The sequence below is a fragment of the Quercus robur genome, chromosome 5 (assembly GCF_932294415.1).
Source record: "Quercus robur chromosome 5, dhQueRobu3.1, whole genome shotgun sequence".
Taxonomy (NCBI): domain Eukaryota; kingdom Viridiplantae; phylum Streptophyta; class Magnoliopsida; order Fagales; family Fagaceae; genus Quercus; species Quercus robur.
In genome coordinates this window covers 88742500-88814588 of record NC_065538.1, presented here as the reverse complement: position 1 = coordinate 88814588, position 72089 = coordinate 88742500, and the positions used below count along the sequence as shown (strand labels likewise).

The 72089-nt window shown below is 36.4% G+C and overlaps 2 protein-coding genes and 1 pseudogene across 2 annotated transcripts; all 3 read right to left on the bottom strand.

Annotated features, from left to right (window-relative positions):
• Positions 1–17550: 17550 nt before the first annotated feature.
• LOC126728933 (small RNA degrading nuclease 1-like) lies at positions 17551–19150 on the bottom strand (annotated as a pseudogene).
• Positions 19151–28180: 9030 nt separating this feature from the next.
• On the bottom strand, positions 28181–34267 carry LOC126728932 (uncharacterized). Its single transcript, XM_050434679.1, has 6 exons — positions 34200–34267; positions 29644–29713; positions 29495–29560; positions 29373–29420; positions 29206–29289; positions 28181–28449 (listed from the first exon to the last, which is right to left on the bottom strand). Exons 1-6 carry the CDS (start codon positions 34265–34267, stop codon positions 28360–28362), a joined length of 426 nt encoding a protein of 141 aa, XP_050290636.1. The 3' UTR covers positions 28181–28359.
• An 11794-nt stretch (positions 34268–46061) lies between these two features.
• Positions 46062–49740, bottom strand: LOC126727671 (coniferyl alcohol acyltransferase-like). The gene is made up of 2 exons (XM_050433593.1): positions 49226–49740; positions 46062–47330 (listed from the first exon to the last, which is right to left on the bottom strand). The coding sequence occupies exons 1-2, from the start codon at positions 49667–49669 to the stop codon at positions 46356–46358; spliced, it is 1419 nt and encodes a 472-aa protein (XP_050289550.1). The 5' UTR covers positions 49670–49740; the 3' UTR covers positions 46062–46355.
• Between the last annotated feature and the right edge of the window lie 22349 nt (positions 49741–72089).

Sequence of the window (72089 nt, the reverse complement as noted above, 5' to 3'; positions counted from 1 at the left end):
GGCCCCCAAGGACTTCTCAACATCGGCACGAGAGAGGGCCTCAGCGTTGGCCTCATTACGGGCATCGCGAACCCACTCCTCCGCCACAAAAACTTGCTGAGCCACCTGCCTAAAGATAACGGAAAAATCACATGAGTAAAAAAGTAAAGAAAGAACGAAAATACAACTTAATGTCTAACTTAAAGGTTATGATAGATTGCTTACCATGGCGAGGTCCCTCTTTAGGGACAGAAAGAGGTCATTTTGCTTGAAGCGTCTATAAGCCTCCATGTCCCTAGGGAGCAAAAGAGGCTACTCCAAGACTTCAGCAATATATCCTGCACGCCCCCTTTGGAAGTCTTTAACTGAGGCGTTCCAAGGGATGGCAGTCCTATCCACCTCCAGCCGAGGGGACTAGGTGCATTGCGGCATGCGTATATCAACCCTGTTCTGCTCCTCCCGGCTGTCCACAGAGTTGGACCTCTTGTCCCGGGCGTCTTTGGCCTCCTTCTGTTGTTTTGTCCCCTTCTGAGGGCCTACCTCCCTTTCTTCAAGGTCCTGGATCGGCCTTTTCTTCTTCAAATCAGGAATGGCTTTTAATCCGAGGTCAGCAGGGAGCAAAGGAGGAGAAGGGGGAAGAGTAGTAGGAATTTGAGACTTGGTGGCTTCTTTCGAAGTTGACACCTTGCTCCTAGAAGCCATGAGGTCTCTTAAGCTCTTGTTCCCCTAGTTCAAGGCCATTTCGTCCTCTTCTTCCTCTAATGAGCTGTCCGGTCGAGCAACTACTAAAACCGGAGCTTGGACACTTGAATGCATGTCAAGCTCGCCCTCGGCATCCAAGATGGGGATTACTCGTACTCCTTGAGTCTCCTCCTCTTCAAAATGAAACTTGTCAATTTCTTCTTCAAGCGAGGAGTTTGAGGAGGCGATCTCTTCCCTCGCTTCTGCTGCTTTGGGTAGAACTCGATGGACTGGTTGTACAATCAAATAAGGGTTCTTTTGGAGTGGCAATATGACCGGTGGAAGGTTGTTTAGGGCTAGGAAACTTGGCAATGACACATCAATATGGGCCAGCAGTGGGTCACCCGCTCTTATGGCGTTGCTGATATCTTGGTATACCTCCGAGATTGGCTCAAAGTCCAAAATCAGATGGATGGCTCGCAACTATCTATCCTTACTTATGAAAATCTCATACCTCAGCAAATAATTGAGAGTTGCGACGTTGGTCAGACTGAGTCGGGGCACTACGTGATTTTTGTTTGCAAAAGTAGCCGAGGAGCAAAACATGGTTAGAAAGTTAAGACCCATCATCAAATAAAAGCAAAATAAAAGAAAAATAATGACATAGTTAGGGTTAAAGAATCTAAATTTCTTGTTAAGGAACCTAACTCTAAGGTATCCCACTTGGCTCTCCCTCTCGGACTGGGCAATGAAGGTCATCATGCCACGCCCCTGAAGCAATCAGGTAGTCGTCTTTTATTCCTTTATTAGATTTAGGGAGGCACGAGATAAGCCTAACAAAATCAGATCGGGACTTGAGGTAAAATCCCGCATTTTTAAGGGAGTGGCACTCGTACATGTGGACCACATCATGCCAAGTGAGCCCCAAGCCCAGATACTTGTTGAGAGCATTAACACTACCTAAGACCGTAAATAGGTTGGGTGAGCACTAGTGGGGGCATATCCTATGGTTGAGGAGATAGTCCCGTGTTATCCTACCCATAGGAAGAGTCATCCCCCCTTCTATGAAAGCTATCATAGGGATGATGACTTCCCCCTCTTCTCTGTGTGTCACTATTTGTTCTGGGGAACAGTATCGCATGGCAACTCTCTGTGGTATGTGGTATCTAATCTTAAAGACCTCTATTTTGGTAGGGGAGTCTACTGAGTGCTTAAATCTACCCATCTAGACAGGCTAAAAGGGAAACAACTGAAACTAGTAAATGAAGAAATAAGAACTGGAAGGCCGAGGAGAAAAAGAAAAGTTTAAAGAAATAAGAAACTTATGAGAACTAAGATATGTATTAGTCCCTGAAACCTTTAGAAATATTTTCAAGGATCTCTTGAAGAAAAGAGGGTGGTGAAGTTTGGAAGCTTAGAGAGTTTGGTGAGTTGGAATGTTTGAGATCTCAGGAGAACTTGAAGATTCGTAAAATAAGGGGAAAATAATTTCCCTCAAGGCTTTATATAGAGGGTGAAAACAAGTGGGAGTTATCCCGCTCAAAACCTAAGGAGAAATAACAACCATTGGATTAGCACCTCACCATTGGATGTAGGGAATATAAAGTTGCTTGGAGCAATTAATGATGCCTTACGGTCTCCAAAGCGTCAGTAGCAATGATGGGGTGCGCAAAACGGTACTCCCACGTGTGTATATCAAAGTGCAAAATAATATTAGAGCACAAAAAATCAAATCTCCATTTTTCTCCTCGGATGGGAGGGAAAAAATCGGAGTTTTGAGGGGCTATTGTAGTGTTAAAGGCCCAAATTATATATTGGGCCTTGGCTGAGAGCATGAGTAGTCTGAGGAGGAACAAATGGTAATGAATGATTTAGGCTCAGGATTTAATGAGCAAGATAAATATGGAAAGTCGGTCCGAGGAGGAATAACTCCTCGAATACGATAAGTACAACTCAAATATGTATTCCAACAATTTGGGTGACCTTCCAAGAACCTTCATTGATAGGGATGTGCATCATGAACATACAAAAAGGAGGGGAACCCAAAAATATCTAAGGGAAAGCTGCTACAACGGCATTGAATGCAGTGCAACTACTTTTCTAGCCGCATTTATGTGGAGAAAACCCCTGAATAGTGCTGTCTTGGCCACCACAACTCACAGAAAGCCAAATAGAATGTCAGATGGGACAGGTACTCAAGTAAGGACTTAGATGACCAATAAGTGTAGGATCAAGATGATCCAAAAGGAACTATATAATGTAAGGGACCTTCCATGAGGAAGGGATCTGAAAAAGAAGAGAAAAAAGACTGTAGCAATCAAAATTGTATTTGTATCCAACTGTTATTGATTTGTATGACAAAATACCTCCTCGGACAGTGAATTCATTCCGCTCTATTTTCCTTGTTCTTGCTTGATCATCTTTTAAATGCATACTAGCTGTTGTCAAATTCATTAGGGTCTAGTTCTTCGACCAACTCTCTACAAATTTATTGTACTGGGTTCACTGGGCCAAGATCTCATATATCTTTGGCTTGGGCTGCAAAATGTGTCTCTACAATAAACAAATAAGAACTTCTAGATATGTATGGAGGGAAGAGAGAAGCAGATGGGTAATTTACCTTCAAAGACCCTCTCCTTACCTATTTTTCTCCTTACTTTTATTTCTCTCATTTTCATTTCCCACTTTTCACCCGACCAAGCTGAAAACTCGAAAATGTGTTAAAAAACACAAGAGCTGTTTAGACCCCCAAATTAAAGTTACGGCTCAATAGATTTTACACTAACTTAATTCTAAGTGCGGAATAGTGTAAATGAAAGCGGATAAACACACAAGCTACTCTAATCCATAATCAAGACAGCACAGCAGTAAAATGGAATGTAAAAGAGTAAGGAAGAGAGATGCAAACACAAGATAACACGCAGATGTGTTATCGAAGAGGAAACCGAAGAACTCGGCAAAAAACTTCTTCGCCACCCTCCAAGCGGTAATCGATTTACTAGACAATTAGTTGGGATACATGGGTTAGCAAGAGACCCTCCAAGCCTAATCCACCCAATGTACCTAAGCCCTCCAAGCTCCTACTCCAACAAGGCTTCTCGGAACCGTGTCTTGTTTAGCTCTCCGGATCCCGCAACAAGCTCCATGTTGCATCTACCATCCTTGGCTTCTTCCAATGCTTCCCAGCAGCACCAAAAACTCACTTGACACTCTGAAAGGGTGTGGTAAGTGTTTGGGCTATCAACCTTTCAATGGTATGGAAATGGAGAGGTAGGAGTTGAGGGAAATCCACAAACAATTGTGTAGAGAATTATGGGAATAACAATCTCTAACTCTCAAGGTGTTTGGCTAGGGTTTTCTCTCAGAAGAATTCCTCAACATTTGTATTCCAGCATTCCAACATGTGCAAGTCACATGAGTCACTTCGCGGGATGCTTCGTCGCGAGATACTCGCGAAAACTTTTCAGTCTTCAATTGCTTGAGTCTTCACACTCTCTCTCTATCACACAACCATTACAGTCAATTCTCACAATAAATACAGGGTACAAAAGATTGAATAGAATTACAATCAAATTTGGCACGAAATTAAAGCCAACAAAACACAGAGTATTAAATCACAACTTTACAATCTCCCCCTTTGGCTATTCCATGACAAAACTCCTAAAACAGACGCTAGACTTAAACGTGAGTTTGGGAACAATGGCAAAACTCATTCACACCTAATCTAGAAGCTGTGAAGCACTTGCACGTATATACCTGTAACTTGAAACGCTTGCATACAAACAAAACTTTCATTAAGCTTATGACAAGTTGAATACATGGTACGTATATAAGCAAGTGAAATGCGATCAAGTTAGTAAACACAATAGAACATGTAAGCATATCTTGATCAAACAGGATCAGTCATTAAAAAAAGACTACAATGAACATTTAGCAAGTAAATGCTCATCCAGACATGCAATGCAATTAAGAGCAATCCCACGGATTAATTTCATGTCCAACACTCAACCAATGCAAAATACACGAAGTATTTGCATCTAAGATACAAAATCCTACTAAGGGTACAAGAGTGAGGTACTCAGGACATATTGGCAATATCTTAAAAGTACAAAAAGATGCTACAAAGCAATAAGGTAAACATAACATACTGAATATAAACTGAAATTAAAAACAGAGTACTAAAGCTTTAAATGAAAGCAGTAAAAACTATACGCTAAAACAACTATCCAAGAGTTATAAATGCTGAAACAGTTTTAAACCAAAACATAAATAAAACTAAACCGCCTGTATGAACCAAAGTTTCTAAGCCTAAACTATGTCAGTGCTCTGCTCCCCTTCAAAATTTTCTCCCCCTTTTTGATCGGAATGGCCAAAGAGGTTAGAATTGATCAGACTCTGAATCTGATCCCCGTACCATGGACAAGTCGTCGATCTGTGAAGACAATGCAGTGATCTATCCCTGGACGTATGCAAACTGGGTCGCGGTGTGCTGCACATGGGAGTCTAGCATGGTGAACATCTGGTCTACTCTATCCAGGAGGCGATCAAGTCTGTCTGGTCCTCGTGTTGGTGCAGAAGAGGATGGTTGTGCTGAAGTCTCTAGAGCAGAAGTGAATCTATCAATCTCCTCCTCTGTATCTCCACCCTCGTCCTCAACACGATCCTGTGGTATCGTATGCACACCTGTTTTGGAGCCCTTGATGTGAGCTGTGCTCCTAGTGACTGTGTGTGCACCAATGGGATAGTCCCTCTGAACCACAGTGAGGCCATTCGGGAGTTTAAGCCTTGTTGTCGCAATTAGACCCATAATCAGTGAGGGAAAGGGCATTATAGTCCTTGAATTCTGCTTCATGATGCTCTTTTTCAACAAGTAGAGAATGTGTCCACAAATGTCAATTTCCTTGTCGGTGAAGAGATCGTACAAAAACATTGTCCTTGGAGTTGACAATGTAGTGAGGTTGGTGACCGGGTACAGGTTGTGAATCATCACATAGGCCAAATTCCTCATCTCTGGTGAAAATGGTATTGTGTTCATGGATGACTTCTTTGGTGTACCCCTAAGTATTTTCACCATCTCCTTAGTGGACCCCAATCTGTCTTCATATTGGACTGAGATTGGCTGAAATGGAGGACGAATCTCCAAAAAGTCTTGTATGATCTCCCTTGTAATCATAAATTCTTTGTGCCTTACCTTGCACTCTATACAATCTCCGTCCACAGCAGCATTGGAGAAAAACTCCTTTATGATCTCTGAGTAGACAACTCCACTCGAGTTTAAGAGCTTTGTCCATGTCCTGTCCTTGAACACTTCAGGTATGAAAGTGTCCTCAAGGGATTCCATTTGTACGACCCTTTCCATGATGATCGTTTTATCCTTATAACAGTCATTATACTTCATATTAGCCTCAGCAGACCTGAAGTTATCAGAATCAGTACGTGAACATTTTGTGGATTTCTTGGTCGCAGAATGTTTGGTAGGAGACATCTGAACAAATATCACAGAGAACAAGAAACAAATGCAAAAACACGAACACAAAACACAAAACTTGATTAGATTCAAGTTAGTTCAAAACAAAGGTAAAACAACCTAAAACAGAGCAAATAAACTCAAACAACATGCTAAGGTGTTAAACCAAGTAATCATAAACACAATGCATGAATTAAGTAACTGTGTCTATGTGTGTGCCTAGGCAGTGCATGTGCTGGTGCATGTGTGTGCATCATGAGATGCATGAGGTCTGCCTAGAGGGCCCTAGTGTGTGCCTAGTGTGTGCAACATGGGCAAAGTGTGTTAAACACATAATCAGTGACCAAAACAAGTTAAACAAGGTCAAACAAGTGTAAACCCAGAAATTGGAATTCACTTGAATCCAATTTGGCACAAAAATGTCACTAGGACATTCTGTCAAGCATTTGCCATGCAATAATACACAACAGTTATGAATAATGCATGAACATAGTGAAAAATGCCTCAATACATGCTCAAACTGCCACATGGGGCTAACACAAGAACAATCACAGCAAATGGGACTCAGCCTAATCAAAGATTTCAAAAAAAATTTCACAAAAACTAAGAACCCCAACCCAATTTTCGAAAATCCCCAATATTTGAACCCTAACTTAAATTTCTACATAATCTCAGAAAACATGAAGAAAATGTTTAGGAAAACATACCTTGAAGTGATTTTACAGAGATTTTTGCTTGAAAATGAGGAGGTTTGAGTGAAAAATGGTTTTGGGTTGAAGGGGGTTTGAGAGAGTCTAAGTGAGGGAAATGAGGTTATTTTGAAAATATGTCACATCTGCTACATAAAAACTGAAAACACGCGTTTTTCGCGGGTTAGGCAGTAGCGTAGCACTCGCGATACAGTCGCGAAAAGGACCACTAAAATACTTGAAAATTTTTCACGAGAAGCTTTTAGTCGCGAGACAGTCGCAATAGCCTCTGTATGAACTTGAAAATTTTCAATTTTTGCCTAAAACATTTCCCGAGAAGAGTTTAGTCACGAAATACTCGCGAGGCAGTAGTGAGACTTTCTGTATGAAAATGTGACTTTGAAATTTCCCTTAAGTACATTTCGCGAAAAGTTATAAGTCGCAAGCTTCTCGCAAAAAGACCTCTGAACCAGTTTTTGATGAAAAAACACAAAAATGCATTTTGAACAAAAAACTAAAATCACGAAAGTATAAAATCACTTTCAAAAACATATAAAACACTCAAAAATCTTTTTGGGTTTGATCAGCAAGTACTTGAGCATACACATCACATTTGAACATGTACAATCACACAAATGAGATAAGTATTAATTGAATCGAAGTCTTGTGTGTTGTGGGTGAGTATCAAATGTGAAATAGTCCTTAGACCAGAGTGAAGCTTCAATGATCAATTCAATCAAGTCATACACAACTGGTACAAAATCAAGTGGACTATTTTAATTATAGAAATGAGCATATATGACCTCCCACAAGAGAATGATTACAAATCATAGAAGCTTTTCATTTGGCTTCTGCATAAATCATAACATTTGGTCCTTTTTGGATAATACATCTCTTTTTGACATCGGTGCTTGAAATTTTTGATATTTCAACTTTTATATTTAGCCTTTGGCTTTTTGAGCACCATACATTTTAAAAAAAAGTCACTTTCCCTTTTTCCTAGTCAAATACTAGTATGTGCGACAGGCTTTTGCAGCTCATTATCTTTTTTCATTTGGAGATTTACATTTGGTGAACTCTATAGCAAAAACATAAAAGTAAAGTGGGAAGAGATATAGGTATAAGTCTGTGCAAGTATCATGACCATTAAAACTATTGACCAATCATTCATGACAAGCTTGAAGATCTATTTACAATAAGCACACATAGTTTTTAAGATTTCTCCCATAAAGATATATGTGCATACATAACAAGCTAAGCTTGTAAATGCACTATGTTATTAGTACAATAGTACTAGGCCGAACTCACATGTAATATACACAACACAAGCGATCAAACTTTTTGAAGATTTTTCAATTTTTATGGATTTTTGAATTTTTGAACACACTAAAAAACAGAACAGGAAAAGTAAGATCAACAAAAAACAGGTATAAACCAAAAAAAAAAAACACTGATAACCAGTAGACACAAATAGAATTATGCATGTCAAGATGCATGAACAAATGTCCCTAAACATTGAAAGTATTAATGCATGGACATAGTAGGTGATCATGCATGAGTACCATTTTTCACCCACACGACACGTGCGTTTGGGGTGATAATCCTATAGGATTGGGTACGAGTGTTGTGGCCTTCAAACCTTCTGGAGAAGCTTGCCAAACAGGTGGTGAATGCATCGATCATTTTCATCACATCCATCACTCCGGAATCACCATCTCGACCTCTTGATTGCTCAATAGCCCAATTCATTTTGTCATTTCTTGGTCCTCTTGGCCTCTAATCACTAGCATTCTTCAATGCCTTCAGCTTATGACAATTTGGTCTGGTGTGTCCTTGAAGTCCACAGTGATGGCAGAAATGGTTCGTTTTAGGACCTCTTTGTGATCTTGGGAGTGATTTCCCTCTGGCTTCAGACCTGACCACAGATAGGTTACGGGGCTTGTTCAACACCCGTTGGTTAGCCACATTCTTCTTTTTCTCAACCTTTGCCTTCTCCATAGTAGATGCAACTACAACTGGCTCTTTGGCCTTCACAAACTTCACTTCTTTGGAGATATTCACAGCTGAACTACTTTCTCCGGTGTATCCCAATCCGGTTTTGTCGGAGAAAGGTTTTTGATGAGAAAGGACTTCATCGAGCTTTTTGGAGGTGACTCGCTCTACTTTAGCATTGGCTTGAACCACTTCAAGCACAAGAAATTTTATCTTTGAGTAGGCTTCGGTCAGTTCTCCATTCAATGTTTCTATTTCACATTTGACCTCCTTATAACGCACTAGAAGACTTCTATAGTCCTCCTCTGCCTTCTTCATCTTTTTAATAGCTACCTTGGCCACCCTTGCATATTCTCCAGACTTCTCAAGAAGGGAATTGTAGTTCTCTTGAAGGCCCGTTGAACTTTCATCTTCTTCAGCATCCAATTCTTCTACAATTCCCATGGATTCCTCATCACTATGCTCCCTAAGTTCTTGCACAAGCAAATTCAAGTCCTCTGAAGATTCAACATGAGCAATAGTCATAAATGCTGATAAGTTCCCTTCTTCATCACAGCTATCCTCCGAATTTGAATTGGAAGAGTCCGAATCACTGAGAGTTGTGGCATATGCCTTGCCCTTCATTCTCAAATAATTAGGACATTCTCTCTTGACATGTCCATGTCCATTGCACTCGAAGCAAGTGATTCCTTAAATAGATTAAGGCTCCTTCCCATCTTTCATCCTAAATTCCTTCCTATCACCCTTGGGAGACGAAAACTTCCCTTTGTTGAAAGGCTTCCCACTGTTGTTCATCTTCAGAAATTTTCGGAAGTTCTTTGCAAGGAATGCTACTTCCTTCTCCACATCATCTTCTTCGAAGGAGTTGTCCATTCTCTCGGTGATGGTTTTAAGAGCAAGAGATTTGCTCGATTTATGAGAAGGGAATCCCAGCTCATATGTTTGGAGAGATCCAATTAGCTCTTGAATTTTGATCTCATCCAAGTCTTTACTCTTTTCTATAGCTGTGACTTTTGCTCTGAAACTCACTGGTAAAGACCTCATAATCTTTCTCACCACCTTAGAATCTTCAATCTTCAATCTTCTCTCCGAGATTCAAAACTGGTGGGAAGCATTTGAAGCTTCGTGTCCTTGACTGTCTTGGTACCCTCATAGGTTGTTTCAAGGATCGTCCAAGCTTCCTTAACTATCTCCACGTGCGATATCTTGTGAAACTCATCAGGGGACACACCACAGAATATACCATTAATGACCTTACTATTCGCATTAGCTAATGCAAGAGCTGTCTTGTCCCATTCGGACTTGGCAGTTGTGGGTTTAACATACCCATTCTCAACGGAATCCCATACGGACTCATCTATAGCACACAAGAAAGCTCTCATTTGGACCTTCCAAAAAGCATAGTTGCCTCCATCAAAGAATGGTGGGGCATTAAGAGATTGTGACCGGTCCATCACAAAGGATTAAGGAACACACTCAGGTATTTAAACCACAGCGAGTGTACCCACTTTGATACCAATTGAAAGCTCGAAAATATGTTAAAAAACACAAGAGTTGTTTAGACCCCCAAATTAAAGCTACGACTCGATAGATTTTACACTAACTTAATTCTAAGTGCGGAATAGTGTAAATGCGAGCGGATAAACACACAAGCTGCTCTAATCCATAATCAAGACATCACAGCAGTAAAATGGAATGTAAAAGAGTAGGGAAGAGAGATGCAAACACAAGATAACATGCCGATGTGTTATTGAAGAGGAAACCGAAGAACTCGGCGAAAAACCTCTTCCCCGCCCTCCAAGTGGTAATCGATCCACTAGACAATTAGTTGGGATACATGGGTTAGCAAGAGACCCTCAAAGCCTAATCTACCCAATGTACCTAAACCCTCCAAGCTCCTAGTCCAACAAGGCTTCTCGGAACCATGTCTTGTCTAGCTCTCCGGATCCCGCAATAAGCTCCATGTTGCATCTGCCATCCTTGGCTTCTTCCAATACTTCCTAGCAGCACCAAAAACTCACTTGACACTCTGAAAGGGTGTGGTAAGTGTTTGAGCTATCAACCTTTCAATGGTATGGAAATGGAGAGGTGGGAGTTGAGAAAAATCCACAAGCAATTGTGTAGAGAATTGTGAGAATAACAATATCTAACTCTCAAGGTGTTTGGCTAGGGTTTTCTCTCAGAAGCACTCCTCAACATTTGTGGGTAATGTGGGTATAAATAATGTAGGCACAAAAAGTGTGTATCAGAATTGATAGTCTGGCAAAATAGAATGTTTTGCGAGTGTCTCGCGGAAAGGCCTTACTCGCGAGACACAACTATCTCCATCCTGTCCTGACTCTTCGCATTCCAGCATGTGCAAGTCACATAAGTCATTTCGCGGGATGCTTAGTCGCGAGATGCTTAGTCGCGAGATACTCGCGAAAACTCTTCAATCTTCAATTGCTTGAGTCTTCACACTCTCTCTCTATATTACACAACTCTTACCATCAAATCCCACAATAAATACAAGATACAAAAAATTGAATAGAATTACAATCAAATTTGGTACGAAATTAAAACCAACTAAACATATAGTGGTTAATCACAACTTTACACAAGCCAAAGTCACTTTTAGACTTATTGGTCTTAAATTAGAGTTTTTCAAATTAGAGTTTTTCTACAAATACGACAGAGTCTTTGAGTAAACCGTTTATAATAATGAATTATTGCGCAATGAACGTACTCCAGTGGGAATGGTGTGAGGAGTAAAGCTACAGATATACAATAATTATATATATTCGAATAGTCAAAAGACATTAATTTTATAGCGTTGAACTGGAAGTCACAGCCACAGGACTACCGTCATCTTGGAAGATTATTTGGAATCGGATGTCCCCTCATGCTGCTTTTACTTTTATAAATAAGCTTATATATATATATATATATATATTTTTTTTTTTTTTTGATGAATTATAAATAAGCTTTATATAGCCATAGGCAACAAAATTACAAAAATGGTGCAGACGAAATTGACAAATACTACTAGTCATATCCTTGACATAAATAATTAGAAAAGAAATTAAAAAAAAAAAAAGAGTTGGTATTCCCCATTCTTCGCTAGCTTTTCGAATTCATACAAATCACAAATGCAATAAAGAATGTTCGTTTCTTCCTGGCATTTTACATAAAAGAATGAAATAAACAGCAACATATATGTGTTGGTCAAATTAGAACAGCGCTTCCTCAATTTCCTTGCCTAGCCTGCACCACTTTTCGTGTCTGACTCTGACCCAATCGCTTTCTTTTCATCCAGTTTTTGAAACTTTAGTTGATTGACTCCATCAATAAAAAATGTTCTACTATTCATTAATATATATATATATATATATATATATATATATATATATATATATATATTGCAGCTATATAGCATTAAGTTTAATTTTTTTTTTTTTATAGAAAAATGACAGGACTGAACCCACATATAGTGGAGTGAGAATCCGGGTTTAATATTACACTAATCACAATATATAAAAGTTGGCAACTCTTGAATGCTGTGTGAAGACTTTAAACCCATTGGGAGACACACACTTAGGTGATGTGAGACAAACCCACTTGATTGCTTTTTTTGCTAAAGACACAGGACTGAACACACACACTCAAGAGTGGGAACCCGGGTGGATATATCATATATGTATGTCTCGACAAACGTACACTTCTTTTTTATCTTTATTAAGGGTCCGTTTGGATACTACTTATTTTTCTGAAAACTAAAAACTGAAAATAATAAAAAAAATAAAAAAGTTACTGTTCACACATTTGGCACGGTTCATAAACCTAAAATCACTGTTTATGGACAATGAACAGTACCAAACGCGCATCCAGGAAAAAAAATGCAGAAAACACAACGCAAGAAACGCAATACCCAAACGCCACATAAATATTTGCCTTTTTTTTTTTTTTAGAAGAAAATATTTGCGTAATTGGTATGACTTTTTTTTTTAAGAAATATTTGGTATGACCACCCATAGCAGTTAATATTATAATATAAGCTTATCCTAATCTAGAAAAAAAAAATAAATAAATAAAAAAGTGCTGTGCATGTATCTGCCACTACTTGACTTTTTATAAGTTGTAACTCCTCATTCATAAATTAATTAAAAACAATAAAATTAAATTAGTACTATTCATCTAACTTTTCTCCCAAAAAAGAAAAGAGTACTATTCATCTAACAACCGAATAATAAACTCCCAACTAGTACTGAAGTACAAAAGCCAATATGATTTTTTTTTTTTTTTTAAATGGCCTAGCTATTTTCTACCAAATCTAGCCATCTGCCGCCCCAGAAGAAGATTATATTGCGTTTAACCGATAACAAGTTTTATATATGGAAAAGTTCTTTTATAATTGCTATGCTCTTCTTCTTTTTAATTTATTGATAACATTAACTCTCAAATCATGACATCAGCTTCCAGCATCACCCTACCCTTCCAAAGGAGAAAATACAACATGCATTAGATGCATGTTTCTTCCCTCTCACATGGAGATGGAGGAAGGAAACATAAATTTGATGCATGGTATACCACCACCTTCCAAAGAAAAGTTTCGTTTGAGCTATAAATATTCCACATCAATATCTTATGGAAAAAAAAACTATTTATTTTTTAACGAATATTTATATTTCCCATAAAAAATGTATCAAATAATTTATTAATAATTATTCTAAAAGTACCAATTAACAAAATCCATGTTTTATTCAAAGGAATATGAGAAAAACCTTCAATCATTAATCAGAAAAGAGTTGTGGAACAATAAACAATTTGGGAAAAGGAATTCAACAATAAATAAATAAATTATTAAAGAAAAAAAACAGGAATAGAGGCCAATGTGAAATGCAGTACTACAGCAGTAGTGCCCCTTATAACAACATTTACATGATTCAAGACCTAGATAATGTTCAACCAATAAACAGTAAATATATATTGACTATTCACAACTACTTTGACTTTCAAGGATTTCCATTTGGATTAGAAACAAGAGCCACTTCAGGAACTTCTTCAATTCATTGCTCACTTCCTTATTTTGTAACCATTAATTGGAAATCCTTATTCCTTACTAATCGTTTCTTTGGCAGCTCTAATTGCAAGCTGCACCAAGTTGCGTCTCTAATGTGTTGGGTTTTGTAAAGTTTAGATGTATTTGATCTGGATTATAATCCGACTCAAAATAAAATTGCTACGATTTTTAATAAAAGTTTTTCTGAGGCTTAATTCATGGAGTGAAGACTTGGGCCAATAGACCTAAGTTGGAGCGCTCATGGAGAAACCTCCTTGGGGGTCTAACGACAACGCCTGGAAACCACATAAATATTATCTTATGTGATTGATTTACTTTGATGCATTTTTTTTTTTTTTCTATTTTTGCATCTCACCGATCTGGTAATTTCATGTTTATTCCCTTCATAACGAGGAGATTGTACTGTCTAATGTCCTGTGAACATAGACATACACATAAGGAACTCATTGATGAAAGGAAAAACAAAATTCTGGAAAAGAATCAACCTCAGCTATAAATTCAAGAAGTTTAGTCAGATTCACAATGAGGAAAATAGACCAGCATATGAAGGAAATGTTGAGATTCTAATATCTTATCGACTTGAAGTAGGGAAATAGGACCTCAATAGATGACAAATTATTAAAACATAAAGAAAGTCCTATGATGCAAGAGTCAAACCACATGATAACACATTATCATGCTTTATGTCTTTGGGGCTAAATGATGCTTATTTCCACTTACAAAAGTGGGGGTTGATGAAGAATTGTTCGCAACCGTGTCTTAATAATGCTATCTCACCTATCGATAGTAGACTGATTTAATGCCCATTTTTTCAAATTCAAATTGAACAAATGTGTCATCGGGTTATACACCATTTGTCTTTCATGTAACCTACGTACGTTTGGTTAATTAGGATAACACGATGACCATTTCAGCAGTTTAAACTTCAGCCCTGGAATAGTTCCTATATTTTTTATGTCTGCCATCATTCCATCCTAATTATCAGCTTTTGACAAATTCTCAACTGCATTGCAATCGATCACAATCATATATCAGTAATTCCACTAACTAACGTACGTTTTGATTAAGAAGGTTGATTAATCTTAATGACCAATTATTCAATGAAAGACCCTCCTTCTTGTGGGTACAAACCATGTTTTTGTTTCCAGGAACATCATTGTGAGAAATGTCTACCAAGGCCTTGAAATTACATGGTGTTACGTCCTGAATAATATTAGCAACAATATTAGCAATTTAAAATAGCTCAAAACCATAAAAACCTAGCCGCACACCATAATCCCAACACAAGTCAAATAAGGAGTCTTTCAAACCATTAACCAGTCTCCTATTTCAAATAGAATTAGGTCTTTTGTTTTCCTAAGATTTTACAGACTCCTAATTCTGCTTGAAGTAGAATTCTTGATGCAAGCCCATTGTATAGGCTATCACGTGGGCTGGACCCGCAACGTATGGTTCATGCATAGACAGCTCTCACCAAACTTTTGTGAGGTCCCACACTGATTTGTTAGGTACGTTGTGTGGCTTGGGGAGAGTTCCACATGAAACACATATTGAGCTGATCCAGGATTTTATAAACAACTTCAAGAAACCTAAATTGTGACTAGAGTAGTACTTTTGGGGTATGGCATTCCTTGAGTTGTTACTTGTTATTACTTTTCTGTTCAATTAATTGGATGTTCTCCTTCATCATCCCATGCATAAGGTTGACTCATAGAAATGAAAAGTATTCACACAAAACATAACATATATTGTGGAATGGAATAAGACCCTCCACTATTTAATATGGGCTCTATATGGATAGCTTGGGTTCAATGTTTTTTTATCTTCTTGGCTTCTCTTCATCGTCTTGGTTTCTAGGGGAGGTGTCAATACTCAATACTGCTATCTGATTGCTCCGGGAGTTGGAAGAAAATTATTCAGTTGATGGGTGTAATTGACTAGCAAGGCTTTTATTGAAGCCCATTGGGTAATGGAAAGAATATCTTTGTATGGCGTGAAGATGATGGGCCTTTAGGCAATAGAATAATGTATGATGCTGCTAATTGCTCCACTAACAGATTGTCTTACATAAATGTTGAAGGCCATTGGCTGTGGCCTCCAGCAAGGTCTGATAAACTAGAGTAAAAGTTGAGAGCAAGTTGTGTGAAATGAGTCTTGGTGGTGAGGACAGAGTGAGGGTGGTTCGGAATCATCGGAGCTTGAGCAATTAGAGCTACAAAGCCTCAAAGTTAATTTGTTGGTGGCCGCGCTTGGTATGGTTTTCTAAAAATATTCCCAAGTGGCCAAGCTTGGTTAATTAGCTATCAACAATAAAGCTTAGTTTTACAACCATGCATGAGAACGTACAAGGAAATTTGTCTTCTCGATGTTTGACAGAGCAATGCTAAATAAACCTTTTGCATTGAATTAGACCTCAAGTGGAATTAGTATTGGCAATTTAAAGTCCAGTTTAATTATGTGGCTCAAATTTTCAATTGGTAAAATCAAACACGTAATAAAAAGACATGGTTTTAGCCGGTCGATGCTGATCAATAAATATGGTAGTTGTAGTATGGCTATGACATCTCCGGCCTTGTCGAAACATACAATTCAAATACAATCTTCGGTTTTAGTAAGCTTGAATCCGAGGAAGTTCCCACAATGTTATGGATCAAGAATTGCAAATCAGAATGTATATATCTACACACATCATTATCACTAGTTTGGCTTAAATATATATATATATATATATATATATGTGTGTGTGTGTGTGACTGTGTGTGTGTGTGTGTGTGGTTAAAAGAACTTGGTAGAGCTGAGCTGACCACAACTTCCTTCCTCGCAACATGGCAATAGAGCAAACAGTAAACACAATATATCTTTTTCTACAGATTAAGCTTTTGTTTTGCAACCCACGGTTTGGCCCACTGGGCTGATTCTTGTATTGTGGAAGAGCCCATCATTCTCTTCTGTCTACAATTTTGTTGGGACTTATTAAGGGAAATGGATTGGGCCCTTCTCTCTCTCTCTCTCTCTCTCTCTCTCTCTCTCTCTTCTTTTCTTTTTTCCAAATAATATATATTTAATCAGGAAATAAATTCTTTTATTTATCCTTTAGTTATTCGAAGTTTGGAACCATAACAAACAGCAATAAGGGAATTTTAAGTCAATTAAAATGGTTGGTTTTAAAATAATATTTTTAATAAATATAAAGTTTCTTTTATTCTCAACAAATCTTCACATCAATGAGTTTTTGTTGTAAAATAAAAGAAATGGCAACACAAGTTAGAGAAATTACAAGACAACATAATATATGAAACTAGTTCTTCAAGAAAACTATATCATCCATAAGTTTTTATACGTGAATCTCATATTTATAAAGACTATCTCTTATAGGCATGAAACCATAACAAGTAAAGCAATTTTAAAAATGTCAGTCGCTCACCGGATGATTTGATAAGTAATTGAAAACTTTAGGGGTGGAGAGAAATTTTACCTCCTAACTTTTGGAGGGAATTTTTTCCAACCCACTACATGGCAATTAATAGTTAACAAATTGTGTGACCCATCCCCTCAATCAAATGATATAAAATTAATCAAATATAAAAAAAAAATATAAAATATAAAAAAATAAAAAATTACCATGGAAATCTTAATGGTGAGAACTAATTTATCTAAAAAAATTGATCAATTGATTGCTAGTTTGAAAACATACAAAAAATACAACTGGCTTGGCTGGATCCAGGCTTGGATGTAGATTAATGTAGATTTGATGATAAGCAAGACCCAAGTCTTAAACCCAAATATCATGACATGTAAAACATAAACATCATTCCGGCAATCATAAGCTCAACCAATATCTTCTAAAGAAAAGTTCAGATAACAACAGGATATACTCAACCTTGAGCTCAATTGTAAAGTCCCCAGGAATGACTTTATGTAATTCTTCAGTGGGCACATTTTTTGGTATCCTGTGTAGAAATAGCTTTGCCATTTCAGAATTAGTTACCTATAGATAATTTATTCAAAGACTGAATCAGCAGGATCACATTGGTAGGAATTAGAAATCACCAAGAATTTAATGTCCAACTTACATCCTCTTGAACCAAGGGAATAGCATTATCAACACCATTCTCTATCTTAGCAAGAACAAGTTTCATTGCAGCAGATGCATCATCTAGACAATTGTGCGGAGCACCCTTCTTTTGAATTTCATAGCCCAATACACTGTCAAAAACAAATGGAACAATTAACTATAACTGAAACGGCCCACAGCTGCTTGCCCATTACTCAAAATGAAATGCCGAAAGAGAATCCTTTTTCAAATCATATCTTACCTTAATTAATAATTGAATAATACATAAAGTAGGAATAACACGTTAAGAACTTGCCTTGCACAAATTATTCAGAGATGGTCTTCTATTGATAGGTCCATCCAAACGCATGAAGATAAGTGAGGTGCTCTTGCATGATCTAACTTCAGTGCTGCAACCAACACAATAATTATTAAACAAATGCAAAAATGCAAAGAATATTCCTTGCACAAAATTCAAAAAGACAATGATGGTTCAGTTGTCATGAGAGAGAGAGAGATAGAGAGGAACTCCAATATCTAGTTATCATGCTTAGCTTACCTTGCAGGTCATTGTTTAAACTGTGGCCTACTAAAATTGTTCCCTTTGATAACAGCTTCTTCATGGATTTCTACAAAATGCACCAAAATATATTAGATAAAGAATTGATCCCAAAAAGTGTGAAAGCCAGCCTAATGTACCTGTACATCTGCCAATGAACAAGTAACTCCTTCCAAATCTCTTGCACTAACTCCAGTTATATCAGTTCTATAATCTGCAATAACTTTATTTGGCTTTACAAGTTCCTCAAGTTTCACCTGCACAATACAAACTCACTAGAAAGATTGTACAACTAGGACCCTTCGAGAGGCCTAGAAATTGTCAAACAAGCTAGCCAAAGTGAAAAGTATTCTTTTCCCTTGGGAAAAGAGAGGTGGAACAATGGGAATTACCTTTGTATGAAGAGAATGAACACAAGCCGAATTAATTAATACCCGTAAATTGTGATCCACAGCACAAACTCTCACTAAAGCTTCAGAGCCATCTTCAGAGAGAGCCATCTCACAGTCAACAGCAACCATTGCATTTGATCTCAAAGCCTTGGATTTTTTAGGAAGCTTTCTAATCACCCATCCCTGCTTCAACATATCCCACAAGTTATCAGGAAGCCAAGCTACATTTGAACTTGATAGCATCATCAGTTCCTCATTGTGTGAAACTATTTTTATACTTGCACACCACAACATAATTTAACTTTTATGTTTGTGTATTCATCTATATATATATAAAACCGAAGCCTTTGAAGTTTCCACAATTTTCCACTTCAGCACAATATTAAAAAAAAAAAAAAAACTTTTTAAGACTAAAAAAAAAACCGGCATTATCAAGAAGGAAAAAAAAAAAAAAAAAAAACACCCAAAAATTTCAAACCGGCATTATCAAAAAGGAAAAAAGAAAAACACCCCAAAATTTCAGCCCTTAAAAAACAAAGCTCAAAGCGTAAAAAGAGGCTAAAACCAAAAATTTCGTCAGCACAATATTAAAAAAAAAAAGAAAAAAACTTTTTAAGACTAAAAAAAAACCGGCATTATCAAAAAGGAAAAAAAAAAAACCCAAAAATTTCAGCCCTTAAAAAACAAAGCTCAAAGCGTAAAAAGAGGCTAAAACCAAAAATTTCGTTCTCCCCAAAACCAAAACCCGATGAAAAAAAAAAACTCTCTCCCCCTTAAACGCAAACACAGTAACGCAAACTCATCAAACTCCCTCTCTTCTTCTTCACACAGTCCCATCTCCATCTTCAAACGCACAATTTCCTCCATGCCTCTCTCTACATACACGTTCCCCTGCCTCCAATCTTTGTCCCTTCTCTACCTTCAAACCCCTAAACTATAGTCCGCTGGCGCCAGCCACCCACTCCTTTAGTGGCAGAAAGTTTTTGATTTTGAGACTTTACCATCTGACCAGATTCTCTCTGCAAGCATTACCGGTAAGTTTTTATTTTGTTCTATAATTTGGGATGTTAAATATGATTTAGGGTTTCGTTTTTGGTTGTTAAATATGATTTAGGGTTTCGTTTGGGAGTGTTTGTTTTGAATGATTAGCTTAGATTGATGGGTTTGGAGCCCGCAGTGGGTTTCATTAATTTCTATTATTGGCCGCCAAGGAGACCTATTGGGAGTGTTTGTGTTAAATGTTATTTAGGTTTTGTTATTTAGGGTTAATTTTTTTAATTTAGTTATTTTGGTTATTGGTTTTAATTAAGGTTGAATGATGAGAAAAGCAGAGCATGATAGAAGACATCTACAACACCAAGAAGGAAAAAAGGTGGAAATATAATTGAAAGGGTTTCTGGGTGTTGGTTTGATAGTCTCCCTCAAATGTGTGGGACTCTTTGATGGTGAGCATGCTTAGATGGGAGGATTTTGTGTTGATAAAGGAATTTGGGTTAGGGTATGGTGGCAGACCTATGTGTTTTAGTGTTTTTTTTTTTTTTTTTTTTAATGGTTTTTGCTTTGTTTCTTAGATTTAGATGGTTTATCCTTGATCACCGTTCTGTAGTTGAAGCTTGAATGCTGTAGTGTAGTCATTTGACAAATGCAAATTAATTGTTGTTTAATTTTGTTGCTTTAAATTTAAAGGTGTTAACATTTGTTGAATAAGTTATAATGATCATTGCAATAGAATAAATGTTTTTAAAATCAAACAACTACGAGATTGTGCTTTATGTTAACTTGGGATTTTCATTTGAATAAAGCAAATTGATTTATAAGGCAAGCAGTGTTATGGTCAAGTGTGAAAGTTTTAAATTTAAATACTGTCTTGGCTTTTGGATCCTTGGGGCATATTTTGATATGATTAGGCAAGGTCACTGTGCAGAATCCATTGTGTCATTTTGAGTACAAAATATTTACATTTCATACTCTATGAAATTTGAGTGCAGTTGATTTATGCTTGGTAAAAAATTTATGTCAGTTCTGTGAAAGTCCTCTATTGTTGTTTGGATTATTTTTTGTTTCTTTTCATGCCAACATGGTCTGTGCTGTGACTGATGAAATTGAGAGAATTTAGTTGAATTCAAGGCGACAACCCTCCTAAACATTATTAGACAAGAAGAGAATAGTTTTTTATGGAATCTTATTTGCTGCCTCTTATTGCTTGAGCCATAGCTTAAATACAATTATGACAAATTCATTTAAAGCTATTAAAGATGTGTGTTTGAGACTTATTAAGTTTTGTTACAAGGTGAATATTTTATATCAATATCTATTTGTTAGCATGTGTTTGAAAATTTTAGGATAAATGAGTTAGACTATAATTTGTTATTTTTTGCTTTCCAAATTACAAGTAGTGATATATCTTGTTAAATTGGCACTGCATTCTTCTTTTTTATAATAAATAAAAAAATTGAAAAAAATTTGTCCTTCCATTGGACCTTTAAAGCTTTCAATTTGAAACTTTTGTTGTGAAAAATAACTGGTAGTGATGTTTGTGGCAGATTCGAATTTAGGATTGAGGTCAGTCTCGATGCCATAGTTAGTTTTCTATATCGTATGTACTTTGCGAATAGTTTATTGTTTATGATGCTTTGTTTACTCACCTATTTAGAGTAATGTTCATGTTACAGACACATCTAAGAATTTGGAAGACCATTTGGAAGAATGCTAGCACTCTAGTAGAGAAGTTCTCCATGGAAGTCACACAAGATCTATGTTTATTTGTACTCCCTCAAATAGCAGCATAATTAGGTAGGATTTCTTACGATTTGTGTTATCATTGTTGCTAGGTTGAAAGTATTCTATGATATATTCAGATAGCTAATTACTGATTAATAAGCCTACAAGTTGCGTGAGAACTTATTTGGAAATACATGGTAATGGTGGAAGCATTTTTTAGATAGAAATTATGGGAAAATTTTGCTAATAATAATAGATAATTTTTCTGGGCGGTGATTGTTTAATGCAAATTGTTGGGATGGGTTTTAGGGCCAAGAAAGTTGAGAGTTATGGACACAAACTTGAGTTATGCAAGGTTACATGTATTGGTAGAATTGGTTGCGTGTTTAAGTTTGGAATAGGTGTGTATCATAGTGTTTACTAATTGAATTTGAGACATTAACATTAACTTGGCATTTGTTTAGAGAAATTAAACAACTACATGAAAGATTATGTGTTTTGTATGTTTGCTTTTGTTTACTGTGTGTCTTAATATGGATGCAGGTGGGATAATAAATTTGTGCTGTCCTACTAGGCAAGAAGCAAAGGCAACCATGAGATTTCAAAGGGTGATTGGAGATGATAATTTAAATGGAAGTTTTAGCTAGATGACATGACTAACAATGATATGTTATCAATGACTAAGTTTGGTTATATATATAGCAAAAAATTGTAAAAGAGTCATGAAGGTAAAATTGAAAAGCTACATACTGATGCTTTTGTAATTACTTATTTGAAATTCAAATCGGTTTCAAAAATGTAGTTTGTGGTTTAGAGCATTTTCTGTTTTCACTAATTGTGTTTTGTTTCCATGTACCTGTTTTTAAAATACATGTAAATTTGGTCAAATATTAATTTTTATGCCTTACAGGGAGGAGTACATAAATTTGATTTTGGAAGATGTTGGAAAAGTCAATATCGAGAGGGAGAGCAAAAAACTTTAGGTGGGTTCATTTTCTTATTTTCCTTTACTTTTAATCTCAGAAATGTGCATACTCTAAATGTGGCACATCTATTTTGTTATTTGTCGATTACATATAAAAAAAATGTACAAGGTAGATTCTTCTTAAGAGATGCAACACAACAGTCACCTCTCTCTCTCTCTCTCTCTCAATAGTGGAAATAATGATTTCAGAAATTGTGTAAATTGGCATTATGTTGCCTTTTTAATCCCATTGAGGTCTAGCATCTTTGTTTACTGGCAATGTTAGAATTTAGATACATCTTGGACATCAAGAACGATTAATGTAATTTATGAAAGATATTTGATTGAATGAGTATAGAATTAACTATATTCGTGTAATTAATTGTATTGGAGTGTACTTATATCAGTTATATATTTTCTAAATATGATCTCATGATATCTCATTGTATGTGATAGAACACCTATCTAATCCTATTTAATATAAAAACGTATAGGGTCAAACAGCAAAGCTCTTCTTAGAGACTCAAAGATAAAACATGCTTCAAGGGGCTTCTGGTCACATCAGCTTACACTTTCTTTTCAAGATTTTCTTTTTTTTTTTGATAGGTAATAAGACTTTCATTAAAAAAATTGAACATCATGTTCACGATTATGATCACTCTGAACAAGAAACAAATACAATATAATCAAGAACTAAAGGAAATAGAGACTATGAAATCAGATAAAGAAATACAATTCATACACCTCCAAGTACAAGCCCAATGAAACAAAGTACCAGAGAGGAGAGATTTTAGACGATTTAATGTTCTCTCCTTGTCTTCAAAAATGCAGGCATTGCATTACTGCCAAACCAACCACATTAAACATGCCGGGACCATATTCCAAATGATTGAAAGATGCTTTCCAAACCAGTTTCTCCAGATAAAGAAAAAAGAGCTAATTGACCTCGGTATTACCCACTGGATCCCAAACACTGCAAAAGCTTCACACCATAAGGTATGAGAAAACTTACAATGAAGAAGAAGGTGATCCACTGATTCCCCATCGAAGGAGCATAAACAACACCTATTAACCAGATACTAACCTCTCTTAACAAGATTATCAATGGTGAGTATCCCATCATTAGTTGTTGTCCATAAGAAGAAAAACACTGGTTTAGGCACCTTTGCACACCAAATGCACTCCCAAGGAAAAACCTCAATGTTAGGACTAGATAACAGCTTATAAAAAGAGCGCACATCAAATACCTCAGATGTCGTCAATCTCCAAACTAGGTGATCATCCCCTCACCCCATGGCATAGATGAATAAATAAGCTCAAAAAAGGAATAAACAATGGCTGCCTCCCAATCCTGAGGACCATGACAGAAAAGTAAATTCTAGATCATACCTCCTACTGAAGTAGATACTACCAAGTCAAAGACCCATGCTTCTTTAGATAGAGAGCAAGCAAACATAGCAGGAAAGAGTTCCTTCAAGGGAATAGGCCCACTCGATGGATCATGCCAAAAACTAACACGGCAACCCTCCCCCACATTATACATAATCTGACTAAAGAACTTATCTGATACTTCCTTAATACTCCTCCACATCCCACACCCAAGATTATCAATTGTCACAGTAATGTATTCCATGCCAGAAAATACTTAAATTAGCATTTATTAGTTCATCTTTGCTCCCTAAGCTATTCTGACCATAATCTACCTATAGTTAGCAATAAGGAATGTATAGGAAGTAAATGCAGCAACTGAGATTACCTAAGAAAGGTAATAATGAATAATAGGTGCTGTAGGAAAGCCCGAAAATGACCTTTTAATATGAAAGAAGTGCATAAGAAAATAGTTTGAAAAGTAAAAAGGTATAAAGATTTTTTTATTATTATAACTTTTGATAAGTAGGAAAAATAAGCAAACATTATGATAACAAACCTCATCATTTGATGGGGACGAATAATGCAGCAGGTACTGAGGGTGTTCAAGAGTTAAATGAACCAGTCTCTGCACTGCTAGTGCACAAGTTATCAAGATATGCCAAACAACAAAGAACATTCAATTTAAAGTTACAGGAAAAGAGTAAGAAAAAGAAAGGGGGAATGCAAGAGAATAACTTGTATCTAGAAATTTGATGATAACTTAAGCCTTATATGTAATGAGAGAATAATAGCAAACTAAAACAGAATCTGGTAGTCATTCAGCCACTGATCATGGAATCAATAAATGATACTATTGTGGTTAATTTGGACAATACATTGTTGATATAGAATAAGTGCTTTGAAATGGACATGATAATTACAACTCAGTTTTTTTAGTATCAACATCATATAATTACATTGAAGGGTTTTGTTGCAAAATCAAGCAAAGAACATTAAAATAAATAAATAAATAAAAGCTCAATTTACACATTTGCTTACAGTTTAGAACTTTAAACAAATGAGAGTTTTCAAAATACCAGGAATGCGACAGGCATATTATAACAGGGGGAAAAGCTTATTAAACCAAGACATTGAAAGAGCTACCAATCTAGGCTTCTAGCCATAATTAAAACACATTTAATCAGACATATAATAATAAAAGAAGAGGAATTTATAATAATATGAGCCAGACAAAGTGTCCATTTGAATGAACTTATTTCATCAGTTTATTGAGGCTAGTTTGTTTATTGTGTAAAAGTACATCTATGACCATATATAATTATTGCTAAGTTAAACATTTACCCAATTGAGCTAGAGCTCATCAGCAAAGTATACAGCCATACCTTGAAAAAGGTGATGTTTTAAAAAGCTATACATTCCATTTCAAGATGAAAATAAACTGAAACAAATGAACCCAAGTGTCCTACTACAACTATAAACCCAACCCACCAGATATTAGTGTACAGACCCCTTTTCTTCTACATTTTCACAGAAAGAGAATTAGAGACTACTAGTAGAATAGCAAAAATGCATTCTTCAAAGCCTCAAGGGATAACTAAACCATACCTGCTCAGGTATTTCATTATCTGGAGATATGTTTGTAAATTGCCCCACTACGTCACGCTTTAAATGGCATTGCATTACTTTAGCAAAAAACTGAAAACAGGGAAAAACATAAAAGTCATTGTCTTTATAAAATCTCAAATACAAGTAGTTAAGAAAAAATAAATTCCCGAAAAAAAAAAAAAAAAACAAAACAAAAAAAAACAAACAAAACAAAACACTACCTTGAGATGATTTTCTTCAACAAAAGTCTTAAGAAAAGCTGCCAAAACATCATTGGATCTCCTGGTAGGATACTCAAGCTATTCCCAAGCTTCCTATCATGAAGTCTTAATAAGGACCTATTAAGACTTCAGCATTTCAATAAGGACCTATTCACATCCACATTTATTAGAAAAACAAATAAATTAAATTAGATATGAACATATAGCAACAAAAGTCTTAATACTTGGGGTTTTTTTTTATTTTTAAATGACTTCCAACAAAACTGAGACACAACACAACCACATGTTGTCTGGTTCCTTAGTGTGTGTTTGGATTCAACTGAATCCTACGTCTACGTTTCCAAGTTTTATGTTTTCCCTTCTTTTTTTTTTTTTTTTTTTTTTTTTTTTTTTTTTTTGCTCGCATTTGTTGACTTTGGCAGACAATATTTACTGTTATGAATAGTATATGCACTGTTCACGTACCGTGCATACATTGTTTACGTATTAAAAAATATTAAAAATGGGTCCCACGGTACTATTTACACATTTAAAAATTATTTTGCTACAGTGTTTTTAGTTTTCAGTTTTCAATTTCAGTAACAATAAGTTCAATCCAAACGGACCCTTAATCTAATAAAAAGTGTTACTAGTTTACTAGTTGGGGTGAGTTATAAACAGTTGGTCAACACAAAAGAATATATATATCTATCTATCTATCTGATTAGCACCAGGAATTTTTCGGTCTAACTCATTGGAAAAAAAAAAAAAAACAAGCAAAGTGATTGAGAGAGTAAATGGGGGGTGTCACCTTTTTCTCTGTGGTGTCAAATAATTGTTCCATTGGGAGAAGAGTGAGACGGCTGATAAGGGTGGTCTGAATTTCTGGGGCGGCAGCTCTTCAAGATGTGAGGAGAGAAAAGTCGGTGAGGGGTTAAGCTTAATTTCCCACCTTAATAACCCAGCCATTAAATTGTTTTTTTTTTTTTTTTTTTTTTAAGTAATAATTAAACTTCACCCACGAGTGGTTTGACACTTGGTTCATTCAGTTACTACTCCGTAATCCATCTCCCTATCTGAGGTTAGTCGGTTACTCTAACACGTTTTGTATCAAAATCAAAACAAAAAACAGATCAAACATTCCTCTCCCTCAAAACACACTCTCAACCACGCTTGCTCACCCATCTGTGTCCATGAATATTTTCCTTTTACGGAAATTCTTTGATGTCCCAACAATCTGAAATTTACAAATAGAAATAATCATCACTCGCTGATTCACATTCATTTCCTACCAAAAACCGAAAAACAGAAAACAAAAAAAAAAAAACTGAATCAATTAATTCCATTATAATGTATTTGTAACATATAATATAGTTCTATAGAGCTATTTTAGAAATTTCCCCCTTAACTTTTAACCAAACAAGGAAACAAAATCACCAAAAATTGACAACAAAACAAAATAGAAGAAAAAGAAAGTCATTTTGATTTTTTGGAAGAAAAAAGAATTTAGATATAAAATTAATGGTTGGAAATTGGAGTAAAACACATGAAGTAAATACAGAAAGTGACTTCTAAAACCCTCCAAAAGAACAAAAAAAAAAAAAAAAATGGTAAGAATAAGAGTGTGGTGGTAATTGTGTTTTAACTTACACAGTACCTTGCATTGCAACCAAGTGAACAGAAACTGAAGGAATCAAGAAGGCTACGCTCACAGACTTGGCAGGTATTGGTGACACCTTTACCAGGCCTAGGCTGAGGCCTTTCATTCAAGAACACAATTCCGGCACCATTTATTCTATGTATGTCTGAACTCCTGTAATGTCCAAATATTTCTGAATCTCAGACATCGTTATCACATCATGAGTGACATTAGAGTGCTCTGAGGAAGAGACTGTTTGTGTTTTGATTTTGATACAAAACATGTTAGAGCATATAGGAGGTTGGTTACGGAACAGTAATAGTGGGTAAAAAATGAAATCACAATAAGTTAAATTTGAGGTAAATTATGGGTTTGTTTGGATAGAACTTATTTTGTTGAAATTGAAAACTGAAAACTGAAAAAATTGTAGCAAAATAATTTTTAAATGTATAAATAGTACCGATGAACTCTTTTTTTTTTTTCAATCCCTCTCTATTGTTTTTTTAGCGAAATGGGCTTCTTGAAAGCCCATCATCCCTAAATTTTAGATTGAAAAAGCATAAAAAAGCAGCATAGAAGTTCGATTTTTTTTTTTTTTCCATACTTACAATGGGGGAGAGGGGATTTGAGCATTTGATGTCTCCATTTGAAATATCAAGAGGTGCCAACTGAGTTACAAGACTCTTGGCATAATAATCCAATGCTTTTAAGAAAATTACTTTTGGATTTAAGTCAGAATATCACCTGGTTGATCTCAAACCATGATCTCACCCTCCACTTTGTTTTTATAAAGGGAGAAGGTGCCATCTAAGCGAAACATCATTGATGCATTTATCCAAATCGTATACGACAATCACTTATGAATGTAATAACTCAAAAAAAAAAAAAAAAAAAAAAAAAAAAAAAAAAAAAGAGGTGCAGGGGGGTTGGGGAACAAAACCAAACAAAAACGAGAGGAAATTAAAATATAAAATTGTACCTCCTGGGTTATGAACGTCCATTTTGAATCTGACAATGCTTTTTTAGAGTAGGCAGGAAGGTCCTTTTCAATTTCATCAAACTCCAGAGGTTCTCCACCTATATGCTTATACGATATCAGTACCTATTTTTTGAAAAAAATATTTCAAATAGATAATTAGTAGTATTAATATGCACATTGAAAATGCTTGCATGTTGTGTGACCATTATGCAACAACTTGACTTCTACGTCAGTTAATGGTATTACAGACAGTCCGTGGGTCTTAAACCCACAACCTCACCATCCACCTTAGTCTTATTAGAAGAGGTGGCATTCTAGCTAGAGCTTACTAGCGATCTCAATTACAGATCTGGCCAATCTAACATGTAGACATTCATTTTATAAAAGTATATCAAGTTAAATGAATTTGTAACATATGTTTCTTAAAAAGGGACAAATAAAATAAGACAACAAGACCACATGTTATGCCGTACTGCCAAACAAGTTTTTATGTGCTTAATACTGCAAAAATAAATTTGGTTTCTGTAAAATATTTATGAAAAAACAAGCGTGCCTATTTCATATTGTACTATCATTCATATAAAATCTAGAGTCATCTTATAATGTAAGCTAAAAAGAGATGAACATACCACTGTCGTAGGCACGAAAATATAGCACTGGAACTCTATATGAATTGCAATAAATTATATGGAGATCATAGTAATGTACTTTACAAGGATTGGTGTGGACCTAGCATAAGAGCAAGAAGTTGATCAATGTTGTAAATGAGACAAAAATCATTAATAGGTATACCAAAAAAAAAGGGTGTAAAATTTGATGAGTAATATGTATATCTACTTAGGTATAACACATACTAAGGTGGCATCATCAACATCAATGGGGTCCTCTTGGAGAGAGTGTTTCCCAGGCCCAGGGCAACTTTGTTCACCATGTTCTTCCTACACAAGGTTGGCATCAATTAATGCAATTTAAAATTGGTAGAGCAACATTATATTATATAACATGAAGGGGAAGGGCAGACCTGAGTTGAGCCGAGAAGTATGTTCTCCAAAGATAAGTATCCTTCCACCTGTGTACATTAAAAAGAGAGGAAAGATTAAAAGAGGAATTGTGAATAGAGACAGACAGACAGAGAACACTAACTTGATGATGAGAAAGGACCCATGTCCACGGAGGTAAAGAAGAGCAAATTGTATTCCAATTGAGGGGCTAAAAATGTGATTTACCCTTTAATATTAGCATGAGTGATAAGCAGGTAATAGTAATAATAGTATCAATAATGATATTTTTACGACAAATTTTGTCCCTATTTTTATGAGAAAATCATTTGACAGGATTGGCCCCAAACGGAATCCTAACCACCTAACACATGTCAAAATCAAATCAAAATCAAATCAAATCTTCAAATAAGGATATATAGTCTCTCATCTCACTCTCGCATACATTGAGTAATTATAGGAAAGAGATGATGACCCAAGATGTTTAGTATGAGACTAGAGAGGGCTAATTTTGTGTAGTATCTACTTTTTTGTCTCAAGAAAATGTATATTATGAAAGACGATAATTAAAGGATAAAGTTCAGTTACAAAATTAGTTGTAGTATAAAACTACAACCTTATTCAATATCTTTTTAATGGAGGTGAATTTTGACAAATCCGCCATTGGATTACTTTTTTTTTTTTTTTTATATCATATGCTTGCAAAATTTCTAAAAACTTAAAAATCAATAGTTATATCATCAATAAATTATTTATATTGCAAGTTTTTGTAATTTAAAATTATGCATAAAATATAATCTTATAGATCATTGTATTGGCCTTTTATGCTTTTGGGCTAAGGCTTTTTACTGTAGGTAGGAGAGTTGGGCTTGGCTTACTATCTCCGCAGAACCTTGCTCAGAGCCAGTCTATACACAAAACAAAGCACCCCAAAAGACAAGTAATGTGTGTGTGTGTGTGTGTATTCGTATATATGTTATGGTAGAAAAGTCAATCAATCCAAATAGTTAGTGGTTAGACATAGTTAGAACAACGGAATTATAACACATAAATAAAGAGTCTCTACGGAAAGTGAAATAAAGAGAGCCTGAATCCCAACTTGCACAATCTTATTACTAGATTAAGTCATAAAGTTGCACACTTTGGAGAATGGGTCTGGATAGCTACTGATAATAGCTTAATTTTGTATATTTTATATCATTATTATACTTATTTTGAGTTAATTCATGCATTTTATATGTGGTTTTAGAATAATGCTAAATAATAAATTTTGTGCTTAATTGAATTTTAATACGTGAATTTCTCTTTTGTAGGAGAATAGAATTAAATGAGCAAATTTCTGCAAAGAAGAATAATAATGGATTTTACTTTTACAAGGGCCATAAAGAAGTCAAAGTAGGCCAACCCAATGAAATTTAAGTTCAATTGAAGTAAGGAATCAAAAGAAATTTGCACCAAATCCAAGTTCAATTCAGACTAAGATTCCAACTTTTGCAACAGTTAGTATTTTGGGCATAACTTTCAGCTCCAATATCCAATTGAGATGATTCAAGTTGGGTTGGAAAGTTAACATAAAGGGCTACATCTTCGTAGTTTACCAAAAGTCCAATTTCTGACATTAAATGGGCCAAAAATGTCAGTTACGTGAAGCATAAAAACCTGGGATTTTCTTCAAATAGAAATTCAACTTGTAATAGGATTCCTTAACCTATTTAAAGGCTCTTTAGAGCAAAATTCAGAGGGGAGCTCCCGTAGAATGTAATTTAGGTTTTCTTAAAGTTTTTTCACAATTTTTGGAGTTTTATTTGTATTATGACTTACTAGAAGCCTTGATAAGGCAAGGGGTAAAACCCAACCATTTATGTTCCCAGTGGATTCAACCTTGGACTTATCGAGGTATTACTACCAACGCATATTCAACCAAATTCGACCTCGGACTCTATCTTTCTACCAATCCATCTAGCTTGCATTAAGTGGTCTCAACCGGTTTTCTATTTTGAGTAAAGATGCTTTCCCAGTAAAGCACCTCCCAAAAGAGGTCTTGGTAGGATATCGGAAATAGGCTCTTTTCCTCCCTTCACCAAACCACACCCTCTATAGTTTCCTTAGTCATAGGCCCACCCCCTTGCATTGGCTTCGTATAGGTTAGTGATGCTTCGGCCATTGTATTGTTGTCTTCTTGCTTCACACTTTGTCTTCTTCCTTTCCCATGCAATTTCTGCCCCTGCTATTTGATTGTCCCTTTTTGTTCTTTGTTAAGACTAAGGCCTTCTACTCATATTTGTCCCTTATGGAAAACAATGTGGGCTTGTTGGGCTTGCCTCATCTTGCCTTGTTGGTTGGGCCCATCCAACCCCCCCCCCCCCCACCCTTTTTTTGTCTCTTAGAGCGGGCCATCTCACCATGGCTAGCACTTCCACATTGCCCATGGGTCAATGTGATCTATTCCTTGTTCTTTATGGGTAATTCTTCTTTTTGGGCCTTTGGAGCATAACCCCATTATTTTGCTGTTATTTCTTAATCTTTCCTTTCTCTTTCTTAAATTGATTTTGGCATTCGTATCCATTTTATCAAAAATGGGTGTCAACAATCATATATATAGTCAATAAAATATCCGATTGGTACAAAATTTGACATGTGTATTAAGAGGGTAAAAAACATATAATCTAATAGTTAGATTTTCAAAATATATATGTAGCAATGTTAATGATATTGTGTAAATTTGTATCCTTATACTATAACAAATTTTGTAGCTAAACTTTATCCATAATCAAAAGTGATGAGGATAAAATTAGACAAGAGTGACGGTACACGCAAGGGTGACGAGGTGTGTTTGCCGTCAGCATGCCTTCAAGGCTGACGGGGACCTGAAGTGAAGGAACTCCACCTGTTGAATACCATGTATCCGGACATCCTGAAGCTGACGGGTCTTAGTCTGACGGAATAACATACACTGACGGCGTCAGTCTATGGAATGTTTGATCTCCCTATTTGCTTGTGTAAGTAAACAACTTGCTCCCCACGTTTCATAAAACCTAAAGACTCCTATATGGAAAGAATCCCGTAAAATACGCCCAAGAAGACTCCTATAAGGAAAAGACTTCTACTCCAAGGAAAAGAGGGGCAGCCCTCGCTACTATAAAAACCCAAGCACCCTCACAAACCGAGGTACGCATAATTTTACCCTCTCTAGCACTCTAGAGTAGTGAGAATAGTTCTGACTTAACTTTCGGAGGGTGTTTGGCCGGTACCACACCGGTACTCTCTGCTAGGTTCTTCCTTTTCGTTGTGCAGGTGCCGTTTGTAGTGCGCGAGGAACGTGTGACTCACTGGTGGTATTATTTTCGGCATCATCAGTTGGCGCCGTCTGTGGGAAGCGTAGCACGTTATCACATCCTAGACAAAAGAGTTACATGGTACTCACTCGCTCAATGGTGACCACTAACGATGTTCAAGAGGGAGAAGCCCCTACAACTGCGCTTGAAAGACAGGTCAGGACGCTCGCCGCAGCCGTGGAGCGCCTCACCAAACAAAACCACGACCTAGAAGAGCAGTTGAAACAGAAAGATGCAGCTCCCAATAACCAAGGAGCAGATCAAGAAGGAACCAACGCCGACAAAAGAAACCAGGAAGGACCCCAGGCCAGCAATGCCCCAAGCAAACCAGAGCGACGGGACACTAGCATTCCTTCTCTGGCAGACACGGGTCCGCCACCCATCATGATGGAGATGCAGGCGATGAAGGAACAGATGGAAGTAATGATGAACGCTCTCAAGGGACGAGTGTCCAGTGATCTTGATGACCTTGTCAACCGGACTAACTCGCCATTTACGACAACCGTCAACTCCTTCCCCCTGCCAAGTAAGTTCCGCATGCCAAATATGGATAGTTATGACGGGGTCAAGGACCCTCTAGATCACCTAGAGACCTTCAAGACCCTGATGCACCTTCAGGGAGTGGCAGACGCGATTATGTGCAGGGCCTTTCCTACAACCCTAAAGGGCGCAGTAAGGATTTGGTTCAGCCGGCTAGCACCCAACTCCATCAGCACCTTCAAGAAGTTAAGCGCTCAATTTACTACGCACTTCATTGGAGGACATCGGTATAAGAAGTCCACAGCCTGTTTGATGAATATCAAGCAGCGAGAGGAGGAGACATTAAGGGCCTACATATCACACTTCAATAAAGAGGCGCTCTCGATCGACGAAGCCGACAACAAGATACTGGTAGCAGTATTCACGAATGGGCTGAAGAGGGGTAAGTTTTTGTTCTCCCTATACAAAAACGACCCAAAGACCATGTCAGAGGTGCTTTACAGGGCCACCAAATATATGAACGCTGAAGACGCGCTATTAGCCTGAGAAGATAGGCCCAAGAAAAGAGACAGACAAGAAGACCCCCGACAGGACCAAGGGCGGAAGAAAGGCAGGATGGAAGACCGAAGGGAGGAGAGACGCCCTAAACCCATGGGCGGAAGGTTCACAAGTTTCACCCCGTTAACCGCCCCGATAGACCAAGTCCTGATGCAAATTAAAGACGAAGGGGCCCTGACGTTTCCGGGAAAGCTGAAGAGTGATCCCAACAAACGATCCAAGGACAAATATTGCCGATTCCACCGTGACCATGGTCACGACACAGCCGATTGCTACGACTTGAAGCAACAAATTGAAGCACTTATCTGACAATGAAAGCTGCAAAAGTTCATCAGCAAGGAGAGAACGGATCCACCCCCGCAAGAACAACACCCCCGTCGAGAGAACGAACGACCAAGACCTCCCATAGGGGACATAAGAATGATAATTGGAGGAACAGTTGCAGCCGGATCTTCAAAAAAGGCCCGCAAAACATACCTCCGAATGGTGCAGAATGTCCAGCTGACGGGCACCGCGCCGAAGATAGCGAGGAAAGAAGGCCCCATTATCGGGTTCTCAGAAGAAGATACACAACGCCTACACCATCCACACGATGATGCCCTCGTCGTCAGCATGCGGGTAGGAGACTACAACATGCACCGGGTGTTGATCGACAACGGCAGCTTAGCCGATATCTTGTACTATCCGGCGTTCCAGCAAATGAGGATTGGCAAGGAGAGATTGATGCCGACGAACGCCCCGCTCGTGGGTTTTGGCGAGAGCCGGGTATTCCCTTTGGGCGCGGTCACGTTACCAGTGACGGTAGGCGATTATCCCCAGCAAATCACCAGGAACGTAACCTTCCTGGTGGTCGATTGCTCGTCCGCTTACAATGCTATCCTTGGACGACCAACGCTCAACTCGTGGAAGGCAGTGACATCAACTTACCACCTAATGGTCAAATTTCCTACGGATTATGGAGCAGGAGAGCTCTGCGGAAGTCAAATGGCCGCGCGAGAATGCTATGTGGCCATGATGGAGATGCAAGACCAAATCCCGGCCTTGAACATAGAAGAGCACCGAACGGTGGCAGAACCAACAGAGAAGCTAGAGGAGATAACTCTCAACAGCTCCAATCCGGACCGAACGACCAAAATTGGAACGCTCGCTAACACCACGATTCGTCAGGAGCTCATAACCTTCCTCAGATGCAATCGAGACGTATTCGCGTGGGGTCATGAAAATATGCCGGGAATAGATCCTTCCGTCATGGTGCACAGGTTGAACGTATCGCCCGCCTTTCCACCAATCAGGCAAAAGAAGAGAGTGTTTGCCCCTGAGGGAGACCGAGCCATAGCAGAAGAAGTCAGAAAGCTACAGAAAGCGAGCTTCATTAGGGAAGTATAATATCCCGACTGGTTAGCAAACGTAGTGATGGTCAAAAAGGCAAGCGGGAAATGGCGGATGTGCGTGGACTTCACCAACCTTAACAAGGCCTGCCCCAAGGATAGCTACCCCCTCCCGAGGGTCGATGTCCTAGTAGACTCTACGGCCCGACATCAGTTGCTGAGCTTCATGGACGCTTTCTCGGGGTACAACCAAATCCGAATGCATGAAGCCGATCAAGAAAAACCGTCATTCGTAACCAGTCAAGGCCTCTTCTGTTACAAGGTGATGCCCTTCGGCCTGAAGAACGCAGGCGCAACGTACCAAAGACTCATGAACAAAATGTTCGCGCAGCAGATTGGGAGGAATCTCCAGGTCTATGTGGACGACATGCTGGTAAAAAGCCGAAGGGAGGAAGATCATCTAGGAGATCTCAAAGAAACATTCGACACACTTCACTCCTACAACATGAAGCTCAATCCAGGAAAATGTGCCTTTGGAGTAACGGCAGGAAAATTCTTGGGATTCATGGTATCTCAAAGGGGAATCGAGGTAAACTTGGACAAGATCCGGGCCATTATGGATATGGCACCACCAAGAAATGTGAAGGAGGTGCAAAGCCTCAATGGAAAGATAGCGGCACTGAATAGGTTCGTGTCAAGGGCGACGGACAAATGTTTACCCTTCTTCCGAACATTGAAGAAATCTTTCGAGTGGATTGGTGAATGCCAGCAAGCCTTCGAAGAATTGAAGGCTTACCTCTCCTCCCCACCATTGCTAAGCCCGTCGCAGCCAGGAGAAGAGCTTTTTCTCTATCTAGCCGTCTCCCTCGCAATCGTTAGCGCGGCCTTGGTCAGAGAAGAAGAGAAAGTGCAAAAACCCGTGTACTACGCAAGCCGAGCGCTTCACGGTGCCGAAGATACCCGCCCATGGAAAAACTTGCCTTCGCATTAGTTACGGCAGCCCGCAAGCTCAAACCGTACTTCCAAGCTCATACGGTAAATGTCCTTACTGACAAGCCCTTACGGCGGGCAATGAGCAGCCCTAAGGCCGCGGGACGATTGGCATTATGGGCTATAGAGCTGAGCGAATTTAACATTCAGTACCGCCCGCAGACCGCCATCAAAGGACAGATCGTTGCCGACTTTATAGCTGAGTTCACTCATGACGAAGACAAGGGGGCAGCAGAGTCCCCTCAATGGAGCATATATATGGACGGATCGTCCAACAGGCAAGCCGCAGGGGCCGACATTGTGCTACTATCGCCCGAAGGAGACACCATTGAATGTATGGTCCGTCTCGACTTCCCTGCCACCAACAATGAATCAGAATATAAGGCTCTGATAACAGGGCTCGACCTCGCCAAAGCAGCAGGACCCGCGAGGGTAGTCATCTACTGCGATTCACAGGTCATCACTAACCAAATAAATGGAGACTACGAGTGCAAAGGCGAAAAGATGAAGAGATACCTTGATGAAGTAAGGGCGAGAGTGGGTGACCTGGAAGTCAAAGTTGTCCAAATTCCCATAGAAGAAAACAAGCGAGCCGACTGCCTCGCGAAGGCCGCTTCAGCTGAACAAATGGTCATCCCTGGTAATGTACTCTCTTTCGTACAGCTTTCCCCGCTAATAGATCTCAGCAACATGCAGGAAATATGCTCCGACAGTAGCTGGACAACGCCGTTAGTTTCATACCTAAAAAATGGGGCCTTACCAGACGAAAAGGAAGCCGCAAGGAAACTTAAAGTCCAGGCGGCAAGGTTCGTCCTGATAAAAGACGTCCTGTATAAAAGAGGTTTCTCCTGACCATATCTGAGATGCTTGGGTATGGAAGATGCAGATTACGTCATGAGAGAGGTACATGAAGGAATCTGCGGAAACCACTCAGGGTCTAGATCATTGGTACACAAGCTTGTGCGAGCAGGGTACTATTGGCCCACCATGCAGAAGGCCGCCGAAACCTATGTCAAGGCCTGCGACAAATGCCAAAGGTTCAGCAATATTATTAGACAACTAACCGAAGAGCTGACCCCGATGACGGCCCCATGGCCGTTCGCATAGTGGGGATTAGATATTATGGGACCATTCCCTACAGCCGTACGACAGCTGAAATTCCTGGTAGTAGGCATCAATTATTTCACAAAATCGGTGGAAGCTAAAGCTTTGGCCACGATTACAGAAAAGAACGTGCGGAACTTTGTCTGGAGATGCATCATATGCAGGTTTGGCATTCCTAGAGTCTTTGTCTCGGACAACAGGAGACAATTCGACAACGATCCCTTCCAGGATTTTTGCTCACAGTTAGGAATAAAGAACCACTACTCCTCCCCCGCCCACCCTCAAGCTAATGGACAGGTCGAAGTCACGAACCGATCCTTGCTCAAGATTATCAAGACTCGGCTCGAGGGGGCAAAGGGTATATGGCCCGAAGAATTGCCAAGTATACTATGGGCATACAGGACAACGGCAAGAACACCCACAGGAGAGACACCGTTCCGACTGACGTACGGAGGCGAAGCAGTCATCCCGGCCGAAGTTGGACTCACAAGTTTTAGGGTGCACAACCATGATGAGAACAAAAACGACGAGGCTATGCGACTACAGCTCGACCTAGTGGACGAGATCAGAGCAGCAGCAGAACAAAGACTCGCTAGGTACCAGGACCGCATGGCCAAACACTACAACTCTCGAGTCCGATATAAAGACTTCCAAGTTGGAGACCTTGTTCTTAGAAAGGTCATGGGCGCCGCTAGGGACCCTACTCAAGGGAAACTCGGCCCCAATTGGGAAAGACCTTACCGAGTAACGTCGTGGCAGAGAAAAGGTACTTACCACCTGGAAACATTGGAAGGACAGAAGCTACCACACCCATGGAACACCGAGCACCTACGAAAGTATTACCAATAGGAGCGGCAGCATGAAGACCAACCTATTTTTTATTCCAGTAAACTTTAGTTTTACTCCTCAGATTTATCATTTACTTTAACTTTTTTTGCAACAAATACTTTTTAGCCCGAAGGGCAGGATTTGGTTTTAATTACTTTTTTTTAAATGCATGACAATAAGAGGAGTTTATTCAGAAATTGCTGAAGTATCTATTTTTTCTACGGTCCACTAAGTTCACAGCCCAAAACGACTAAGTCCATAACACACGGACTAAAACTGACGGACCAAAAAAGATGTCAAAGACATCAAGGCTAAGGCCGAGAAAATGACGGTCTGAAAAGGCTAAAGCTGACGGTCCAATAGATGAAGCAACCATCATATGGACAAGGTCCTCAAAACTGACGGACCAACAAAGATGTCAAAGACATCAAGGCCTAACAACTGACGGACCAAAAAAGATGTCAAAGACATCAAGGCTAAGGCCGAGAAAATGACGATCTGGAAAGGCTAAAGCTAAAAAGCTAACGGTCCAAGAGATGAAACTATCATCACATGGACAAGGTCCTAAAAACCGACGGATCCACTAAGATAACATCGTCAGCAAAGCCAAGGCCGAAAAGCTAACGATCCCACAGATGAGGCTATCATCATAGGAACGGGGTCCTAAAACCAACGGACCCACTACGATAACAAGGTCAGCAAAAGCTTAGGCGAGAAACCTGACGATCCTATAGATGAAACTACCATCATATGGACGTGGCCCTCAAACCAAAAGACCTGCAATAATGACAGTCATCAAGGCCAAAACTTAAAAAAAAAAAAAAAAAAAAAAAAAAAAAATGACGGTTAGAAGAGATTGACGACCTTAAAACGGTGCGACCAACCAAGAGCTGTAAACCGACGGTCACCAAGCTAACGGGGCTCGGAGACTAGGCACGATGTCGTGCCAACGAGGGTTTCCAACAGTTCAAAGAGCTGACGTATTCCAAGCAGACGGGAATTTTTACCAAAATTTCGTCTAGGGTCATCATCAATAGAGAGATATAAAAGCTACGGAAATTAAACACATACGCAACTGTACATAAACGAAGAAAACCAAAAGGGCACTTAAACATTGTTTAAAATTACAACTGTTTTCCAAATATTTAAAAAGCAACTGTTTTGTACATAGCTACAATGCAGCATAAAAACTAAGCAGCAGGAACGTCAGCAGGGTCGCCGTCAGCCTGATGGTCTTCAACATCCACTATCACGGCTGGAGAATCAGAAGCTGCAGGATTAGCAGCAGGCTGTGCCAGGACTACACTGCTGTCATGCTCCGGAGTAGGGTTGGGCTGAGGAGAGCCGTCGTCTCCATCATCCATGGTAATCCCAGACAAGTCCAACTCCGGGAAGGCCGACGCGACCTGTCAAAGGCAATCATCGAACCCAGTGCCGTAATATTGAGCACATGAGTCAATAAAAGACTGCGACGCTTTGAAGTCTCTAATCGCGTCAGTCTCCGCCGTCTGTAACTTCTCCCCCAGAGCCGTCACCTCTCCCTGGAGCTTGTCATTCTGACCGCTGACCTCCATCAGTTTCTCCTTAACCTCCTACAGCTCCTTGTTGAGGATACGGACGGCTTCCTTGTATTGAGCTTGCTGATTCAACAGGTTCGTATTATGCTTACGAACTCGGGTGACGACCCCCTCCTTCGCCACACAACGGTCGCGAAGGGCCTTGACACGCACCAAGGCCTAAAAGAACATATTCGTCAGTCAAAAAGTATACCAAAACAAGATAAAGCTTGTTCAACCAAAAAATGTAATAAACATACCCTGGAGAGATCGAAGAGGGCCAACGCCCCTAAATCCTCCATCCCCACCTGGTCACAGGGCTCTATGTCCGTCGGTTTTATCAGGGATTCAACCTCCCCGACGGCATATTCCTTATGGGTTAGGAGACGGCAGGGACCCTCGTTGACGGGACCAGTAGAAGTCATCACCCCCTTCCTCGTGCCATGGCTAGGCTTCGGAGGGAATTTTTCCTTCAACGGTTCGTCTGCAGGAGTGACGGCAGCTTTTTTTGAGGGACGACTGTCACTCCCGTCGGGTTTCCTCTTCGCCACTTTAGCGACGGCCTTGGGGGTTGACGAGGCCTCCCCCCCTGCCTCCTTAGCCTTCCTCTCCTCCCTCTGACGGGCTGCGGCGGCCCGTATCCTTTGCTTCGCGGATTCCATCTCTACAACACAAGAAAGATTGTTGGGGAAAGGGACGGAAAAATGAAACTGACGGGAAGATAAAAGTCTACTCACGATGGCGTGCAAACTCTTCCAATCTTCGAGCTTCCGTTGACGGATCTGGACCCCCACAGTATAAGTGAAGGGTGTCAAGGGTGATCAAATCCTTGCACTTACAGTCTTCCAAAGGGATTTCCAGAATCCGTTGGATGAACTCCTCCTGCTCGTCAGTTATGTGCGGACGGGTATAAGGTGAAAGAAATAAACAAGTGTTAGCAACGTCGCCTCAAGAAAAACACGAGTCACATAGCTGACGGGATTAAGCTGAATCCCTGGCAAAGGCCCAGGTGTTGTCAAAATAGCCACGGGGCATCGTCGCCCACTCCTCCTGACCGCAAACCCAATCCGTCCCTTCAACAAAAAAATACCTACTCTTCCAGTTCCTATTTGAATCTAGCATATCTGACACTAGCCGTAACCCTTTCTCCCGGGCATTAAAGTGATATGTCCCCTTAGACGAGGCGATATGATGAGGCCTATAACAATAAAAAAATTCTCCTAGCGTGAACTGACGGTGTCCTCCACTAAGACTGCCCCATAGGATTTCAGCTCCTATAAAAGTCCTCCAGGCGTTTGGGGCAATCTGGGTGACGGATATTCCCAGGAAGTCAGCAAGTTGACGGTGTAGAGCCGTCAACGGTAACCTCAGGCCCGCAGCAAACATGGCATCATACATGCCAACGTCAGCTGTCCTCCCGAAGTAACACCTTTCATCCTCTCTAGGGAGACGGATGGGGATGTGGTCGGGGATTTGATAACGAACCCGTAACTCCCTAAAAACTTTACCACTCATCCCAGGTGAAAATTTGTTGACGGCCCAATCCTCAAGAAGAATGAAGGGACAATTATCTCCGGGGCCCTCCGAGGTTCCTTCACTGGATCTCTCATCCCCGTCACTATCCTCTCCGTCAACATCCGTTCCATCCCCGTCGTTTCCATCCCCTCTTCCCTCATCCTCATCTCCCTTAGCAAAACTCTCATCGCCGTCAGAAGATTGAGCTGACGACTCTCTCTCTGACGGAATGGAGAAGTCTGACTCATTCCCAGAACCAAAGGTTTCGTCGTAGCCCGCTCCTTCGCGGACTGACGACTCCTCACAAGACGCGTCACTTGACATCTGACTACCTACAAGTGACGGGTTCAAACTAAGTACCTAGGCTAACGTCCTCACTAATGAGGCAAAAATAAAAAAGAAGAAGGAGAAGGAAGGAGAGAGAAGATGAAAACTTACCGGTATGGAGGCCTTCTGGATGACTCTAAAGACAGCGACGGATAAGCCGACGGAAGTGAAGCTGACGAGAGTTGGGCGACAGTCTTTCTCCAAAAAGATCAGCAAGGTTGAAATAGTGAAAAGTGAGGGGAGGTGCTGTTTATATATGAAAAAAATGGCGCGGAAGACGAAGCGACGTCTCGTCAGAAGCAGAGCCAATAGAAACGAGCCACCTGTCCACGGCATTAAATGCACAGATATCCCTGCCTCTTTAGAAAACAAACTCCATAACCCGTCAGTATATAGTCTGACGGAGGTATGGAGTAGGGGGCAAATGATGAGGATAAAATTAGACAAGAGTGACGGTACACGCAAGGGTGACGAGGTGTGTTTGCCGTCAGCATGCCTTCAAGGCTGACGGGGACCTGAAGTGAAGGAACTCCACCTGTTGAATACCATGTATCCAGACATCCTGAAGCTGACGGGTCTTAGTCTGACAGAATTACATACACTGACGGCATCAGTCTATGGAATGTTTGATCTCCCCATTTGCGTGTGTAAGTAAACAACTTGCTCCCCACTTTTCATAAAACCTAAGGACTCCTATATGGAAAGAATCTCGTAAAATACGTCCAAGAAGACTCCTATAAGGAAAAGACTTCTACTCCAAGGAAAAGAGGGGCAGCTCTCGCTACTATAAAAACCCAAGCACCCTCACAAATCGAGGTACACATAATTTTACCCTCTCTAGCACTCTAGAGCAGTGAGAATAGTTCTGACTTAACCTTCGGAGGGTGTTTGGCCGGTACCACACCGGTACTCTCTGCTAGGTTCTTCCTTTTCGTTGTGCAGGTGCCGTTTGCAGTGCGCGAGGAACGTGTGACTCACTGGTGGTATTATTTTCGGCATCATCAAAAAGTGCTAAGAATCTCATCAAGATATTAGTCAGCAAGGTTTACTGAAGGAGACTACTTCATGTATATCTCAAAATTGAATCCCCAGGCCGATGAACGAGAGATGAAACTCTTATTAATTATCTAAGCCAGCAAAAGTGGTTGAGGCATTTCCTTGTCAAACGCTATTTTATTTGTTGTCCCTCAAATTAGATCACCAAATACAATTTTTATTCCGTATTCAATCTTTTGGATATTGTCATTGCCGCCTTGACTTGCATCATCATTATCATTGTTTTTGCTATGAATTAAGTTGAGTCTAAAGTCCTCTCTAGGCCTCCCTCAACTGCACGAGGCAGAGCAACCAAACCAAATCCAAAGTCTAACTAAAATCCCAAACCCGCTAGGGACCTAATAATTAAGCTAAAGCTACGTACTATGAAAGTGATAAGCTTGTTCCTCTTCCTATGAGGACAAGGATCCTGCAGAGAGACTGGTTCGCGAGTACTCTATGCTTTGAGACAAAATGGGAATCTAAATAGTGGATTGGGTTTGGTTGGAACGACTAAATGGAAGACCTGCTGTAATGTCAATACAAAAATAAGGTACAACTGCCATTTATCAACTTTAAAATAATGGCCCAATCCCAAGTCCAAAAGAAAAAAAAAAAAAAGTAGTTGGCACATAGCTGACAGCTGAACAACCTAATTAAATTTAAGTGATGATTCCACATCAGTGGGTAGTAAAGCACTCAACAATAATTGCCTTCATTTTCTTCCTATTATAGAACAAAGATTCTCTATATATATGGACAACAATATTGCTTCCTGATTCTTGTAAACTGGTAGTGCGTATAACTTTTAATGTCTAGTAATACAATCTGAAAAGTACAGACGGATATCCAAATTAAAGCCACTTAATTTATTACCTTTCTTTGTTTGTTTGTTTTTTTTTTTTTTTTTCTTATAGAGTTAAATATTTTCTCATTTTTCCTTTACCCGCTGTAGTTTTCTGCTGCATTTCGTTTTTTTTTTTTTTTTTTTTATTTTTTTAATCCAGATCGAAGTTGTATTTAATTAGGGCTATTATACTTCGGTTATTCCTCTGTCCAAGTAGACAAAGACAAATTGTATTTCTTATGGAACGCCTGGATGCCGCCCATGTCAGTGCATTTGTAATAAAAGTTTAGGGGCTAGAGTATGGTTGCAAAATTAATGTTAACATTTAAAACGTAGTATAAATTAATATACAATATCATATACCATTGTATTCGAATGCAGGAATATGAATATCCTCCAAAATTTTCAACCAGTAAAGACATTAAGTGTCCGTTTGGAAACAGTTTATTTAGTTGAAATTGAAATTTTTTTACTGAAAGTATTATAGATAAAATTAAAAAGAAACTGAAATAATACACTAGAACTCATAAATAATACCAAAAAGTATAATAAAATTCACAAATAATAACTGTGGGGCCCAAAAGCCCAGGTCGAGGAGCCCTACTACCCAGGACGTATGATGAAAGTCTCTTAAAGGCCCAAGAATGTGGCCGAGGAGGATCTCACGCTCAACACCTCACAAAACGCCTGAAGTAAAGGACAAACTCAGTACAAAAGCATGACAATGAAGAAAGCTGTCCACGCCGTAATGTGGAGCCCAGCACCTGACAAGCCCATACTCCAGACCTTGCTATTCAACTTTTCCCAACCACCTCCAACCACCCCCAACCACTCTGACGTATGGATTAATAGGACGAGTACTGACCCCAACGAAGGAAAAACTGACACGTAGGTGAAGAACGGGAAGTAAATACTAGTATAAAAGGGAAAGAGAGCGGAGACAAAAGGGGAGGGCCAGAAAAGAGGAGAATGGTGAGAATGAGACGCTCCTCGGACTTAGTCCGAGGAGACACACTTTTCAAACCACATCCGTGTAAGGCTTAGCTATACAGGCCAAATCCACCTTCATATAGGCTTCCATGAAAATCATGACTAAACTGCCATCCAACGACCAAGGTCCAGCCTTTCTATCCCACTCTCTATGAATTATATTGTTTGGGCCTTTTCATATACGAGACCAACGTTATTCTTGGGTCGTTAAAAATCGTGTCCCTACAATAACAAATATAAACTAAAAAAAAAAAATTGATTTTTTAAGGCAATATTAAACGCACGCTAATTGTAAACTAACAAATTAATAATACGTGCATGGATGCACTAACAAAGGTCAATAAGAGGGTGCTCTCAAAAATGAAGATATATATTTTTTGTTATCCATAATAATGCAACGTACAGCTATGAGTATGATTGATGTAGCCAGCTAGCTTTTACTCGACATTCAGATATTCCAGACCAGACCGGTCGATTATCGCATATACATGATGTCTCTCTCTCTCTCTCTCTCATATATTCTGATCACATGGCTCATGCAGCCTTTCCATTAATTTTCACAGCAACAGTGCTAGACTCATTCGGAACCTGATTCACCTGCAAATTAATGTCATATATTTTTGTGGATTGTATTAAGGGTCCGGTTAACGTGTGCCCTAAGGGCACACATTAACAAATCTATTTTTGAAAAAGTTTTATTGGAAATTAAAAAAGTTGTCAAAACTTTTTCAATTCCCGATAAATCTTTTCCAAAATTGGTTTACTATTGTATGCCCTAAGGGCATACATTAGTAAAATCCATTGTTTTTTTTTTTTCTTTTCCCATAAAAACTTTCTTTAACTGGATTATTAACTAGTATTCTAAGGGCACTTGTTAGTATTTCTCATATATATAAGGAATCGAAAAGTACATAAGTTTTTTACTAAAAAAATAATAGAAAAAGACTCATCTATAACACGAGATAGATTTTATTTTTTATTTTCTATTTTTATGGGCTATATAACACGAGATTTAGACTTTGAAAAACAGGCATTAATAATTATTTAGGAAAATAGTTAAAATTATTATAAATTTTAACTACATAATACTTATAAATTGATATAACAAAAATATAATGGTGTCACTTAAACAACATATAATAAATGAATTAATGTTTGAATAACTATTTTAATAATTAATGATACAATGATATATAAGATTTATTTAGTAAAATTTGTAGTTTCAATAACATCACTCTTTATTTGTAATATTCTTAATTCCTATTATTTTGTATCTTTAAAAAAAATAAATTATTTTAATGAATCATAATGCTCTTTATATATCATAATATATGTGTATAGCACGAAAATTGCACCTTAAAAACGTGGCTATATGAAATCATATAACCATAGCAGCTGTTATCATTTTTGCTTGTGATAGACGGTAGACAATGGAAGGCGCATCGAAATTTCATTTATGAATGTAAAATTAATAAATAAAGAAAAAGAAGAAGAATTGAAAGAGTTGAGAGAGTAGACAATTAATTTTATTAATGATAAAGAGATGGTGGGTTGGTACATTGATTTTTTTTTTTTTTTTTTTGCCGGGGGCTTGGCTGAGTGGGCAAGGCTCGTTCACTTCGTGCAGCACACCTAGGTTTGAGTCTCGCTGCCCGCAGGAATCCGTTAGTGGGCATCCTTAGTGGGGTTGAACCCCCACACGGTCTGGTAGGAAAACGGGTTGCACCCATGCCGGACCGGTGCCCTGCTGGGGGTATAATATAACCATAAAAGCCCCATTTTCTTTAACCAAAAAAAAAGAAAAAAGAAAAGAAGAAGGTAATTACAAACAGTAGATAAAGATTGCCATCATAATATATATACAACAAATTAAAGATAAGGGTTGCGATCGAAGCGAACGATTGTCCACTCCCACTAGGCATTGAGCGCACTTAGTTACATACATAAGTACGCATATGACTTCCAATCTTCCAACCCCACCATTTGAAGCCGTCCAAATTGAACAAAGCACGACAAAGAAATTAAATAGCACACCTAATCCTATATATATATATATATAGCTGAATTTTGTAGCACAAGAAAACATAATTTAATTTTGATTATATAAGGCAAATTATTCTTTGTTGGAACGTTGGAGATAATCAAAAGTCAAGGGTCTAAAGAGATGAGCAGCTTCAGTCTCTATCAACTCCACTTGGCCTTTCAAGAGGTGCATGTACACAACCCAGTCACCGTTGCAACTTGGACTCGGCATTGGCATCACATACCCTGAGTCACCTCCCCATGGAAAATGGTATGACCCAAATAATGGCTTGCCCCATCCGAAATCCACCTTTGACTCTGGGAACCTTTGCCCTGATGATACCACAAAAGCTGGTCCATCTTCACTCCTACTACAATATATCTTAGCCAACCCTGGCACTGGACGATGAGACTCCACCCAATCTATGAGCCCCAAGAAATGTTCCTTGCTCACTGCACCATCCAAGAATTCATGAACTTCATTTGCCACATAACTCAATGGATTTTCATGAATCTCATTTACATCCTTGCCTCCATAAGGTATGGATAGCACATTTCCAAAGTAAGAACCCATGAGTGAAGCATTGTCTATATCTCCATCACTTAACCTTGTCCTACCATCCACAACAATGCCCATTTTGGTTACCTTTTTGTCCACATTGTTAAGAATAGCATGTTTAGCAACCATCTTCCACAAGAAGGCACTAAAGGACTCTAGTTTAGTCCTCCTGCAACCATTGGTTGTGGTAGCTAGTGATTGGAGCAGGTTGAGTTGGTCAGCCTTAATGTAGTATATGCGGCTAATAAGATAATCATCACCAGGTTGTGGGTCTTTGGGTGGAGGCAATGAGGTCACTGGAACATACATGTCGTTCAAAGATGGATGAATTGAACCAGGGCGTCTAGGATTGAGTAAAGAACGACGAAAACATGGCACCGTAGAGATGGGTTTAGACTGAGCCATCTCAGCCCATGACACAAGAAATAGGTTGGCCGAGTAGGCGTCTGCAATTCTATGGTCAAACGTGCACGCCACAACCAACCCACCACACTTGAGCTCGGTTGCCTGCATATTCCAAATACAAAACCAAAATGTATCTATTAGTATTTATTTTTTTACTACGTGCCTTGTCAAGCATTTAATATTTGACTAATTCGTCCTCACCAAATCCATGTACTTGTTGCGTTTATTTGGACTGGTTGCTGTTTTAATTTTAACAAAGTTATTGGGTTAGTAGGCTATGACTTCCGGTGTATAATAATTAATATCAAAAGGAACCTTTATTTTTTAATTAATTTTATTCTTTTTTTTTTCTCTGAAATTTGATTAATTTATGAAGTTTGTTAGTCCTACATGTATAATAGATTCCATTTTTTTATTACCAAAAAAAAAATCCATTTTTTTACAGCTTGTTTTTCTAAATAGTTAATAATAATTAGCTCTAGCAATATCACGTGTGTGAAAACAATGCCTTACTTTTGACAAATTCAATTAAAGTGAGTAAAAACAAAAAATATTAACAATAACATGAAATTTAATTTCTTTTACCAAAAAAAAAAAGAATAATATTAAATTTCATGTTTAACATAGTTCAATAACAATAACTATCTCATATATTAAATATGTGCATATTTTCTTTTATAGTGTGTAGACTTTATAGACACATGAAACCTACACATTACTAGGGAGGGTACATATATCCCACATATAAGATATTTTCTTATCCATAACAGTTTACCTCTTATTTTCTTCTATTGCTTGGCTCCATTATTTAGGGGATTTTTCTTTCTTTCCTTTTGGTGGATCAAATTTAAATATAATTTTGAATTATGGAAAGAGAAAAGCAAGTGGACAAAATACGATGGTATTGAATGTTAAGTTTTCCATACAAGCCAGAACGATTAGAAAATAAAACAATTTATGAGTTATTATTCAATATCACGAACCATATAATTTAATTTTCACCCTAAAAAAAAAAATATAAATTAATTTTCATTAAAAAAATGAAAAAATAGACACATAAGAAATAGTAGCTAGGTTTTGTTGAAAGCAATTATTGACCATGATATAATTGAAGCGGCAAATTAAGGTACGGTGCGGCATGCCGGCATGGTTTAGAAACAGTGGCAGACTGAAACTACGAATATCCGTACGATCCAAATGAAAGGTATCATTCAAAGTTTCAAAACCAGCAGTTTTTATTTGGGAAGAAGCCAAAAAGTAAAACGCATCTTTTTCATATTAGTTTCTTGTGTGAGGACGGTACGTCAAACTTTGATCAGCCGCCTAATTTCGCATTATATGTAAAGATAGATTCTTTTGAAAAATATTCTACTATTAAATACATGCAATCATGCGAGAGTGAGAGTAATAATACACACCCCCACGAGATGCCTAAACAAAGACAAGGAATATTTCTGATTTAAAAATATAAAAAAATTAATACTACTCTACTTCACTAAAAGTGGTTTTAATTAAGATAAAATCTATTTTTGGTTTTGATCTATTTATTTATAAATAGATAATCATAAATAAAATTTAAAATAAAAAAAGGCATCATGTTTCTTTCAAAGTAGTTTCAAAAACTATTCTCATTTCTTATTATTTAAGATTTTTAGTTCATCGCAAAATACTCTACTGGCTATTAAAATTGAATTGTTTGCATGTAAAATTATGTGGCTAGCATCTTCCAAAAACACATTTTAGGGAGAAAAAAAAAAAATATATATATATATATATATATATATATCCAAAAAAAGTTTCCAGGATTTTCTCCCTTTAAAGGGTTCGTTTGAGATGTATTAGGGGTTGGAGAAAAAGATTGACGTTATAATGTGATAGGGACGTTTCATACGCTAAGATAATTTTCGTTCTAGCAGGAGCCAAAAATATTACCGCTCTGTGCGTGTGCGTGTGGGGGTGTACGTGAATATATTGGGAATAAGAAACACGTGACGAACCTGGACAGCGAGCACACCATGCTTCTTCTTGGGCACAAGTTTGCCTTCAATGGTGTCATCAGGGTTATAAAAGTCGAGGTCTTTAAGCTCTGCCTCAGCAAAAGCTTCGACAAAGTCCACACCACGGTTATCGCAAAGAATCTCAGGTTCACCAACAGGGTTTGACACCACCTCACCAGCAAAAGCATAGTATGTCACGAGAGCTTGGGCCAAGGCCTTCTTAAGAACCCCAACCATGGAGCCAAAATTATTAGAGAGGTCCTTTCCCAATGAGCTGGTGTTCTTCTTGTAACAGAAAAACACACCCACATCAACTGGGGGTAGAAGCAAGTCTAGGTTGGATAGTGGTAGCCAATGCTCTTGCAATGGCAGAACTGCAGCCACAACCTCCCTCTTGCTCACTTTCACAATCAACTCTCTTCCTCCTCCTCCTTCTGAACCCATGTTTACAGAGAGAAAGAGAGAGAGCAGGAAGAGACTATAAGAAAATAGTTTTGAAATATGGTTGATGGGGTTTGATAGGGGAGTGGATATATAGAGGCCCCTGTGTGGGACTGTGTGTGACATTTTTCTTAATTAATCATTTAGTCAAGGTAGGCTTTTGTAGAATAGAAATGTATTACACCTAGGAAAGAGCTATGAAACAACTAAGCCAACTACCCAAAATCAATTTGGACATGCATCTTTTTTTTTTTTTTGGGGTAAACTTTTTTAAATCTTTTCTTCTTATAAACATTTTTTTCTTTTGGTAAAAGCGGAAATCTTTTAGCTAGTAGAGCTAGAAAATAGAAATATGAAATACAAGACAGTTTGTATAAATAAAAGAAAAAGGTACACACGACAGTAGCTGATTGTTTAAAACAAAGACAAAGCAAAGGCTTTGGCTTCTCCAACATGCATGGGATGGCACTTATTTACAGCCCTTGCGATACCAACAAAGTAACTGCCCTGTTTAAAAAATCAATAATATAAACAAAGAAAGCAAAGGTGTATAATTTAATTTGGACCCTTTCTGCATATTTGTATAATTTTATATACCTAGCTTAACAAGGACTCACTCTCATCAACCAAAAAAAAAAAAAAAAAAAAAGACTCACTCCACTTACAACCACCTGATCGCTAGATTTAATCCAAACTTTGGAGAATCTCACTATCAGTTACACAGGTTTAACTTATTTTCAGTACTTTTTTAACTAGATGTCTTATTTTGTTTTAAATACACAATAGCAAGTGAGAGTGGACTTTAATCTCTATATTTTATTTAGTTAGTGGGCGATGTAACAATTTCTTATTAAAACAAAATGAGATTTCAGTTAAAAAGGTATTGGAGATAAGTTAAACCCTAACTACACTTAGACTTATAATAAACTTTTGAGTCGCAATTTTTAACTTTTGTCATAACTTTGATGTGATAAATTATAAGTAATTGTTTATTGCTTTCATATTGTTTGCCATTTTTTTTTTCACAACAAAGAAATTGCATGACAATACTTGCACTGTCTACTTTATTATTGTTGTTTTGTTGTCCAAAGAAACAATAAAAACTCTAGGAAAAATGTTAGGGACACAAAAAAACAAATTACTTGCTAACATGCCAAGTTTTGATTAGACTAAATCACTTTTATATGAGTCAACCACTCACAATTTTTTTATAACACAATAAGTCTAGATATGCAATAAATTTTTTTAAAAAAATATTCCCTAATGTCTTCATGATAGGCGGTGATTGTTATTCAATTAAGTAATGTTGGTGCATACTAAAAAAAAGCCACATCAAGCCACATCGTCAATTATGTAAATCAACTTCAAAAACTACGGAGATATTACATCAAAGAAGTGACTCTGTAGGAATATTGCAAATTTCATTACATAAATTTACAAACCAATATGTCAACTTTTAAACATTATACAAAAATCACCAATCACATTTATTTTCATGTTAATTTGTAAATCATTTATCATAAAATTTATAGTAATTTAAATTTTTTTTCTAAAGAAAAAAAAAAGGTTTGAAGAGTAGTCTACATGTAACCAAATCATGTTTAGGAAAGTTATATATATGGCTCATCCTCACAGTTAGAGGTGAGGTTAGGTTTGGGGTATTTTCCAACCCGACTCAACTTTCTTAAATCAGAAAATCTCCAACCTAACTTGAAGGCATTGGTGGAGTTGTCAAATCAAGGAAGGGAAATTTTGTTAAGCCCGATGAAAGTTTGATATTTTCTTTCAGCTATTTGAAATTTTGTTATTTTGCCTACATATGACTTTTTTTTTTCATTAAAAATGTGTGTTTTTTTTTTTTTCTTAATTTGATTTTGAATTGATAGATACTGAAAATTGTATAACACAATGTGATAAAAATTTAATTATTGTTTTGTGTTATATAATAATAATAATAATAATAATAATAGAGTTTGGTTCAAGTTACACCTGATGCAACTTTAAATAATGTTACATTATTCAATATTTTACCAAAATAAATCAATTTAAAAATATTATGTTACAATAAGGAAATTGGAACGGCCACCAAACAAAATTGATAATTTTGATATAGCTATAAAAAAAATCATATATATAAAATTATATTTATATATAACAGCTAGATATGCCTGGTGTATGCCCAAGGTACATACAAACTTATTTGGTCCTATGGTGGCATCAAGGTTATCGATTCTGTACCATACCGGCCGGTACGGCCGGAATATACCGTATCGGCCAGCAATCCAGTATGCTCGACCCCTCTATTTCGTACCGGAAAAAATGCTGGCCGTATCGACATCGTACTAGCCGTACCGGCGAAATTCGGCTGTACTGGCTGGTAATTGGATACCGGACCGAAACATGAAATATACCTTTTTTCTTTTCTTTTCTTTTCTTTTCTTTTAGTTGATGTTAAAGTTTAAAACTATGAATTATTTGTTCTTAATTGAAGTAATGTTTTATGGTAAACATGAATTTTTAAGGTATTGTTTTATGGTAAATAGAGATTTTGTGTGTATGTGTGTGTGTGTATATATATACATATATTAAATATATAAAATAGCAGTAAACCCAAAACGGTACACCGGTATTGACCGGTATCCGAAATATATCGTACCGGTGGCCAAACTGGTACGGCCTCCGGTACGGTATTGACATCCTTAGGTGGCTTTTGAGGGAGTAAGTGAAATGGGCTCATTATTATAATATACTGTAATTTTTTATTTTCTTCTCTTTTTTTGACTCAAAACTGGTCGTTCTTGTCACATCCTCAATTTGCGCTACGAACGTCCTATGGTGGCTTTTTTCTTAGAATAGAGACGCTGAAACGGTCAAATTCCGCTGCCTAGACTTTTAACAACAATGCTTCCGACAAAAATGCAAAAATAGATCATAGAAATGGTACATTTCGAATGTGGAGAATGTTAACCAACACTGCTTGCTACTGGTTATGTGCAGAAAAGACAAAAAAAAAAAATTGTCAGAAAAAGTAAAAAAATTCTGAATAGTATTACAAAACTGAAAAAATATATGAATTGCAAAAAAAGACAAAATTTGTGTTAGGAAAAAGTAAAAAAATTTTGTAGTTAACGGGCTAGCCAAAGGGACATTTATTTTGATGAACATAGCCAAATGCATCATCATCACTTCAATAATTTTATACAAATGCATCATCTCACTTAGGGCTGTAAACGAGTCAAGCTTTGTTGAGTAGTGTGTGTTTGAGTTTAACTCGTCAATAAAAATCAAATGCTCAAGCTTGACTTGAACTTGAGACAAGCCTAAAAACAATGTTTGAATTTGAGCTTGTGAGAGTGCCAAAAAGCTTGAGCTCGGCTTGGCTTGGATTGATTAATTAGTCAGGTCAAGCTCGAGCTTAATATCAAGCTCAAACTCGAGCTCAAGTCAAGCTTTTTAGCTTGGGATCCAAAAAAATTGCATCATCAAATGCTTATATCACCAAAAATCAAGTAAACAATATATATAATAATAATAATATACTCATTTTATTATGCTTCTAACACTCATGGTTAAAAATTGTTTAAATTACAACATTACATAATTAAATCCATCCATCATCATTCATTGTCTATAGCTTGAGTAATTATTCAAAATACAATTTTTACATCCACATTTGTCATTCATGCAACTATAATCTTCACAAATCTAAATAAATTAACATTCCAAAACATATATGAATAAACAAGTTATAAATTAATATTCCAAAACATATGTGTAATGTCATAATAATGAGTTTATTTAGTAAACATATATCAAGCTATAAACGAGCCTAAGCTCGGCATGTTTTGTATCGAGCCCTATTGTTCACGAGCTTGTTCATGAACAATTTTTTTTGCTTGAGCTCGGCTTGTTTATCAAACAAGCCTAAAACTAAGGCTCAAGCTTGGCTTATTTGTAAACAAACAAACATGAATGAGCTTTTTATCGAGCCGAGCTCGAGTTGTTCATGAATGGCTTGGTTTGTTTACAGCCCTAATCTCACTTGAATATATGTCTCTTTGGGCTTTTTTTTTTTTTTTTTTTTTTTAGCCAAAGAGACATATGTTCAAGTGATGATGATGATGATGATGATGATGCATTTGTATAAAATTAAAATGACTCATTGGTGCAACTAGTCTATCATATGATATAACTCGTATAATATAAGTAATTATTTAGCAACGTGAAAAAAAAAAATTTTAAAAGAAGAAGAAGAAGTCCAGACAAAGGCTTTATAGCTGAGTTGGCACCTTCTCATGCACAAAGTGTTTGAGGGTCTAGGGGGGAAAGGGTTCAAGCAGCGAGGTTAGCAGCATATTGTAATTATCTCTCAAAAAAAAAAAAAAGAGCCTGAATCACAATATACATAACGTACTTCCTATTTGGTTTTTATGTTGATGAACTAGTACTAATTAATGATCAGTTAATACTATTTTTCTATTCTTAAGAAAGAAGTAAAGCGAATATATATCCAAATGCTGTAAGTTGTTTATCTTGAATGAGTAATCTACAATATTATATTGAATGAGTAATCTATATTCTATAGACAATATTTTTCTCAATAAACTTCATTGTTGGTTTTTATAAAGGTCCGTCATTACTTTATTATCCACCATTAATATTTTGTAACATAAATAATTGTAAAATATTTTTTAATTTTATGTTATTTCAATCGTGGGATATTAAAAAGTAACGGTAGAAAAAAAAATTCTAGTTTCCTATCATATGTATTTAGTTGGGAGAATAAAAAAGTGGGGATAAAAATATATTTTTTGTGGTTGAAAAATGAGAATATAAAAAATATAATTTGTATAAATTTACTCTCATATTTCTATTAAATAAAATAAATAAATAAAAACTTCTAGATATGTATGGAGGGAAGAGAGAAAAATATGGGTACTTTACCATCAAAGACCCTCTATTTCCCTATTTCCTCTTTACTTTTACTTCTCTCATTTCCATTTCCCACTTTTCACCCGACCAAACTAAAGTCACTATTAGAATGTGTTTGGTTGGGGTGAAAACAGGGAGGATGAAAAATGTTGTTTTCCACTGTTTGGTTGGAGAAGGAAAATATGAGAGAAAGAAAACATTGGAGAAAATTTTCCCTCCCGGGCCCACTTTTTTTATCCTCCCAAATCGGGAGGAAAATGTGGAGAGAAAAGTGATGTGAAAGCACTTTTACACAAATTTCTCGTTTCTCTCTCCTCTCATAGCTACAAACACAACAATCTTTCTCTCAAACATCTCTAAATTCAAGCATAATCAGATTATCAGAATACAAACTGAAAAACACAATTTTAAAATTAATCAAATCATAAAAAAAAAAAAAAAAAAAAAAAGACAGAAGACAGAAGCCATCTAACCCATCTGGACTGCGTTGGGGACGAAGATGAGTGACGGCTCCAGGCTGGGCCAACTACTTTGGGACGAAGATGACCCATCTGGATTGCATTGGGGACAAATGTTTTGGAATCAAGTAAAAAAAAAAGACAGAGAGAGGGAGCTAGAGAAAAAAAAGAGAGAATGAGAGTTGCTGGAATGTTCTTGAATGAGAGAGAAAAAGAAAATAAAAGAAGGGGGTGGATAGAGATAGGACAACATGTGTAGAGGAGAAAAACAAGAAAAAAAAAATGAAACGTATGGATGAAATGAAATGAGACAAAAGAGAAATAATATAAAGAATAAAAAATCCTAATTGAGAAATGTTACCACAATATTTTCACAATAAATTTTAAGTAACAAATTGTTATTAGTTAATATTGATGAGTAAAAAAATAATTTCAGTGGTAGGTTCAAATTAGAACTAGTAATAACTTTTCACATAAATTTTGTTGTGAAAGTATTGCGAAAAATATTGTGGACGTAACACTTCTCATTGAAAAATATAATTATTGGTAAATTTTATATTATTTAATGAGTACAAATAAATCTATTTCTTACCTATTATGTAGCAAGGGTATAATAGTCAATTTATATAAATTATATTTTCTATTCTTCCACTTTTCTTTTCAACCAAACAAAAGAGCTTTCCACCCTCCAACCAAATACACACAAGAAAAAACTAAATATTTTCTGTCCTCTCACTAATTTTCCATCCTCCTACTTTTTCACTCTTCTAACCAAACAGCTCCTTAGAAAGTTTTTCTACAAATACAACAAAGTCTTTGAGTAAAAAGTTCATAATAATGAATTATTGCGCAATGAGCGTACGCTTGTGGGAAAGGAACGGTGTGAGGAGTAAAGGTACAGACATATATCCGAATAGTCATAAGACATTAATTATATACCGTTGAACTGGAAGTCACAGCCACAGCCAGGACCACTGTCGTCTTGGAAGATTGTTTGGATACCGTTAATTTGACTGAAATTGAAAATTTATATCTAAAATTATTGTAGATAAAAATAAAAATTAGTTAAAATAGTACAGTAAATTCATAAATAATACCAAAAAGTGTAGTAAAATCCATAAATAATAACAAAAATAAATTAAATAGTAAAATAATTTTAATTTTCTATCACAATCCAAACACACTTATAATCTATATATATATATAAAACCGAAGCTTTTGAAGCTCCCACAATTTTCCACGTCAGCACAATATTTAAATTAAATTTAAATTAAATTAAATTTTCCACCTCATCACTGTTTTCCTTTTCCAATGCAAATTAGACTTCTAGCCAAATAAGGACACTCTCCCACCGCCTCTACTCTCTCCTATTTAAGAATTGCTTGCGTAGAAAACCTAAGCCCCAAAAACTTATTTTTGCCGCAACACAATTTTCTCCTTAAAACTTATTTTTCTTCAAGATTTTTTTTGAGGGCGGCTCTCATGCTTCACAATTCACATATTCCACTTATGTATTGGACTCCTCTCCTTCTTCGGTCAATGCATCAAGGTTAGGGTTATTTGATTTGTTCAATAAAAATTATAGATTTGTTGCTTTTTCTTATAAGTTTGTTGGTATCATATTATAAATAATATAATTTTCTATCATATATATATATCAAACTATTCCTCTACCGTCAACTTTTAATCTTCAACAGCAGTCAAGATAATTTACAATGATCTATTTTTATTTATTATGTCAATTGATAAAAAAGTTATTGCAATTTTTATAAAGGGTCCTTACTTATTATTGTTCTTCTTTTTTTTTTTATAATTATTTTTCATGTGAGAGAGAGTCTATTTTTATTTATTATGTCAATTGATAAAAAAGTTATTGCAATTTTTATAAAGAGTCCTTACTTATTATTGTTCTTTTTTTTTTTTTTATAATTATTTTTCATGTGAGAGAGAGTCCTTTTACCTTATGTTACCTACTATAGTTGGTACTAGGAAACTGGCACTTTCATATAAAAAGTGAAACTCGGAAACCCTAAGCAAATCAACGTAAAACTCAACAACAAACGTTTAAAAAAAAACTATTTTTCATCCCAAAAACAAAGTTAATTAACTTTTTAAAAATCCTACAACCATGCCACAAAAATGTGAAACTCAAAAACCCTAAGCAAATCAAAAGTCTTTGAATTAACATGAAAGTCAACAACAAATGTAAAACCCAAAAATCCAAAAACCCTACACTTACAATCCAAAAACGGTCGCAACATCTTCTTTGTCGCTATTACCTAGCCACCCATGTGTGAGCCACACTAATATTTTTCTATAGTGTAATCATTTATTTATTTATTTTTTATGTTTCAATAATTTCTTAGCTCTAAATCTATTCTTTAATTTTTGGAAGTTTTAACATTTGAATTTTTAGATTAATTTTTCGCATTATTTGAATTTGTATGCCAGATTTCAACGACTATAACTATGAATCATTCTTTTGAAGGTATCTTTCTCTCATATCTCTGTGCTGTGTAGTCATAGTTTTTTTCTTTTTATAATTTGTAGGCTCTAAATCTTCTAATTCTTTTTTTTTTTTTTTCTTTTGAAAGTTTTAAAATTTGTAGCAGATTTCAATAGAAGGTGACCAAATTTTCTCTTATATTTCTCTATTTTGTATCCACATATGTTTTAACATCTGATTTTTTTTTTTTCTTTGGCATATGTTTTCAGCAAATTTCAATAGCTTTAGTCATGAATTATTCTTTTGAGAGTAACTCATCTTTCTCTTATATTTATCTATTGTGTAGTTATATATATATTTGTTTGATTTTTGTAACAATTGAAACTGTCTTGCAGATTTTAACAATTATAGCTATGCATTATTCTTTTGAGGGTAGCTCATCTTTCTTTTATATTTCTCTTTTGTGTAGTCATATATATATATATATATATATATATATATATATATATATATTTGTATTGTTTCAATAATTTATAGGCTCTGAATCATTTGATTCTTTAATTTTATTTGTTGGTATTTTGAAAGTTTTAACATCTACATTTTTGCATTAGTTATTGCAATATCTGAACATGTTTAGCAGATTTCAACGATTTTACCATGAATCATATATTCCTTTGAAGATAACCAATTTTTCTCTTATGTTTCTCTTTTGTGTAGTCATATATATATATATATATATATATAATTTTTTTTTTTTTGTTTCAAAAATTTCTAGGCAGTGAATCTTTTGATTTTTTTTTTTATATATTTTTTGGCCTTTCAAAAATTTTAATATCTGAAACCAATTGGTAGATTTTTCACAAGATATTACACATTCAAGCAATAACTTCTTTATCAAATTGTAACAAAAATTGAAGTGAAACAGGAGAAATTCATGCAATTAATGGTATAGTTTCGTAATCAATTTAAAATTTTATATAATTATTTTAGTCTACCACACAAACAGATAGATTCCCGTGCATAGCACGGGTTTGCGACTAGTAAGCTTATATAGCCGTAGCCAACAAGTAGCGCAACAAAATTACAAAAATGGTGCAGACGAAATTGACAAATGGTACTAGTCATATCCATGACATAAATAATTAGAAAAAAAAAGGGTTGGTATTCCCCTATTCTTCGCTAGCTTTTCGAATTCATACAAATCACAAATGCAATAAATAATGTTCGTTTCTTCTTGGCATTTTGTGAGCGTTTGGGCTCCGCGTTCGCTGCGTCTGCGTTTTCCCAGTTCGCGTTTTCTCTTTTTTTTTTTTTTTTTTTTTTTTTTTTGGCCCGCTTTTGTTGACTTTGGGAGACAAATTTCACTATTATGAACAGTAAATGTACTGTTCACGTACTCTGCTTTTACTGTTCACATATAAAAAAATATTAAAAATGGGTCCCACGGTACTATTTACACATTTAAAAATTATTTTGCTACAGTGTTTTCAGCAACAATTTTCAGTTTCAGCAACAATAAGCTGTATCCAAACGGACCCTTTACATAAAAGAAAGAAATAAACGTGAACAATCTAACAGCAAGATATATGTGTTGGTCAAATTAGGACAGTGCTTCCTTAATTTCCCTGCCCGCACCACTTTTCGTGTCGGACTCTGACCCAATCTCTTTCTTTTCATCCATTTTTTAAACTTTAGTTCATGACTCGATCGTTAAAAATGTTCTACTATTCATTAATATATATATATATATATATATATTGCAGTTATATAGCATTAAGTAACATGCAACTTTTGTTTTCTTAAGTTTTGTTTGGATACCATTTATTACTGAAAATATTGTAGCAAAATTATTTTTAAATATGTGAATAGTACTGTGAGACCCAAATTTAAAGTAAAATTTGTTGAATTCTATACTTGCGGGTCCCCTGAACAGTGTACAGACCCACACAAAAAAAAGACAGATGCGCATCTGCTTTCCTTTTCAGTGCAATCAAAACCCATTCTTAGAGCATCCCCATTAGTATGTGCAAAAAAATTTCCATTTTGCACATCTAAAACCTACTTTTTCTATTTTACTCTTATTTTTACAAAATACCCACATCAGTTTGTCTATGATACACATTTATTCAAATAAAATATTTATTTCTTTAACACTATCATCTCTCTCACAGACCCAACACAACCCATACAGCCACCATCATCAACCACCATCTCCCTCACAGACACCGGAATCCACATAAGCCGATCACACCGAAATCCCAAAGAAAACCAGTATAAAGAAAAATAAAATAATAATAAAAAAGAGAAACAAACCCAATTAAAAAAAAAAAAAAAAAAAACCAAAAAAACCCCCAAAAAACCAACTCCACAATCACCGATACCACCAACCCACACCCACAATCACTATCACAGCAGCCTCAAGCTCAACCAAAAATGGATCAAAACCCATGAGATTCTAGGATTTCTTCTTCTACTACTACTGCTCCTTATAATACGACGTCGTCTTCGTCTTCTAAGTCTTTGTCTTCATCTACGTGGTGGTCTAATTTCTACTCCTCGACGCTTAGAATAAAGCCTCAGGTTTTTTCGTTGGAGAACTCCATTCGTGTTGTAGGCGACGAACTCATTTGGCGACTCGGCTTGCTCGACCTCGTTCTCATTAGCGGCGGTGGTGATCGGCGAAAGCTAGAGGAAAAAAGATTGATGAGATGAGAGAAAGAGAGAGTTGTGCGCCTGAGAAAGTTTTTGATGAAATGAGAAAAAGAGAGGGAGGTGAGAGTCAGGTACAGAGAGGAAAGAAAAAAAATTATTAAGATATTATGTGCACATGCTACAGTAACCGTGCATATATGCACAGTTACTGTTCATTTGCAAGGCCGTTGTGTAGATTTAAACATTTTTACAAAGATTGGTATAGGTGTTTTTTGGGTTAAAATATGTAAAATTGAGCACTTTTTTGTATTTTGCACATTTTTACAACCACCGATGTGGTTGCTCTTAGATAGATATATTATGTCTCAACAAACGTACACTTCTTCTTTATCTTTATTAAATATTTGTGTTTTTCTTTTTTTTTGAGAAGAAAATATTTGCGTAATTGGTATGACTTTTTTTTTTTTTTTTTTATTTTTTTTTTTATAGAAAATATTTGGTATGACCGTTCGTAGCAGTTAATATAATAATATAAGCTTATCCTAAATCTATAAAACTAGCTAATGGGGGAATCAAAGTGGTTATGTTTATATATTACCGGCCCCGTACTTAGTGCAAGTGTTGTGCATGTATCGGCCGGTACTTGACTTATTATAAGTTCTAACTCCTCATTCATTTGTTTCTCAAAAAAAAAAAAAAAAAAAAAAGTTTCTCAAAAAAAAAAAAAATCCTCATTCATAAATTAATTAAAAACATTAAAATTAAATTAGGTACTATTCATCTAACAACCGAATAATAATCTCCTAAGAACATCTCCAGCAGAATCATCAAATTTTTGTACTATTTGGAAAATGAATAGTGACTTTTACCTTTATCTACCCACTTTTTCAAATACACTTTCCAACATACTCTCTATCTCATTTAAATATTATTTCTTCATTCATTATTTATTTATTTTTTTAAAACTACATATCTTCCAACATTTTTTTATTCAATACCTAATTATTATAATAGTAAAAAAGGATTTGAAGAATGAACAGTAGCTCATCAGACTTGATGAGCTACTATTCATTAGCCAAAAAAAATTTCATGTATAGAGAGGCCATTGGAGCAGCATTTTGTGGTCATACTCTCTAAAATAGAGAGTATTTTGTGTTTGTTGATGTTATTGGAGATGCTCTAACTAGTATTGAAATACAAAAGCCAATATGATTTTATTTTATTTTTTTTAAATGGCCTAGCTATTTTCTACCAAATTTAGCTATCTGCCACCACCAGAAGAAAATTATAGTGTCTAACCGATTACAAATTTTATATATGGCAAAGTTCTTTTATAATTTCTATCTTCTTCTTCTTCTTCTTAATTTATTGATAACATTAAATTTCAAATCATGACATCAGCTTCCAGTTCCCCCCTACTCTTCCAAAGGAGAAAATATAATATGCATTAGATGCATGTTTCCTCTCTCTCATGTGGAGATGGAGGGAAGAAACATGTATCTGATACATGGTAATACCACCTCATTCCAAAGGAAATTTTCATTTGAACTATAAATATTCCACATCAATATTTTATGGGAAAAAAAAACTATTTGTTTTTTAAGGAATTTTTATATTTTCCATAAAAGTAGTGTCAAATGGCTTATTCACAATTGTTCTAAAAACACCCATTAACAAAATCCATATTTTAATCAAAGTTATATGAGAAAAACCTTCAATCATTAATTAGAAAAGATTTGTGGAACAATTAACAATTTGGAAGAAGGCATTCAACAATAAATAAATAAACTATTAAAGAAAAAAACAGGAATAGAGGCCAATGTGAAATGCAGTACTACATCAGTAGTGCCCTTATTACAACATTAACATGATTCAAGGCCTAGATAAGGTTCAACCAATAAACGGTAAATATATATTGACTATTCACAACTACTTTGACCTTCAAGGATTTCCATTTGGATTAGAAACAAGGGCCACTTCAGGAACTCCTTCAATTCATTGCTCACTTCCTTATTTTGTATAACCATTGGAGATTCTTATTCTTACTAATCGTTTCTTTGGCAGCTCTAGTTGCAGGCTGCACCAAGCTGTGTCTCTACCGTGTTGGGTTTTGTGGAGTTTAGATATGTTTGATCTAGGATTCTAAATTATGATCCAATCCAAAATAAAACTGCTACAGTTTTTAATGAGAGTTTTTATGAGGCTTAGTTCATGGAGCGGAGACTTGGGCCAATAGACCCAAGCTAGAGCGCTCATAGAGAAGCCTCCTTGGGGGTCTAAGGACAACACCCGAAAATTTTTTTGGCCCATCTATAGCCCATTATGAATCCTGTGTGTAGGAAAGAAAAAATATTGATTTTGGAGATTAGAGTTTTGTGTTGATTTTTGAGAGAAAGAACTGTATTGTCGTATCTTGTATTTTTTCTTGTGAAAAGTGAAATTTCTGCAATTTTGTGGATATAAACAAATTGCCGAATCACATAAATATTGTCTTGTGTGATTGTTTTACTTTGACGCATATTTTTTCTCTATTTTTGCATCTCACAAATCTAGTAATTTCGTGTTTACTCCCTTCGTAACGAGGAGATTGTATTGTCTTATGTCCTGTGAACATAGAAATACATACACATAAGGAACTCATTGAAGAAAGGAATAACAAAAATCTGGAAAAGAATCAACCTCAGCTACAAATTCAAGAAGTTTAGTTAGATTCACAATGAAGAAAATAGACCAGCATATAAAGGAAATGTTGAGATTCTAATGTCTTACCAACTTGAAGTAGAGAAATAGGACCCTTATGACCGCAAAGATGACAAATTATTAAAACTGAAACAAACAGTCTATTAACACTGAAACAAACATAAAGGAAGTCCTATGATGCAAGAGTCAAACCACATGATAACTCGTTATCATGCTTTATGTCCTTGGGGCTAAATGATGCTTATTTCCACTTAATGAAGAATTGTCTGCAACCGTGTCTTAATAATGCTATCTCACCTATCGATAGTAGACTGACTGAATGCCCATTTTTTCAAATTGAATAAATGTGTCATTGGGTTATACAGCCTTTTTTTCTAATAAGTAATTGGGTTATACATCATTTGTCTTTCGTGCAACTTACGTTTGGTTAATTAGGATAACACGATGACCATTTCAGCAGTTTAAACTTTAAACTTCAGCTTTTGACAAATTCTCTACTGCATTGCAATCGATCACAATCAAATATCAGTAATTCCACTAACTAACGTACGTTTTGATTAAGAAGGTTAACTAATCTTAATGACCAATTACACAACGAAAGACCTTTCTTTCTTCTTGAAAGGAAAAAACCATAGGACAAACTCTGAATCAATTCACTATTATCAAATCAATCTATATATATCTAAAAACTGAAGCATAGCATTTATTTTTGCTACGCTCCAGTTGAGCCACATCATTGTCCACCTCATTATCATCTTTTTTTCCAATTTTCCTATAATTGTTTTTAAAATTTACTTTTTATTTTATTTTAATATTTACACTTTTTCCACACTTTCTCCACCCTTACCTTTTCATCTCCCCACTACCTTCTACATAAATATTATTCTTCTTCTTTTCATCTCCCCACTACCCTCCACATAAATATTTTCTTCTTCTTTCTCTTCATCTTCCTTTATTTTGTCTCTTCTTATTCACATTCTCTTACTATAAATTTGTAACTATCTATTCCATTCTATGCATGGTTTTCTCTCACAAAAAAGAGGTTCTCTCTCTCTCTCAATTTTTTGATGAATTTTTTTATGCATTCTTCTATTTATGCCAAATTACTAATCTTTGGGAATCCTTTCTTTCTTTTTTTTTTTTCTTTTTTTTTTCTACACTAGAATCATTATGCTCATTTTCTCACTTAATTTAATCGGGTAGTTTGCCAGAATTCAAAAAAAGGTTCTCTCTCTTTCTCTCTCAATTTTTCGATGAATTTTTTATACATCTATTTATGCCAAATTACTAATCTTTGGGATTTATTTTTTCTACACTAGAATCATTATTCTTATTTTCTCCTTAATTTGATTGGGTAGTTTGTTGGAATTCAAGTAAAACCAGATAATAAGGAATTTTATGGCATTGGAGAACGCCTGAATATATACTAGCCAAAAATTGAAAGTCAACAAATTAGTGGAGCTATGATTAAGCTTTAAACGGGATTGATGGTATTGCCAATGTTCTTTAATTAGCATCCTTATTTCTATTTCTCTATATATGTTTCCTAGAATTAGTATTAGTCTCATTTTTATTTTCTCTATTATATTCTAGGTAGACCAAGAGTTCATTAAAACTCCACATTGGTTAATGCCATTTAGATTTGTTTTTTAAATTATTTTTTTCTCTTTAATTGTTAAATGTTATCCTATTTTTGTTCTTTCTTATAACTCTAATTAATATTGATGGTTTTTTTTTTTTGGGTTAGTTACTGAAAGTTCAAAAACGTGTACAAAAACACTTTTGAATGTTTAGACCCCCAAAAACCAACTTAACCAACCCAAGCAATATGTCAAACAACTAGTGTGCGGAAACTTAACATATGCTATAATATGGAATTGATTAAACAACTATCTAAGCCACAACAAAATAAACCACAGCAGATAATGTAAAGGCAGAGATAGAGAGGAAGGAAGATGCAAACACAGAGATAACACCCGGATGTGTTATCGAAGAGGAAACCGAAGACCTCGGCGAAAAACCTCTCCGCCGCCCTCCAAGCGGTAATCAATCCACTAGAAAATACAGTTGGGATACAAGGACAGCAATAGACCCTCCAAGCCTAATCTACCCAATGCACCTAAGCCCTCCAAGCTTCTTGCTCCAACGAGGTTGCGCCGAACCTTTTTCTTTTCTAACTTTCCGGATTCCGCTACTACACCGTAGCATCAACCAATGAATATTGGCTCCTTCCTAACTGCTTCCCAGAACTCCAAACGACTGTCTCACAGAGATGATAATGGTGAGAACTAGGTTTGGTATAATGCCTCTCAAGGATTTGACAATGGAGAGGAAGAGAGTGAGGGATTTTGATGAGACTCTAAGGTAGAGATTGTGGGTGAAACAATCTGGTTTTTCTTTAGGGTTTCTCTCTCAAAATTCTCTCTGGAAGCTCTCTTTCAATCGTGGGTTAAAAGGGTATTTATACTGGAGTGAAGAGGAATGCGAAACGTCAGGTTTTTCCAAAACAGGGGTGGCTCGCGGCTTGACCTCGCGGCTTGACTAAGTCGCGAGATCCAGTCGCGAGTTAACCGTATGGCCAGTTGTCCTGTTTTGTCCTGTAGTGCTCCAGCTAGCATGACTGTTCATCTTCCAGCATGCTTGGCACGTGTGCATCTTCTGGCGGGTTGAAGCCGCGAGTCCACCCGCGAGTCCCAGCCGCGACACTCTGTTTTCTTGCACACTCTTGAGCAATCTTCACACTATCTCACTCACTACCCTTACAACAATCCCACCTAAATACAGGGTTACTAAATGCTGAATTACAAGCAAATTTGGCACGGAATAAAGCCAATAAGATGGTTGAATAAATTCAACCTTACAGTTACGGTTGATGGTTCTTTCTTACAGAGGAAAGAAGAAATTGAAAACAATTGAATTCCATATAAACCTGTACCTAAATGGGACAAGAGCCTTTGTTTATTTGATTAGGGACAATATATTAAAGGGGCATATCCTTTGGTCATTGCATTGCATTTCTTAGAGGTTAAAAGATAAAGCTTGTCATTATAGGAAAACATTTGGGGTGGATATCATTTAAAATTTTTTTTTTTTTGTGTATTTCATTAATATTTTTTAAGGTGAACCATATTCTTCTAACTTTGTTGTAGTGTGTTACATTTGCTTAATATACAACTCATCTCTTAGGGCCTGTTTGGATGGAAGGGGGAAGGAGGGAGAGTAGAGTAGAGTTGGCTAAAATTAAGCTAATTTTAGCCAACTCTACTCTACTCTACTCTACTCTCCCTCCCTCCCCCTCAATCCAAACAGACCATTATGGAATAAGGAAATTACCATAATAATAAAAAATCATCACAAAATTACAAGGTTAACTTAACCAAAATTAAAATAAACTAAAGAAATAAAAAATAGATTTTATAATAATTTATTAGTCAAAAAATTGGTAGGCATATTCAAATTCCTATTTCCAAGAACAACTAAGTATTAATCCAAACCAAAATTCAATGAAAATTATAAAAGGGAAAGAAAAGACTTTCTAATGGGAAATTAAAAAAACACACTACTAAAACACATATTAAAAAAAAAAAAAAAAAACCATCAATCTTAATTAGAGTTATAAGAAAGAATAAAAATCTTTTATGTGCAATTGTTCTCTTTATTGGTATTTATTGTTATATATTTTATTTTTACTTTTTTTTCTTCTCATCTTATGTTATTCAACAGTTAAATTCAGTCACATCTATAAATAAATAAATATATATATATATATATATAATAATAATTAAACATGGAATATTTTATTTAAATTTAAATCAATAAAATTATCCTTAAAAAAATTGTACTCTTTTTTTTTTTCATCTACACTTTGTCCAAGCTTTTTCCTTACCTTTATCTTTTCATCTCCCCACTACCTTCTACCTTAATATCACTATTCGTCTCCCCACATCTTCCATATCAATATATTATTTATATTTTAATTTCTCACCTTTTTTTTATTTAAAAAATTAAAATTTTAAAAATTTACTTAAATTCAATAAATAAAAGTGTCCTCATAAAGTGGAGTAATACTAGGGACACACTCATTCTCAAACCCAATACATCAAAGAAAAAATATAATACAAAACAAATGCCAATTGGGAAACACTAAATTAAAAAAAAAATAATAATAATAATGAGGATATCAAACCAAATATAATATAAAGAAACTAATAGTTATGGATATACTAACTTAAGGGTAGCAAAATTAAATGAAAAAAAAAAAAAAAAAACCTACAATGCATATTTAATGCAGTAAAATAATCATCAAGTTTTGGAAAACAATAGGTTGCCTATGGAGAGAGAGAGAGAGAGAGAGAGAGATGGTAAAGAAAAAAAATCAAATGTCAGTTAGTAACTATTAATTGGAAAACAAAGAGGTTGTAAGGAGAAGTAAAAATAAAAAATAAATATGAACAATATGAAGAACATTAAAAACTTTACAGTGCAATAAAATCAACTGTTACATTCACTTAAAAAATTGAATCAATAATCAATAATTAAACACAATCATAGCAATATATTTAAACTTAAAACTATCAAACTCTAATTCATAACTAAAAGGAGATGTTCTCATGTAATAATAGAAATTACATAAGAAATGAAATTACGATAATAGTAAAAAAAGTTATAAATGAAATTATGAAAAAAAGTGATAAAACTAATTAGCTACTATCATTATGAAGTATTAGTCTATGATTTTGCACATCTAAAGAAGTGGAATATATAGAGTTTACTTAAGGTATATGTAAAGATTGACATTAAAAAAAAAAGATATGTAAAGGTTAAAAAAATGTATATTCTATAAATAAATAAAAAGGTATATGTAAGGTTTTTATTAACTTAGAAGAAAATGAAAAATCAATTATTAATAACAGCAACAACAACAACAACAACAACAATAATAATAATATAGAGGTAATTACATTCCTCTTTCTTGAGGTTTGAAGAAATGACACTCTACCTTAAACTTGAAAGGAAAAAATATTTTCACCCTTTACATTTGTTTGACCAAACTTTGTTAAATTAATATTAAAATATTGTGTACTAACTTGCATATGCTTAAGGTAGGTTCCAAAATTAACCTTAATTTTAAAATTAAATTCTCTTATTTTAAAATTTTAAATTAAAGTGTATTTCAAAATATTAAGTAATGTCTTTTCCTTTTCTTTTCCCAATGAGTTATGGAGAGATTTGTCATTTCAAATGTTTTGGTATTTTATAAATTTGTATTTTAGTTCTAAAATTATGAGTAATGTCTTTACTAACCATGGTTAAACATTTATAAACAGATTCTTAAATAAAGTTAAAATATTTTGTTATTGATATAAACAGAATGGGAGAGTGTTATTACTTATTATCTCAAATATATTTAATAAGATCACCCTAAAAAAAATTATCTCGCTCAATGTGTAGGTCTACGACTTGTTATAATAATTCTTGTGTATGTCTTACAACTAAAGAGAAATCTATCTTGTTTTTCTTTACTCTCACACACACTAAATATCTCTCTCAAATACAGCAACACTTTGCTCTCTCCTCTCTATTTTCTTCTTCACACATAGCTCTCTTTTGGCTATCTTCTTTTTTTGTAAGCAACTCCCTCTTGCAGCCACTCTCTCTTTTCTCTTGTGCAGCTTCCTCTTTCTCTATTTTCTATTCCATATGCGGCACACCTCAAAACCATAAAAACCTAGCCGCACACCACAATCCCAATATAAGTCAAATAAGGAGTCTTTCAAACCATTAACCATGGTCTCCTATTTCAAATAGGATTAGTTCTTTTGCTTTCCTAGGAATTTACTAACTCCTAAGAGCATTAGTATCCAGTGTCTACAAATTATTCTATTTTACCATCATAAAAGTTACTTTATCTAGTATACCATACCATTTTACAACACACCCAACATCCCAAACTCTATTTTTTTTTTTTTTTGCCATTTTATTTAAATATTCTTTTTTTTAAATTTTTTTTTACTATTTCCCCCTCTCTCTCTCTCTTCCCTATTGCAACCAACAACAACAACCGATTAGCAATACTAGAAAAAAGCCAACCTCACCCACACTCATCAAACCCACCACCACCATCAATTACTACCCACAGCCAAAACATCACCAAAACTCATTAGCAAACAAACCCAACACCACCCATACCTGCGACCAAAACCTAGCACCGATCTCGCAACTAGAACCATGCCGATCCAGCAACCACCAGACCCATGCCAATCTCATAACCACTAGACACCACTACAGTAACAACCCACCCCACCACCACAGCAACACCCATCGAAACCCACCCAAAATCAAACTCATTCCAAACCCATCAGAACCAAGCCATAACCACAGCCCCATGCCATCATTGCACCTCCATGACCATAACCCCCATGCCACCTCAACCTATAACCCCACAACCCACCACGACCTAGACCCACCATGGCACTGACACCCACCGACCCAAAACCCACTCCCACACAAATCAAAACCCTACACCCATACCACTGAAACACATCACAAACCACCCCGCAACCCAGATCAACCCATACCTCTGCCACTATCACCACCACACAAATTTTGAGTTTAAGAAAATGGGGTTTCAAGTTTAAGTAGAGGAGAGAGAAGAGAAGGAAGGCGAAGAGAAATGAAAGAAAGAGAGAGAAAAGTAATAAATATATATATATATATATATATATATAGAGAGAGAGAGAGAGAGAGAGAGAGAGAGAGAGAGAGAGAGAGAGAGAGAGAGAGAGAGAGAGAATAAAATATAATAAAAAATTATAGAAACTTGCTACAGTACCATCATATATTTAGGATGGTATTGTAGCACAATTGTAAAATTTTTTGCAATTGGAAGACTGGGTAATGAGCTTTTTTTGTGCTTTGATGCTAAAATATATCATACATGTTGGATACTGATGCTCTAATTCTACTTTGTAAGGTTGAATTTATTCAACCATCTAATTGGCTTTATTCCGTGCCAAATTTGCTTGTAATTCAGCATTTAGTAACCCTGTATTTAGGTGGGTTTGTTGTAAGGGTAGTGAGTGAGATAGAGTGAAGTTTGCTCAAGAGTGTTCAAGAAAACAGAGACTCGCGGCTGCAAGCCGCCAGAAGCAGCACACGTGCCAAGCATGCTGGAAGATGAACAGTCATGCTAGCTGGAGCACTACAGGACAAAACAGGACAACTGGCCATACGGTTAACTCGCGACTGGATCTCGCGACTTAGTCAAACCGCGAGGTCAAGCCGCGAGCCACCCCTGTTTTGTAAAACCTGACGTTTCACATTCCTCTCCCACTCCAGTATAAATACCCCTTTTACCCACGATTGAGAGAGAACTTCCAGAGAGAATTTTGAGAGAGAAACCCTAAAGAAAAACAAAATTGTTTCACCCACAATCTATACCTTAGAGTCTCTTCAAATTCCCCTACTCTCTTCCTCTCCATTGTCAAATCCTTGAGAGGCATTATACCAAACCTGGTTCTCACCATCATCATCACTGTGAGACAGTTGTTTGGATTTCTGGGAAGCAGTTAGGAAGGAACCAATCTTCATTGGTTGATGTTACAGTCTAGTAGCGGAATTCGGGAAGTTAGAAAAGAAAAAGGTTCGGCGCAACCTCGTTGGAGCAAGAAGCTTGGAGGGCTTAGGTGCACTGGATAGATTAGGCTTGGAGGGTCTATTGCTGTCCTTGTATCCCAACTGTATTTTCTAGTGGATTGATTATCGCTTGGAGGGCGGCGGAGAGGTTTTTCGCCGAGGACTTCGGTTTCCTCTTCGATAACACATCGCGTGTTGTCTTTGTGTTTGCATCTTCCTTCCTCTCTATCTTTGCCTTTTTATTATCTGCTGTGGTTTTATTTTGTTATGACTTAGATAGTCTTTAACCAATTTCGTATTATAGCATGTGTTAAGTTTCCGCACACTAGTTGTTTGACATATTGCTTGTATTGGTTAAGTTGTAATTTGGGGGTCTAAACGTTCAAAGGTGTTTTGTACACGGTTTTGAACTTTCGTACTTGAAGTAGAATTCTTGATGCAAACCCATTGTATAGGCTATCATGTTGGCTGGATCCACAACATATGGTTCATGCATAGACAGCTCTCACAAAACTTGTTAGGTATGTTGTGTGGGCATGTGTGGAGTTCTACATGAAACATATATTGAGCTGATCCAGGCTTTATAAACAACTTCAAGAAACCTAAATTGTGACTAGCTAGAGTAGTCCTTTTGGAGTGTAGCATTCCTTGAGTTGTTACTTGTTATAACTTTTCTGTTCAATTGGATGTTGTCCTTCATCATCCCATGCATAAGATTGATTCATAGAAATGAAAAGTAATCACACAAAACATAAAATATATTGTGGAATGGAATAAGACCCTCTACTATATAATTTGGGCTCTATATGGATAGTTTGGGTTCAATGTTTTTTATCTTCTTGGCTTCTCTTCATCGTCTTGGTTTCTAGGGGAGGTGTCAATACTCAATACTTCTATCTGATTGCTCCTGGAGTTGGTGGAAAATTATTCAGTTGACGGGTGTAATTAACAAGGCTTTTATTGAAGCCCATTGGGTAATGGAAAGAATATCTTTGTATGGCGTGAAGATGATGGGCCTTTACTACAAAATTAAATATGGCAATAGAATAATGTTGAAGGCCATTGGCTGTGGCCTCCAGCAAGGTCTGATAAACTAGAGTAAAAGTTGAGAGCAAGTTGTGTGAAATGAGACTTGGTGGTGAGGACAGAGTGAGGGTGGTTCGGAATCATCGGAGCTTGAGCAATTAGAGCTAAAAAGCCTCAAAGTTAATTTGTTGGTGGCCGCGCTTGGTATGGTTTTCTAAAAATATTCCCAAGTGGCCAAGCTTGGTTAATTAGCTATCAACAATAAAGCTTAGTTTTACAACCATGCATGAGAACGTACATACAAGGAAAGTTGTCTTCTCGATGTTTGACAGAGCAATGCTAAATAAACCCTTTGCATCGAATTAGACCTCAAATGGAATTAGTATTGGCAATTTAAAGTCCAGTTTATACAATCTTCGGTTTTAGTAAGCTTGAATCCGAGGAAGTTCCCATAATGTTATGGATCAAGAATTGCAAATCAGAATGTATATATCTTCACATATCATTATCACTAGTTTGGCTTATGTATATATGTGTGGTTAAAAGAACTTGGTAGAGCTGAGCTGACCACAAC

Coding starts and splice junctions, on each gene's coding strand:
- LOC126728932 (XM_050434679.1), bottom strand. CDS start 34,267: ATGGGGCCTTCTTTCCTCGCTATCTTCGGCGCGGTGCCCGTCAGCTGG. Junction 29,714..34,199: donor ACATTCTGCACCATTCGGAG/GTATGTTTTGCG, acceptor GACATGTGTTAG/GTGGTTAGGATTCCGTTTGG. Junction 29,561..29,643: donor AAATAGGGACAAAATTTGTC/GTAAAAATATCA, acceptor TCACATTTTTAG/CCCCTCAATTGGAATACAAT.
- LOC126727671 (XM_050433593.1), bottom strand. CDS start 49,669: ATGGGTTCAGAAGGAGGAGGAGGAAGAGAGTTGATTGTGAAAGTGAGC. Junction 47,331..49,225: donor ATGGTGTGCTCGCTGTCCAG/GTTCGTCACGTG, acceptor TGGAATATGCAG/GCAACCGAGCTCAAGTGTGG.